General features: G+C 35.8%; 2 protein-coding genes across 3 annotated transcripts in view; both read left to right on the top strand.

Moving 5' to 3' along the window:
- Positions 1–415: 415 nt before the first annotated feature.
- Vps16B (Vacuolar protein sorting 16B) lies at positions 416–23287 on the top strand. Of its 2 annotated transcripts, XR_016142700.1 has the most exons (3): positions 435–486; positions 15204–15561; positions 21218–21321. XR_016142700.1 is itself a non-coding variant. In XM_089098801.1 (2 exons), exons 1-2 carry the CDS (start codon positions 447–449, stop codon positions 22339–22341), a joined length of 1164 nt encoding a protein of 387 aa, XP_088954927.1. In that variant the 5' UTR covers positions 416–446; the 3' UTR covers positions 22342–23287. The 2 variants fall into 2 exon arrangements, 1 of the variants encoding a protein (XP_088954927.1); XM_089098801.1 differs by lacking the exon at positions 15204–15561 and having other exon boundaries at positions 416–486; positions 21218–23287.
- A 25435-nt stretch (positions 23288–48722) lies between these two features.
- The window catches only part of LOC148945598 (uncharacterized), a 240017-nt gene continuing 216650 nt past the window's right edge, over positions 48723–72089 (top strand). The window contains exon 1 of the mRNA XM_089098857.1: positions 48723–48823. Within this exon, the coding sequence (XP_088954983.1) occupies positions 48783–48823 (41 nt within the window). The 5' untranslated portion in view covers positions 48723–48782. The remainder of the gene's footprint in view (positions 48824–72089) is intronic.

A 72089-nucleotide genomic window follows, 5' to 3' on the forward strand; every position in this document is an offset into this window, starting at 1 on the left:
GAAAAAATAATACATTGTGCCCACAACGCTCTCTATTTAGGCAGAACTATAAAGCTTATTTTCACAAAAAATAGTTTCGTTAATGGATGTCATCATACATCCGATATTTATTGTTCCTAAAATGAAGTTAAGTACAAAAGTCAAAATATGCCTCTTAGCTATTATTTCAGAATGAGGCAATTCAAACTGCATTCAGCAGATCTTGCTCAGTAAAGAAAGTATCGATATACTACCAGTTGGAAGGAAGTCCCTTTCCGACTTATCACCGGTGCTCGGAGCAGATAATCGCTTATCTTCTGCTTTCTTAATTAGAAAGGAAACTTAGAAAACCCTGCCCAGAAAGGTTTGACGGATAGGAAGTAAAACAATGTATGATAACGCTGTCAATATGACAATGACAAGAAACAAATTCAAATTCGTTACATGCTCCTTATCTTAAGGGAATTATGTTTGAGGAGAAGAACCCATCAAATGCTGATACACAAGGTATACTGACTGTGTTAAAGCTCCCCTGCTGACTACCCATAATAAAAAGACGCTTATTCTCAGTCTTGTCAAAAGAATTGTACTTAGTTGAGTTTTAGCCTACTGTTATTTAATTTTAGTTTAGGATAATTATATCATAGTCCCCTGCTCTGGTTCCCAGATTTAAGCCTAGTTTAAACAGTGGTTTACTTCTAGGCAGAAATCAGATAAAAAACAAAGATATACTATTTGATCCTCTATTAAATTTTCTTTCCAAATATGTTCTGGTGAGGCATAGGGCCTACTAAAACTTGCTGACTGTCTGGGTTTGGCATTATTTTCTATCATTTTATGTAACATTCATGTTTATGCACCTGGCAAGCTGAATCACCAGCATCATTTATTGGTGTCTGTATAATTTTCCCTTATTACTAGCAAGTGCAGTTTAAGGTAGGCTAGGCCTAAGATAATTTGGTAAATTTATAGCTTCTTGGTAAATATCTACCAAATCATATTATTGACTTACGCATAAAGTGAATATACCACTCAATGCCTTTTTTTATGCTTATACAAATAGGCTATAATAATCATTTCCATTGGAACTGAATTTGGTCAATATCTACCAAATCATATTATTGAGTTAGGAATAAAGTGAATGCACCATTCAATGCCTTTTTTATGCTGATTACGAATATAATAAGCATTTCTATCAGAAATGAATTTCAGCCCCTCCCTATATAGGCTATACCTAACCTATCCTAACCCTGAATTGGCATATATAGGGGGGGGCTGAAATTCACTTCTGATAGAAATGCTTATTATATTTGTAATCAGCATAAAAAAAGGTATTGAATGGTGTATTCACTTTAGTCCTAACTCAATAATATGAATTGGTAGATATTGACCATGAATTTCAGCCCCCCCCCCTATATATGCCAATTCAGGATATATATTTCTACATTAGGGGGGTGGGGCAAATTTTGTTTCTGATGTAAAAGGGAGGTAAGTTTAAACTTTACGCCCCCCCCCCTAATGTATAAATATATACCCTGAATTGTCATATATAGGGGGGGGGGATTAAATTCATTTCCAATAGAAATGATTATTATATTTGTAAACAGCATAAAAAAAGGCATCAAGTGGTATATTCACTTTATGTGTAGGGTAAAGGTACTGATGATTTGACAGTTTTTGTAAAAAACCAGTTTTTCTACTCCATAAGTCCTAATTTAAAGACTTTTGGTTTGAAAAGGGTTTCAGTATATAGGAAAACCATCTAGGAATCTAACTGTTTGATGAGAAGTTTGAAGTTTTGTCTGGAAAGGGTACAAAACTCCAATTTTCTGAAATTATAGCATTTTCACCTACAAATTCGACACAACAAAAAAAGTTACCTGTTTTTGACGCAAGTTGGAACCCAATTCGACACCTGTATTGGGTGTCAAACCAATGATTCAATAGTTTTTATAAAAAACCAGTTTTTCTACTCTAGAAGTCTTAATTTAAAGACTTTTGGTTTGAAAAGGGTTTCAGTATGTAGGAAAAACATCTAGGGATCTAACTATTTGATGAGAAGTTTGAAGTTTGGTCTGGAAAGGGTACAAAACTCCAATTTTCCGAAATTAGAGCATTTTCACCCACAAATTCAACACAACAAAAAAGTTACCTGTTTTTGACACAAGTCGGAACCCAATTTGACACCCGTCTTAATGCTTGGGGAATACTTGTGGGTGGAACCTGGTGTATTTGACATGTATATTCTTGTTTCTTTGTTTTTCTTCAACTTCATTTAATGTATAAAAGTATAAAAGACTATGCAAAAAGTAGAAGTAATAAAACTAACAAAATTGTTTCAAGTATGTAGTATTTGGTATAACAAAATCAGTACAAAAAATTTTAATATACATTATTAAATACAAATAGTATTTAGTATAACAAAATTGTTTCACTAGCATTTTGGAAGGGATAGGGTCTAGGAAAACAGGAGTGGATTTCAAGAAATTTAAGAAGTTTCTTTGATTTAGTGGATTTTATTTTCATATGTAGATTCTTAGTTTTGTCCAAAACATAGGCCTACGTGTCATTTCGTGTAAGATTTTTTATTTGATATAATTTGTATTTTTTATTCAGATGAAGGATAAATAAGGGTATAATCTAAAAAGTCTGGGGGGGGGGCAAAATCAGGTCAGGGGAGGGGGGCAAAATGAGGTCTGGGGGGGCAACTGCCCCCCCTGACCCATAGCAATTTACGCCCCTGCATGGTATGAGGCCAAGTGGCAGTTCCTCAGATGATGGAAAAATCTAGTGTCTGTAAGTAAAACTTCAAAGTTAAAAAAAACCTTTTGTTTAAATGTTCTTTCATCTGAAATATTATTAGAAATAATAATCATCAAAATCTCTCGTTGCACAGAAAGCACCCATAAATTCAACAGCTATGGTGCCTATGGTTTTGTCAGTGAAACCTGGAATTTTGACACCTATTATTTCTCATCTGTTTTACATGTTCAGTGAAGTTTCGACAAAGTCACCTATATTTTGACAGGGCCTGTTGCTGTCTGTCCAAAATTTTGACAAGGTTACTACAAGATATTCGCCAAAGAAATAAATCCCTTGATAGTAGCCGATATTTACGCTTGAATGCAGCTGAAGGAACATTTTTAGTCTGCCTGGTATTCCACTACATTGAACAAGAATTTTCGACACTTGGAACCTAGTTTCAACAATACAATTTTCGTCACCATTTTCATTTAATTTTATCAAGAAAAAGCTAATGTGGCTACATTTCAGAGAAGATCAGATGTATCTCGACACATTGGCGCTTATCCCAACTTTTTCTTGATATAAATAATCAAGTAATGACAGTTTGAACATTAAATACCTAAAAAATTGTCGGGAGCTCCTTTTGTGTCGAAAACAGGAAACTGACCAAATTGAATGTTCTTTTCTTATCTGGGTGTACCAGATATAGTGTCCACGTTTTACACCGTCGAAATATAACGATGGCTCCAAGAGATGGCACTCTAAGTCCCGGCTAAGCAGAGCTATCCCGTTTTGAAGGAAAATTTTGACAGTGGTTCCAAAATTGCACTGTTGAATCATTGGTGCCTTTACCCTATGTCAATAATATGATTTGGTAGCTATTTACCAGCTTTTCATTTAATTTAGTAAGGAAGAAAGTGAATAGATCACTTGATGCTCTTTTAATGTCCTTTTCAAATTCACTCATAATTTCAAGTTTTTTTTGAGCCCTTAAATTGGTTGCATTTATTAAAAAAAAAAAAAATACTGTCTTTAGAGAAAAAGTTGCCATTTGTAGCTGATTCAGGAAAGACAATTACAATTCTTATATAAGTCAGGAATTGAGGCTATTGAGAAAGAAATATGTTACTAAAACAATTCTTACTTCATAATATGCAAAATAACTGTAGTTTACACATTTTTGCCTGCAATTCCACTTTATTTAACCCCCAATCCCTCTAGTAATAAAAAATATAGCCCCAATCATATATTTCTGGTTTTTGATTTGATCACTTTTGATTCAACTTGCAGGTACATGGGTTGAAAAGAGTGGTGGATAGCAAAACAAATAGAGAATGCAGAATTTGGGCTATATATTTGCACCCAAGGGGGGGGGGGGATTAAAAGTTTAGTAGAACTGCAGTTAAAGTAAGTTAACTATATTATTCTGTATATTATGAAATAATAATTGTTTTCCAACATTTTTCCTTCTCAACAGTCCCAATTCTAGACTTATACCATTATTTCACTTACTCTTAAGAGTAGTATGTTAGTTAGGAAACAAATGTGCAAGAATTTTATAATGAGTCTAATACCCTTGTAAACAGCATCACAGTAAACAAAAAGCAATCCATTGGAGCCACCAATGTTGAACAGCCTAAACAGGGAACTTACACCTCCTACCTTGAACAAAAAGTAAAATCACATTTTTTAATAGGTATAAATTACGTGTCTTTTTGTTTTTTTCTTTTTTTTTCTTTGTTGCTGACAGGACACTGGAAACATAATAGAGAGTTTTTTAAGGGCTCACTTAAAAGCTAATTATTATATCTACTTAGTTTATAATTGTTTTTCAACTTTACATCATAGTCTTACTCTAAGCTATAGGCAAGGTAATAACTTAGTTTTTCTGTCCCAAATAAGAGTTTAAAAAAGAATTTGTCCTGGTAGTGGTTATTATATTTGAGAACAGCAGAAATAAGGCATCAAGTATTATCACTTTCATCCTAGCAAAATTATATGAAAAGTATAAATTTACCTGAAATTTAAGGTTGCATATGGGTACTTCTAAAGGAAACACTATAGTAAAAAAAATTTTTTCTTTATAGTGTTTGTAAAATTAATGTTAAATAGACATTTTGGGTTGCTTCCACATTAATTTACATTTTTTTCATTGTTTGTTTGTTTTATTTTCACTCTATTGTTAAAGATTCAAGAATTTTAAAAAGACTTTTTTTATATATTCAGTTGGGTAGTGTAAACACCATTTGGGGAAAGGGCTTTACTCTTTTTAATTTTGAATGGATTATCTATGAAATTATTCGTCAGGTTTTTAAAAATGTTTCAAACAAAAGATATTGTAATTATATTGAAATTAAACCTGTCATGCCTGAACTATGTAAAATGATTGATAAGATTTATACAGTACTTAAGAATACATTTTTAACATTCAAATAAGATAAATACACACAAGAAAAAACTTTTTCATTTTACATGTAATGTTGGACCATGCTAGTAATGTAGTAATGTAGTAATGCCATGGTAATAATGCTCAATACTTCACTATGCCATCTGCGACACTTTGAGTTGCTTGAAGGTATGGCTTTTCGATGACATAGCTCTTTGTTCATATAGATGCAATGCAGAAGTGCATGGTTTCCATTTTTTTTTCATGTGATATTTTGTCTCAAATATATATGGATGATGTATAAATGGTATAAACTGACCAAAACAAATCTTTTTTGGTTTGGACCCATTTTGGGTTGCTGTAAAGATTGGTTTTCTGAGTGACGCTAATTCCATACCATGTGAAAAAAAATCCATGGCAGGGGTTGAAAAATCCATGTTTTTGTGGATAAATCCATGGCAGTGGCAACCCTGGTTATACCATGACTAGTGTATCCCAGCCTTCTAATGTGGTCAGATATAGCCCTAGGCTGTATACAAAACTTTGCTGATTCTATTGGTTGGCATTAATTTGTCTACTTATACTTTGTATTTTTTTGGTAGTTTACTTTATTAAAAGTTGGTTCATAATGCAAAATAGTACTAATTTGAAAAAGTTGCACAATACTCAAAGTTTTGTGCATATTGTATCGCTGCAGTTTTAGGATGGATGGGATACAGTTCCAACATTAGCAACCATTATATATAGAACCAAGGTTGAAGAGGAAATCAAATGGTACAACTCTTTTCTTGTTATAGTGTTCAGTTTTCAAGAACTCATGAACAATACCGTCAGTCATCATTGGCGCCCTACAACATGTATCTTAAAAACGACCACAAAGTTTATCTTACTACTCAGCTTTGTTTTTTTGTATGGGGTCTGTATTTCCTCTTCTATGTAGCAATTCTCTACAAAAAGTGGCTGGTTTATTCCACCTTATCCACAGTGTAGTTGGTGACTGGCTAAGGAAACTTACTGTTAGGGTCCAAAATGTGCTTGCTATCATAATTTTTATCTGTTAAATATATTTCTCTTGAAAACTTACTTTCTTTTTGGTTCTTTAGAACTTTTTCAGCTCTTACAAGCATAATTCAGTACAACCAATATATAAGGAGTTCTAAGAATGTATTATACCACCTACTTTGTCAAACTGTAGAACTCTCCCCTATGGCTTTTAAAAGGTTATATTTCTCCAAGTTTTGGTGTATTTGAATTAAGTGGAAATGTATTAAGGGGCTAGGTAACATTGCTCATATAAGGGTAATTTGATTAAGAGGGTGTGAACTTTGCAGCTACCAAACAGATATTAAATTATGAAATAAGTGTGCCAAAAAGTTAATAAAAAGCTTATTGGCCACAATTGGGTATCATGAACCATACAGTAGTGTGGTTGGCTGATGAAAAAAAAAAACAGTTTATGCATTGTGCTGGATTGAACCATCTATCCTGAAAGGGTTAACAAATATATTGTAGACAAAACATGAATTAAAGTGGAAGAAACCCAGAAAGACCACACAACATACATTTTATACACATTATTAAGTAAAAATTTTGTTACTGTTGTGTTTGCTTTAGAGGAGCCCATAGAGAACAATGAAGCTCTTATTTTTCATCAGTAGTTGGCTCATAATAACAATTTTAAAAGAAAAAAAATTAATCAAAACCAGCAAGCTTTTGTATACAGCCTAGGACTAAATCTGGGCCCATTACAGGAGCTAGGATACAATTTTAATGGCAGGCTTAGCTAAGGGCTATACTTGGCCCCATGATGATGGCTGAGATGCAATTTTCACATTAGCCAACATTATATGTAGAACCAGGGTTGAGGAGGGAACCAAAATGGTACAACTCTGTTCTTATTAGAGTGGTCATTATGGAAGAGGCAATGTATAATGTTGTAAGTATGACAGCAATAGACCCTTGAGGTCCAAACCGGCAGTGCTGATTTCCGTTTCATGGCCCTTCAGCCAGGAAGTGCAATGGAGGACTGGGGGCCAGCTATCCTGTGCTTTCACACACCCTTTCTGCTTACTTTCGCCAGATTTTTCCTGGTACTCATTTAGAGCTGGGATGACTCAGGCTGAGCTTATAGAGTCGCGCAACTGACCCCCGTCCCGAACCAAGTAACTGGCTACGCCAGGGATCGAACCTTTGGCCCTTGGACAAAGCATTCTCAAACCAATTTGCCAACCACTTAGCCAGGACGGCACAATGTTGTAGGTCATCAATGGCGCACTATAACATGTGTCATAAAAACCAACACTGATTTTTTTGTACTATCCAAGCTTGCCTAAAGTATTTAGTTGAAGGCCAAAACAGATTCAAATGTCCGAACAACCTTGTTAGCCCTGATGCAATGTGGCAAACACACAAAAACAATGTATTAGAGGTCGCCAATTAGACTGTTGGTCTCAAGATGTACTCAAAGAAGCCCTTGCTGTTGGGAGAAGCTTTGGAAGTAATTGAACAACGCAGGAAAGCGTAACTGGCCAGAGATATACCAAGACAAGCAACAATTTGTTGATTAAAAAGCAGATGAGCTTGACGATTCAGTACAAAAAAGTGACATCAAGTCCTTTTCAAGTATTTCAGAGACCTCAGAGAGGGGAAACTTCCAAAGATATGAGCAGTTAAGTCCGCCTCCGGCATAATGCTCAAAGACGAAACCAAGTAAGTAGAGCAATGGAAGGAGTACCACAAACTGCTAAATGCCGAAAGAGTTTACCTCAATCCCGACCTAATTGCATCTGCTCATCAAATAACTTGCGAAAATCTCTCAGTGCCTGATCCTTCTTCTGTAAAAGAGATACAGAATGCTTTAAGGAAGATGAAAAATTACAAAGTGCCCTGAACCTGCGGGATCACCATAGAGGTGCTAAAATTCAAGTACCAATGATGTTACTATGGCTCCACATGCTCTTCACTCTCGTTTGGAAAACTTAACTGATTTTACAAGAATGGGAGGAAGGGATAATACTTCCTGTATGGAAGTGCAAAGGTAATCAAAGTGATTGCTCCAACGATGGACGAATCCGCGCCCCCCCCCCACTGTTGGTTTCTGGCGAATTATTTGCCATCGTATTGATTGATAGAAGTGCCCAATTTATTCGTAAGCGCTGCTGGATTCATGGAGCAGATTTCATGCCTAACAAATGTACTACTGAGCAGATCATTACTGTACACCAGGGCATTGACAAACCTTATGGGTTCCAGAATACTGCATACATCGCCTTTGTTGAATTTAAAGTAGTCTTTGAATTAGTTGACTCTGAATCTCTGGCTGATACTAGAACAAACAGGTCTCCCGGACAAATATTGTTGCCTATTCAAGCAGCTCTGCACTGTTACGAAAAGTTCCGTTCAGGTTATTAGTTGTCAAAGCTCTCTGATAAATAGAAACACCGGTGTACAGCAAGGCTCTGCTGCTGCTCCTGAATGGTTCAACGCAGTGATTGATTATGCCGTGCATCGAACCACGAGCCGACTCCCCCTCGTACTGAAGTATGGCGAAAGAATTCTAGCCAAGTGCAACTTTGCTGATGATATTGCCCGAATATGTACCCTGCTTCTGCAGCTGAACTCTAAAAACCCTCAACACATGGTCAGATGAAGCCCTGAAAGTGGGACCACAGATTAGCTGGCAGAAGATAAAAATAATGATTGTTCACTCGATGTGTAACACGGCCAACTCACCAACATTTGACATATCAGGATGCACTCTTGAATTCTTCAAGTCATTTACCCACCTTGGATCTGTCATCACAGACAACAGCTCAGTCAAAACTGAAGTTCAGTCGCGCATCAGTTATGGCACAACTATGCCACTTTGTATCATCAAAGTCCAATCTCATCCCAAAAACAAAAATGTTGATATTCAACACCACTGTAACTCAACTCTTCCTTTATGGTGCTGAGACCTGCCCATCTGGTGATTCTGTTTGTGATGCCATAGTGACCCAAACAAAGTTCCTGAGATATACTGAAGGGATCAGGTGGTATGAATTTGTCTCGAACACCTGACTACTGGCATTAACCAATCAGACCCACTGACTCTTACTAACTGGCACTAACTTGATCAGTCCGAGTGGCAGCAGAAGAACAAAAGGGCCCTGTTCAGATGGAGGGAGAGCCTTACCCAGTTCATCTCAATGGTCAGTACTAATCTAGAAACTCATCAAGTCTCCCTGTTGCGATTCCCCAATCGGTTTATTTTCCCGAAACTTTGAGTTACTAATGCGGAAAGTCTTAATCCTGAAAAGCTTACCGAACTCGAGGTGCTTTCAGAATCAAATAGAATAGATATTATAGCTATTACTGAAGTACAGTCCTATGACCCAGGGTTCCTGTGCCTAACAAATTATTCAGAGTTTAATAAACTCCGTCCTTTAGAACACCCACTCGGATAAAAAGATGGCAGTGTTTTGTTCTTTACTAAGAGTAAACTTTACCCGAAGGTTATTCGAGTCCCTAGTTTATCCATGTGTGATGAAATCCTCTGGCTTAGTATTAGACTAAATACTTAGTATACTCCCTCTTAGTTTACTCTAAATACTTAGTTTACTCCCTCGTCCATTTAATATTATTACAATAGCTGTTTTCTATTACTCCCCAAATCAAAATATCAATTCAAAACGCAAGTTCATCCAGCAATTGCAGACAAGTGGTTATTTTGTTATTTCTAAGTGCTGGCCCAATTCTGGCCTTTTTTTAGTTGGCTATGCCAACGACCTTAAAATGGATTCTTTTTGCTCCTCACTTAAAGTAAAGCAAATCTTTAAAATACCAACGACTAGTGGGAAATACCTCTCTTGATGCTATTTTAACAAATATGTATAATTTTTACACCCCTCCCTCAGCTTTGCTCCCATTAGCTGAGAGTTATCACCTTTCGATTCTTTTATCCCCCTCTTTCAATCTTGACCGTTATTTCTCAATAACTTATGGGGCTTACTGCCCTCTTCAAAATTCTGATCTTCTTTGTTTTGGTATGTGGCTGAATACTGAAAATTGGTCTGATATTTATAGTTTAAAATATCTTGATGAGGAAATGGTTACCTTCCAAAAAAAGCTAATTGATAGATATCAAATTTGTTTCCCAGGAAAAAGATTCAAAAGGTGCTCTAGCGATAAACCATTTATTACTATCATAGGCAGCGCAATAGAGCTGCCTAAGTAAAGTACGAGGTTAGCACTGTGTATTATTTTTCTCCTTTAGAGCACGAAGTTTTGTATCAAAGGAGTTAACATAGACAAAGTGAAAAGGGCCTCTTTGGTTAAAAATCCGTACACCCAATGTCGATTTTAACAGTCGGAATGGATTGAAACGCAACTAATGTCCTTTCCTCGCCCACCATTTCCCCAAAGACATCCAATCAAAATTTTGAGATATCCATTTTGTTCAGCATAGTTCATTTCCAGAGAGAAATTATGCTTTTGAGGAGGACACTCCCCCACAACCCTCAGGGCAAGGGTTGTAAGTTATGCCCTGGGGACATAAGATTTTTATAGAAAGCATTGTCGTAGAAACTTCCGAAAGGCTCGTTTGATTGGAAATTCAAAGGGCTAGCGCCGTTTTTAATAGTCGAAAGTCATTGGGGGGAAACTAGCCACCCACTCACGCCCAAGATATTCCCAAATACATCCAATCAAAATTTTGATATAGCAATTTTGTTCAACGGAGTTGAAAGTCATGAAAATTAGGTCTTTGAGGATAATATCCCTCCCCCCCCCCCCACAGCCCTCAGGGCAAAGGTTTTAAGTTATACCCTAGGACGAAATTTTGAGATAGCCATTTTTTCAATGTAGTTGAAAGTTTTGGAATGTATATCTTTGAGCAGGAAACTTCCCCCAAAGTCTTCAGGGCAAGGGTTATAAGTTATACCCTGTGGCATATAAGGTTTTTATTGAAAGTTTTGTCGTAGAAACTTCAAAAATGGCTCATTCCATTGGAAATTCAAAGGGCTAGTGCTCTTCTTAATAAATGAAAGTGATTGGAGGGCAAGGAACCGCCCTCTCACGTCCACCTTTTCCCCAAACACATCCAATCAAATTTTGAGATAGCCAGTTTGTTCAACGTAGTTGAAAGTTTTGGAAATTAGGTCTTTAAGGATGACGCCCCCCCCATAGTCCTCAGGGCAAGGGTCGTAAGTTATGCCCAGGGGGCATGTAAGGTTTTCAAAGAAAGTGTTGTTGTAGAAACTTCAAAAAGGGCTCATTCGATTGGAATTTGAAATGGCTAGTGCTCTTTTTAATAGTCAAAAATAATTGGAGGGCAACTAACCCCCCTCTCACGCCCACCATTTTCCCAAACACATACAATCAAAATTTGGAGATAGCATTTTTTTTCAACGTAGGCCTAGTTGAAAGTTCTGGAAATTAGGTCTTTGAGGATGACACTTCCCCCCCCCCCACAGCCCTCAGGACAAGGGTTGTTCTAGGGGCATATGAAGTTTTTATTGAAGGAGGTGTCGTAGAAACTTCAAAAAAGCTCTTTCGATTGGAAATTGAAAAGGCTAGAGCCCATTTTCATAGTCGGAAGCGAATGGAGAGCAACTAACCCCCCTCTCACGCCCACCATTCCCCAAACACATTCAATCAAAGTTTTGAGATAGCCATTTTGTTATGCCCTGGGGGCATATATGGTTTTTATAAAAAGTTTTGTCGTAGGAAACTTCAAAAAGGCCGTTTTTAATAGTCGAAAGTTAATTGAGAGCCATTAACCCCCCTCTCACGCCCACCATTTCCCCAGACACATTCAATCAAAGTTTTGAGATAGCCATTTTGTTCAACGTAGTTGAAAGTTCCGGAAATTATGTATTTGAGGATGACAAATCCCCGAGTCACCCCAGGGCAAAGGTTGTAAGTGATGCCCTAGGGGTATATAAGGTTTTTATAGATAGCGTTGTCTTAGAAACTTCAAAAGGGGCTCATTCAATTGGAAATTGAGAGGGCTAGTGTCCTTTTTAATAGTCGAAAGTGATTGGAGGGTAACTAACCCACATCTCACGCCCACAATTTCCCCAAACACATCCAAACAAAATTTTCAGATAGCCATTTTGTTCAAAGTAGTTGAAAGGTCTGGAAATTATGCCTTTGAGGATGACAATCCTCCCCCCCCCCTAGCCCTCAGGACAAGGGTCGTAACTTATGCCTTTGGGGAATTTAACGTTTTATAGAAATTTTTGTTGTAGAAGCTTCAAAAAGGGCTCATTTGATTGGAAATTGAGAGGACTAGTGCCTTTTTTATTAGTCAAAGGTGAGCAGAGGGCAAATGTCTTTCTCCACGCCTATCATTTCCTCAAACACTTCCAATCAAAATTTCGATATAGCCATTCTGTTAAGCCTATCGGAAAGGTCGGGAAATTATGTTTTTGAGGATATCAAATCCCCCAGCCCTTAAGGCAAAAGTTGTAAGTTTTTCCCTGGGGACATATAGGGTTTTTATAGAAAGTGTGGTCATAGAAACTTCAAAGGGGGTTCATTGGATTGGTAATCAGACGCTCTAGTGCCCTTTTTAAGAGCCAATTAAGATTTTAAGGAATAATATCAGCAAATGCATATTAAACTGACAATGCACATTTTTTTCAGGAAATTCATTTGAATTTTTTTCAGTAATGTACAAATTATATTTTGGCTCTTAGAAATCATAGGGCTTAGAACCCTACTCAGATTAATATCTGCTCATTTTGAGTTTGACTTAATTTAATTTCTGTTTGTTTTGGGTTTCATTTATTTATTAATACTGATTTGTGGTAGTTGTATGCCTGGTAGATTATTTGATTCTATTTTGTTCATTTTTGGTTCAATGGAGTTGTTCACTTTTTTTTTTGAAAAACTTTATTGAAGCTTTTCAAAAATGGTAAACCGGATGAAGCCAATAAACTAAGAAAATCATGGGCAGCGCAATAGCGCTGTATCGGTAAAGAGCAATGTTGGCAAAATGTTTTATTTCTTTAGACTAGCGCATTTGATATCAAAGGAATTGTCGAGGAAACTTGGAGAAGAGCTCGTTCGATTGGAAATTGCAGTGGATAGTGCCCTTTCTAATAGTCGAAAGTGATTGGAAGGCAACTAACATCCATTTTGCGCCCACTGTTCCCTGAAACACAACCAATCTAAATTATGAGATAGCCATTTTGTTCAGCGTAGTTGATTTCCAGATAGAAATTATGTTTTTGTGGAGGACACTCCCCCACAGCCCTCAGGGTAAGGGTTGTAAGTTATGCTCTGGGGGCATATAAGGTTTTTTATAGTAAATGTTGTCGTTGAAACTTCAAAAAGGGCTCATTCGATTAGAAATTGAAAGGGCTAGTGCCCTTTTTAAGGTTGAAAGTGATTGGAGGGCAACTAACCCCCTCTCTTAACTGAACAAAAAAAAAAAAAAATACTGAAAAAAGTAAAAATGAATGTGCTTTGTCAGTTTAATATACATATTCTGATATTTAGTAATCAAAATGTTAATATTATTTGATTTATCAAAGTTGTAAAATTAAAACTTTTATATTTTTACAGTAAAGTGCAAATTATGTCCTGGTCTTGGGAAGGCATAGGGGTTTTGAGCCCTACTCATGTTGATTTCTGCTTGTTTCGAGTTTGCCTCGGTTATTTATTGTAATTTCTGTTCGTTTTGGGTTTCATTTATTTATCGATGCTGATTTGTGGTAGTTTCACCCTTGGTAGATTTTTTGATTGTATTTTTGCTTTTTCAACAAATAGATCGTAGGTTGTCAAATACCAAAACGATTATTAAAATCTTCTCCCTGTCCACAATGGCATATCCCAAGATACTCTCCTAGGTCCCCTCCTTTTTTTAGTCATGATTAACAGCATCGTGAAGGAATTTCCTGACCAATGGAAGTTTGTTGATGACCTAACGGTTGATGAAACTAACTTCAGAAATTTTATAAGCGACCATATGAATATCTTCAATGAAATTAGAGACGAGTCTTCAGATTTAGCCATGACAATAAACCCCTCTAAGTCCTTGATAATGCCGATTTGTTTCCTCATCCTCGCCCTGTTTTCTTAATCCTATCACTCCTGAAATTTCCGTGTCCTCCTTTAAATTAGTTGGGGTCACAATTTCTTTGAATTTAAAGTTGGATATCCACGTTAAAGACATCATCCATAGAGCTAGTGTGTCTATCGCCCTTAAAGCTCCTAAATAAATTGAGCGTCCCCCTACCCATTCCTTAAGGATTATGTCTTTTTCCCGCCCCCATCTTGAACATGCTTGTCCCATTTGGCACCCTGTTATTTCTCGCGAAGAATCGAAAAAAATAGAATCAATCCAAAAGAGAGCCTTGCGAATAATTTTCAATGAAGGCAAGATGCCATACTCTGCTCCTAAGAAAAGCTAGTTTGGAAACCCGTGAGGGTAGGAGGGTTTCGTTGTGCCTCCGTTTTGCAAAAAAAATGCAATAAAAAACCCTCGGACGGCAAGTATTTTTCCCAAACATCACTCCCCATCCAGATTACGGCCGCCTCGAGCTATTTTTGAGCCTATCCCTATTTTGTATCCCATTCGCGGCATTACATCCAGATATGAAAAAAATTTTGTCGCCTTCTTCACAGAAAAAATGAAAAAAATATCCCACTAGCTTCTCGGTTTTTTTTATTTTTGTTTTTTTGTTCTTGTATTTATTTGCATGTTTTGCCCCTGCCCCACTTTTTTTAGTGCCGCTTTTAATTTTTATATATATTTATATTTCATTCTCTTTTTTCGTATTCATTCACTTATTTTTGTCCCTCCCCCTTTTTTGACCAGTTTTTATCTTCTTAACGTTTTGTTGACTTTATGAAGTTAAATTATTGACACTATTTTACTCTCCCTTTTAATTTTTATGCATATTTATATTTCGTTCCTTTTTTGTATTTACCGCTTATCCCCCCTTTGTTTAATGTACCTTCTATTTATTTTTTCTGACTTGTATTAGTTTAGTTGAGTTTGACCAGTTTTATCTTTTTAAGTTTCTAATTGACCCTTTAAAGTTAAATTATTGACTCATATATGATTATTAATTCTGATTTTTCTTTTTCGTTGTTGTTTTTGCAGTTTTGCCAGTTTTCGTGTAATCATATGATTTGTCGACTCCGAAGTCCAAATTCATCCCTTTGTGAGCTTGTGATAGCAATTAAAAAAAAGGAAAAATTCTTATCTTATGTCTTACCTACAAGAAGCAGTCACGATTGCACAAGACCGTTCCGATTGGAGGGAATCGTCACATGTCTCTCTACGCTGGTGCTGGTGCATGCACCAACAGGAGCATTAAGTAGAATGAGCAAATACCTAGCATTAATCCCTGCAAAAAGTGTTTAATCTATTCCACCTTATCCACAATGGAGTTGGTAGCTGGCTAAGAAAACATACTATTAGTGTCCAAAGTGTGCTTACTATAAAAATTTTTAACTGAGTAATGTTTTCTTCTTTATACCTTCCTTCGTCTTTAGTGTTGTAGGTGTTTCTCAGCTCTTACAAGCATAGTTAGTTCAACCAATAGACAGGGGTTTTATGAGTGCGTCGTACTACCCACTATTTTAAACTGAATAACTCTCTCCAAATGTCCTTATAAAAGGTAATCTGATTCCAGGTTTTGAGTATCTGAATCTTCATTAGGGTGAAACATGTTATAAAGTAAAAACACGTAAAGTAAGAATTAATTAGAGTATTTATTAATTAGAGGGCTATTATTAATTAGAGTATAAAATTAATTAGAGGGCTAATGTAGGTTTCCCTAGTAGTTTAATAATGGCAACTTTTCAGTGGATATCTTTCTTGATTTCAACTGCCTTTCTGAAAACTTGCAAGAGACCTTTGAGCTTTCCAAAATAGAAGATCCTTCCAATATAGAAACAACCACTAGATCAGAGGACTGTATAAACACCTACTCAAAGTAGGGCGTGGTTTTATTGCTGCTACTGTTGAAAAAACTATGTATTTCAAATAATAAATGTGGATACCTCGAACATCCACCCCAACAAATAATGGGGGAGTGGGGTGGGATCATGGTGCTAAAATTACGAGGGCATAATTATTGTTCTTTTGTTTATTGTTCTTTTTGTTAAAAACAAAAAAGTTTTTTGTTTAATATGCGGAAAGTTACATGAAGTTTTAAAGATTCCTCGACTCTAGGCTTTGGCTAAACTGCTCTCAGGATTTGAGTCAGATTCTGTGGTAGAAAATTGCTATCTGGGTAAGCTTTGTTGATATCATAAAGAAAGAATTGCAGCTAAATGAAACAAACTTCTAGAGATTTTACAGAGATGTGAAAATTTTTGGAAGAAGTCATAAAAACCGATTTGCAGAAAATTGGAATTGTTCGAGAGGATGTAAAGAGTGAACCTTTGAATAGACTGGGGTGAAGAGGAGTTTGTGCAACGGTGTTGCTGCGTTGGGCTCAGGCAGCTTTGTTCTGCAGTAAGCTGTCAATAGTCCATTTTAGCAGAACCCATAAAGCTTCATTGCTAATATTTTAGATGGTAGGGTTTCGCATTCTTGGAAAGTATTTGAATCAGGAGAAGGAAACATTTGAGAAGCTTGATACATTCCCAGAGAACAAGTTACTTACAGTTGCTTGTTATTTACAGCAGGACCAGACGTTTCCGCCTCACCCAGCATCTAAACAGAGTTTCTGAATGATGGTCTCCCGCGATGAGCGGTCTTGTGCCAGTTCTTCGGTGAACCTCAGCTACCATTTGTCCCATCTGGGGTCAAATTTGCGAAAACCTCTAGCTGGCTATAGATCTTATTGACTAGTGTCCACCAATTTTTAAACTGCTTCTTTGTCTTCTACGCCATGTTGGTAGGGCATTCAGCGAGCAGTACTTGTTTAATGAGGCGATCGTCGGGGCGACCTAATACGTGTCCAAGCAAGTGGAGTCGGTGGAGCTTGATGATGCCTGAGATTTTGTCGATGTTATAACAACGTTGGTGGATTTTATCATTAGAAAGCTAGTCTGAAAACCGGGTGCGCAAGATTGAAGGCAAGCAGCGGTGGTCAAAAGACTTCCAGAGGGTGCCCCTGAGCTGCTTTAATGGGCCTGGATTTGACACCACAAAGTAGAACTGCCCTCATCGTTTACTTATAAATGCTTAGCTTTGCTCTTAATCTAATCTCTCGACGATTCCGGTGATGCCTGCAGAGTGGAGCAGAGACTACTTGAGCTCTAGATAGTCTTCTGTAGACATTTTGATCGCATCCTCCTCTCGAATCCATCTCAGATCCCAGATAAACCAAGCTCTAAACCTTTCCAAGTGGCAGGCCATAAAGGGCGAGCTGATAACCTCTTGTAACGTGCAGGTTAAGAAATTTTGTTTTCTTTGAGTTTATTCGAAGGCCAGGGTAGGCTGAGAAATATGCCACTTTGTCAAGCATTAGCTGGGCTGAGTCTGGTTTCAGGGCGAGAATATTTACATCGTCTGCATAGTCAAGGTCTGTAAAGCTGACGTTTCTACCAACTAGTACTCCTTCAAATATCCAGAGATCATGTTCAAGGATCCAATCGATACAATAATTGAAAAGGACCGGGAAAAATATGCATTCCCATTCTACATCGAACAGTGAAGATTCTTCGCAATAGATTCTGAATCGGGATGCACATCTTTGGTAATAAGCTTGCAGGATTTAAACGAATTCCTGCGGCATGTCATCTTCAAGAAGAACCTTTCACGAAGCTTTCCCTTTGAACCGAATCGAAGGAAACAACGTAATCTGTGAATATGTTTATGAGTGGAAGGTTGTACCTTTTTCATTGTTGCATGATCAAACAGAGGGCGAAAATCTGATCCGAGCATCCTGTGCAAGGCCAGAACCCAGACTGGTTTTCTTGAATTCGCTTATCTCTAGCTGTTTGGAATTTCCGTAGTAGAACGATGGTGAATAATTTGGCTGCAATGTCGATGAGAAATATGGCTCTATAATTTGCAAACTCTGCCTTATCGCCTTTTTTGTAAATGGGAAGGATGACTGAGATTTTGGAATCTTTTGGAAACTTCTTTGTTTTCCACATTTCTATAAATAGTGGAAGCAGCTGGCTTGCAATCAAATGGGGGGTGAGCGTTGTAAATCTCTGGTGAAAAGCTATCCTCATCAGGAGACTTGTGTCTTTTGAGATTCTTGATGGTTTCGATGGTTTCGCCAAGGTGTGGCGGAGAGATGCTTATGTCGGGCGGCTCTTTCGAGATCGAGGATGGTATGTTTTCCAAATCAACGGGCGCAATTATGTTCAGTTTTAGAAGCTGGCTAAAATTCATTTTCCATCACTCCACATTTTAGGCATAGTCAGCTATGGTATTCCCTTGTTGATCTTTGATAGTATCGGAGACACTCGACATGTTTCCGGTAGCTTCTTTAAGAATTTTATATGTACATCGTGAGTCATGGTTTCGGGCAACGTTTTCTGGTTCACGAGCAACTTCCTCCCAGTGACGGGTGCGGTCCTTTCTTACGGTTTGGGTAATGCGCTTCCTCAGTACAGCTTTAGACTGTGTGTCTAATTGACTTGAGGCACGTCTTTCTTCAATCATTTCCAGAGTTTCTTTCGAAATCTAACTCTATGTAGAGGGGCGGAAATAGCCAAGTATATCAGCTGCAACTTTATTGGTGGTGGTCTTGAACTGCAACCTCATTTCTTCGGGGTCTTGAGCATCGTTGGGTAGGGCAACGAACCTGTTTTGGATCTGAAGACAAAACTCATGTTTGGCCTGATCAGAATTTCAGTTTGGCGATGTTCAATCTTCTCTGTGGGGCCTCTTTCCTTCTCGTACTCACCTTTTTTGCATTGCTGTCCATATGTGTAGGGTCTAATGGCGTCATGTACTGATTGATCAGTAGGTCCAACACGGCCATTCCAATTTTTTGCTACTAAGAGGTAGCCTCGCTTTGAGCATCTCTTCACTATATACTCTAGCTCCATGTAGAATGAGTCTTTCTGGGCTTCAGCAGCCTCACGGGTGGAAGCATATACCGCTATGATGCTTATATTGAACAGTCTACCCTTGAAGCGGATGAGGGCAATTCTTGGGCTAATAGGGTTCCTCGTAAGAAGCGCATGTTGAGCTTTAGTATTCAGTATGAACCCCACTCCGTGAAGTTCTCAACCATTCTGTACTCCAGAGTTCAAAAATCGGACTTCTCTTTTGATTCTGCTATGGATATCTCTTCGGATAGGGCACCTCCGATCCTCATTTCAGAAAGGCAGATTAGATCTCCCTATTATTTGTGCAATTTATAAGCTATGACTTGGCGGGCTGTCTTTTCTGTCATTGTTCTTACATTCCAGCAGAATACTCCGAAAATCTTTTTCATCTGGCTGATTTGGGCTGGGATGGTTTGCTCATTTATCAGCCTCGCCACCATCCCTAAAAGCGAGGGCGCGTCGCTTAAAGTCGGGGACGCCGTAGTAGACGACAAACTTTCGAGACCATTCATTCTTCATTTAGATGTCACATGGGAATTTCTTTGACCGTAAGCTCCCTAGATTCACGGAACCCTGTGTGCGTTGGGATTTGACTGCGCCGGCCGTATGCCTCGTCGAAAAGTCCATCGATCTACCGCTTTGAGGTGCACAACTCGGGGTCTCGCTAATTGTTAGGGATGAAAAAGCTCGTCGAATAGCTGAGTGCCTCACTGCCAGGACACAAACAGCCTTTTCAGACCCCTTTGATCGCAACCTAACCATTTTCGGATTCAGACCGGTTTTGATAGAGTAATTTACGTTTAATAACAAAATATATTATATTTTTTTTTCATGTTTCTGTAACATCGGAAAAATTAAAATAAAATACAGTGAAATAAAATCTTGAGTTGCTGACATTTGCGGAATTAATATGATTATATATTAAATCCTCAATTTATTTTCATCAGTTCTTTCCTGTTTGCTTGATTATTATTTTGATTTATTCTTCATTTACCGTCGATGTTTTGGAAAACTAAAGCCCACTGTTCAAAATACATATAATTTTCATGAAACACAAATGTTGCAATAGGCTTCGGAGCCTATTGCAAACTCATGTTTGTAATATTTTTTGTTCGTTTTTAGTTTGACTTGAATATTCAATTTAAGTTTTAACCGCTCTAAGATTTATTTATCCATCTGTTTCAGTATCTGTTATCTTTATGTTTGCTATAATCATTTATTCTAATTTCTGTTGATTTTGAGTTTCATTTATTCTTTAAAAATGATTGCTAATCGCTTTGAGTTTGAATTATTATAAGAATTTGCTTCTACTGGTCTTAAATTTAATGTAAATCTTTACTTTTCTTTGAAAGACTTCTTTTCATAGAATTTTTTTTAATTAATCTATGGAAAACAGCTAAAGGTTTTAAACTACCATTTTCGGATTAAAGGAACGACCAAGATGACAATTTCTTTTATTGCATTTTTTTTCATAAAAACTAAAGTAGACTAAGGCTTATTTTTGAAGATGAAAACAATTTTTAGAATCCATTTAGATTGCTAGATAACTTACTATACTAACCCCCAAAAATTATCAGTAATGGGAAGTTCACCATGGTGAATTATCCTCGCATAGGGGAAATCAGCCCGATTAATTGCAAACTTACTTCAGCTTGACGCTTGAACTTAATCTAGCTTAAGTTTCAACTTGAAGAGCAGGACAGGCTCCCTCATTTACCGAATAATTTTGGTTTGTTCTGATTTTTTTTGTTGCTCTGTTCTCGTTATGCTGCTTGTTGTTTTCTTTTAGAGGGATTATGGGTATTAGGTTGTGATGATATAGTTTTTATCAAGGTCCTATGATCTGAGAGAAAGGTTGAGATGCCTAGGATACGTTCTGGAGGCAAAGAATGACAGGTTTCCAAAGATTTTTCTTGTCAGCCAATCGTCTAGGGCCAAACGAAAAGAAGGTTGTCCGTAAATAGGCTGAGGATTTCGTGGAAAAGATGTAAGGCAAATGGGTGCTTCCTGGGAGGGTGTAAAGAGGGAGTCTTTGAGTTGATTAGGATGGAGGAAGAGCGTGTGTACCTGTGTTGGCTTCAGGCGGTTTGCTGCTGCAGTGAGTTATTAGTAGTAGTAGTAGATGATCTGAAGATTGTTTAATATTTTTAGGTTCCAGTATTTTGAATATAGAACAAGAAGAAGAAGATTATTGGAACACGTCTGAAGTTCAGTCGTTTGACTTTGGAGATTCGTCAAAAAATGACAAAATATTATCTTTCTCTTCTAAAGAAACGACTGAGCTTTTGAAAGTGGTCAAGAAAGAAAACACTGAATCAACAGTACCTAGCATAGCCTCATCAGGATCTCTAACCTCGTTTGAAGAATTAAGCATTTCAAAAGATCCAAAAGAGTTTAAAATTGTTAGTAATCCTACTCAAGCCATAAGAGAACTTTTGAGTGGCGAGAAGGTGGTCTTAGAAGTCTTCACCTCCCTTCAATTGAAGAGAGATCTTCTAAAATCAGCAATTGAATCGCATGATACTAATGTTATATTCCATATTTTACATTTCCTCAGAAAAACTTTGAATGAGTATGTTCTAAGGAAATTGCTTGCTGAATTCCCCTCTTCAGCAAATGTATATATTAATTTGCTTTTAGTTAATGGGAAGACTAATGGTGCTGTTGATTTCTTATCAATGCTTGCTCATTTTGAAGATGCTGCCATTATTGGTTATCAAGATGTACTGAAGAAAAAGATAGTACCAGAAAAAATAAGACTTTTAAAACAACTTGCATGTAGTAATAATCATCTAGAAATTTCAGAGTTTTTTAGTCTTCACGCAAATTTTCTTGAAAAACAAAGATCAATACGTTCTTCGTATCTTGATTCCAGTTCAAAATTAAGATGCCGCTATGTAGATGAAGGTATACCCGTGGACAACTTTATTCGCTCTAGGTTTCATATCCCTTCTGTTGCTGATCTGGTAGGTACACCTGTCGTCTCTACCTTAAGATATCTTGCTAAACATGACTACAAAGCTGTTGACAACCCCCAGACACCTTTACTTAAACAGCTTGACGTGCCTAAAATAACGTATCTTTGGTCACTTGCATGTGGGCGATCATCAGTAGGAGCTTTTGCTGATGTAAGAAGTGCTGTTATAGTGAAATCGATGTTTGGTCCTCCGCGTTTAGTAATATCAGCTGAACCACTGCGAGCAATGATGCAGCATTTCGGTGCTACTGCTGAACAGTTGGAACAAGTGTTGAAAGTTGATAGGACAGAAAGATGATTTGCCTGCAGAGGCATATTGAACCTATGGTAAGAAGTTTCAAAAAGTGAAGCAGTTTGGGAAAAATTAAAATATTGTGAATGAATAAAAGTGCTACTTATTTAACGCCTAATTTTTGTTGTTTACTTCCATTTTTCTTTAAGCTCACGATGTCGCTGGTTGCGTTTTCAGATTAAATGTATAAAAAATGAGTTTTCATTGTGTAGGATGTATGTTTATAGTCAAGAGCGCTCACTGGGGAGGATAAAGAATTTTAGTGTTTCATTTAGAATATTAAAACTTCTATATCATATATTTATATTCTTACTGTATATAGTACCTACAGAGGAGACTAGGGGATATTCATCCCCTTCCTTTTCCCTATTTCAGCTCGACTGACTAAAAACATTCAAAACAGTTTGGAATTATGTAACAGTTGGAAAAATATGGCGCTGGAGTTTTTTTTTGCGAATCTTAGTAACCCCTGAAAAATTTTCCCTTCCCCCTGTGGAAGAACTTTAGATACCTCTTTGTATTAAAAGTTTGGTATTCAATAAATAAACTTTTTTCGGGAATAGGTCATTTTCAGAAAATCAAAGTAGAAATTTTTTTTCTACAATCCTGTTTCAGCTGGTGTAATAAGAGGTCATAGGGGTTCTACAACTGAGGAAGCCTACATACAAATTGTAGAGAGCAGACATTTCTTTGTCTTAATGGATGTATAAGCCAATTGGGTGATTGGTTTAGCTTTAGCTGATGGATTCCCGGAACGTGATTATCGGATTATCTTTTTATACTTATTACTGGAAGGATTGCTTCAGCCTTATAAGCTTAGATAAATGTCTGAACATGTAGGTTATACTATATTATCAAGTATCTCATTGTTGAATAAAAGAACTTAATAAGAGAACTAGGTGGCGTAGTCCCCTGGATTTTGATCCACGATAGGGAGGACAAACAGTAAGGAAATAAAAAGTCTTCTTTACCTATCAAGTACTGAAAAGTATGAATTTATAATGAACTTTATAACTTTTCAAGGAGGAGGGGGGGGGGGGGGTTAATGACGATCCCTCTCTTGGCTACAGCCTTGGTTATTAGCTTTTCTTGGATCAAGTAACTTGTCACGGTTGAGAACCATTAAAACACGTGTAATTTGGAATTTGAGAAATTTTAACCGCATTTTCTACTCTTCTGTAGAAAGCATTGTAGGGAAGGATAGAGATTAGTTTAGTTTCTGAAAGATTTCATTTCAGTTAAAATTTAATTGTACCAAAATCATCTAATTTTTTTTCTGTTTTACACATAAGGGTGGTTTAAACACATTATTCTATCCCTGTAATGAAGAAATGTTTCCATTATTTACAATGATTGGGGATGAAGGTTGGGCAGTATGGTGAGGGGTTTGGGGGTATGGAATGGCAGGGAGAGGGAGGGGGCTTGAATATTGATGAGTGATGGAGACTTAATTTGTTATTTTTATTTTTCCATTATTATATTTAATTAAGTTATTTTAACTTATTTCTATTTTATTTATTTCATAGGTTATTAATTTCAGTTATTTATAACAAATTTGATTAATTGTTTGATTTAATAAGTAAGTGGTTTAATAATAAGTACATATTTGGACTTTCATACGACTGCCAACCCTGATAAGTATTTCTTCAGGGCGAAATGCGTTGTTTTCTATTTGTTTATTTGCGAATGTTAAAAGTAAAATTTTGACCTTGAACTTTGAAGTTGGACTTTCTTAACAAGAACCCGGTAAACGAATAGTCGAGTTCTTTGACAGTGAGGTGTAAGGAAGGGGAGGGGGGGCTGGTCTCAGAATCAGAGGCAGCACATTTTAGCGTCACTCATTTTTATTTTTTCAAGGGGAAGGGGACCGTTTGGCCCAATGCTGGGAAAACCTCCCTCATGTTTCATGTAGTTTAGTGTGAATTCAGGCGAAGACTGTGATCTTTCATGACTCATAAGTGACCATTAAACGATCTAATTTATTTTTAAATAATTAAGCATAGATCAATGGTATTTGCTGTCTGTTTGAAATTCAAAGGCTTTTACAACCTACTATTTCAATTCCAAGAAAAAATGGGTTTTACTGTGCTTGCCACATCTGTTGAAATGAGCAGTGTTGATTTTTTTTTCTGCTGAACTTTTCATATCAAAGCAGACCTCGTAAAATAAGAATCAAGCGTGTCGACAGCCAACATAGTTAGATCTAGACAGTAGATTAATTAAACAAACTTTTTCCACAAAATAAATTTTTCAAGGAGAGTAAAGAACTCCACTAAACCAAAAATGAGCAAAAACAAAATCAAATAATCTACCAAGCGTGAAACTACCATAAATCAGCATCGATAAATAAATGAAACCCAAAAACGAACAGAAATTACAACAATTAACCGAGTCAAACTCAAAACGAGCAGAAATTAACACGAGTAGGGCTCAAAACCCCTAAGCCTTCATAAGGCCAGAACTTAATTTGCACTTTACTGAATTTTTTTTTTACTTTTAAAACTTCAATAAATCAAATAATATTAACATTTTGATGACTAAATATCAGTATAAGTATATTAAACTGACAATGCACATTCATTTGTATTTTTTTCAGTAAAGTGCAAATTATGTTCTGGCCTTGGGAAGGCATAGGGGTTTTGAGCCCTACTCATGTTAATTTCTACTCGTTTTGCGTTTGACCCGGTTATTTACTGCAATTTCTGTTTATTTTGGGTTTTATTTAATTATCGATGCTGATTTGTGGTAGTTTCACGCTTGGTAGATTATTTGATTTTATTTTTGCTCATTTTTTGTTTAATGGAGTTGTTTACTTTTCTTTGAAAAACTTATTTTGTGGGAAACGTTTTTTAATTAATTTCTGTTCTTTTTATATTGACATTGTCTTTTCAGGGAAAAGAAAATATTTTTTTTTAATCTATTCGTTTTTTTTTAAAGACTTTATAGTTTGGCCTGCTGTTTGTATGCTACAGAAAACTTTTCAGCAATTTTTAACAATATACACCCTTTTAAAAATCTGGACAAAAGTAGTACTCTATAATTTAGTTTCATGCTTCCCCTAGTTGACCTGAAATAGAAAATTTGACACCATTCGCAAAAAATCTGTTTTCTTTCTTTGATAGCTTGGATACGCTTACGCTATTTTGATTTGGTTAAATTTCAAGAGCACAAGTAGCCCCGAAAGTTTGAACATAATACCATCAGTCGTTCTTGGGATACTGCTGAGATGCCTTATTGGGAACTAGCATTAACGCATTGCATTTTTATTTAATTTTAAGGCAATATTTAGTTTTTAAACATAATGGGCAAATAGGAGGGTGGGCGGTGGGACGGGGACTAGTTGCCCTCCAATCACTTTCGACTGTTAAAAAGGGCATCTCTCTGTTCAATCGAATGAGCCAAAATGTCAAGCCTTCCAATCACTTTCGACTATTAAAAAGGGCACTAGCCCTTTCAATTTCCAATCGAATGAGCCCTTTTGGAGTTTCTACGACAACGCTTTCTATGAACACCAAGGCATAAATTACAACCCTTGCCCTGAGGGCTTTGAGGGGGTTGTCATCCTCAAAGACCTAATGTCCAGTACTTTCAACTACGTTAAACGACATGGCTGTCTCAAAATTTTGATTGGATGTGTTTGGGGAAATGGTGGGCGTGAGAGGGGATTTAGTTGCCCTCCAATCACTTCTGAATATTAAAATGGGCACTAGCCCTTTCAATTTCAAATCGAAGTAGCCCTTTTTGAAGTTTCTACGATAACGTTTTCTATAAAAACCTTATACGTAACCTCCCCCGTTTTTTCGAAAATTAAGAAAATTTTCTCAGGCTCTTAACCTTGGATGGGTAAGACTAAACAAGTCTTTTCAGGGAAGAAGAAAAAAATACTTTAAATCTTTTCGTTTTTTAAGACTTTATAGTTTGGTCTGCTATTTGTATGCTGGAGAAAATTTTTCAGCAATTTTTAACAATATGCACCCTTTTAAAAATCTTGACACAAATAGTAGTGTTTAATTTCGTTTCATACCTCCTCTAGTTCACCTGAAATAGAAAACTTGACACCATTCGCAAAAAAATCTGCTTACTTTCTTTGATAGCTTGGATACACTTACTCTATTTTGACTTGGTTAAATTTTAAGAGCAGAAGTAGCCCCGAAAGTTTGAACATAATACCCTCAGTCGTTCTTGGGATACTGCTGAGATGCCTTATTGGGAATTAGTATTAACACAGGGCATTTTGATTTATTCTTAAGGTAACATTGAGATTTTAAACATAATACGCAAATGGGAGGGAGGATATGGGAGGGGGATTAGTTGCCCTCCTATCACTTTCGACTATTAAAAAGGGCACTAGTCCTTTTGATTTCCAATCGAATGAGCCCTCTTTGAGTTTCTACGACAACACTTTCTATAAATACCTTATATGCCCCCAGGGCATAAATTACAACCCTTACCCTAAGGGCGGCTAGGGTTTTTGTCATCCTCTAAGACCTAATTTACAGAACTTTCAACTACGTTAAACAAAATGGCTATCAAAATTTTGATTGGATGTGTTTGGGAAAATGGTTAGTCGCTCTCCCATCACTTTCAACTATTAAAAAAGGCACTAGCCCTTTCAATTTCCAATCAAATGAGCCCTTTTGAAGTTTATACGACAACTCTTACAACAAGAACCTTATTTGCCCCTAGGGAATAACTTACCCCACGGGTCCTGAGGGCCGGGGGGGGGTTGTAATCCTCAGGGACCAAATTTAATGAGCTTCCTATTATGTGAAACAAAATGACTATCGAAATGTCGTGTTTGGATGTGATTGGATGTAGGGGAACGGTGCGTGTTGGAGGGTGTCTAGCTGGCCTCCAATCACTTTTACTTATCAAAAGGGGTACTAGCCCTCTGAATTCCCAATTGAATGAGCCTCTTTTGATGTTTTAACGACAAATTCAACTATAAAAACCTTATATGCCCCCAGGGCATAACTTACAACCTTTGCCTGGGGGGCCCTGGGGGGTTTGTCATCCTTAAATACATAATTTCCAGAGCTTTCAATTACGTTGAACAAAATGGCTATCTCTAAACTTCTATTGGATGTGTTTGGTGGAAATGTTGGGCGTAGGAGGGGGGTCAATTACTCTCCACTCACTTTCAAGTATTAAAAAGGGCAATTTCAGTTTCCAAACAAATGAGACCTTTTTGAAATTTCTACAACAACTTTATATATAAACCCTATATGTCCCCTGATCATAACTTACCCTTGCACTGGGGGCTCTGAGGGGGTTATCTTCCTAAAAGACCTAATTTCCAGAACTTTCGACTACGCTGAACAAAATGGATATTTCAAAATTTTGATTGGATGTGTTTGGGGAAATGGTGGTTGTGAGAGGGGGGTTAGTTGACCTACAATCACTTTCGACTATTAAAAGGGCACTAGACCCTTCAATTTCCAATTAAATGAGCCCTTCTTGATGTTTTTGCAACATCGCTTTCTATAAAAACCTTACATGCCCCCAGGGCATAACTTGCAACCCTTGCCCTGAGGGTTGTGGAGGGAGGGGCTGTCAACCTTAAAGACCAAATTTCCAAAACTTTCAACTACGTTGAATAAAATGGCTATGTAAAAATTTTGATTGGATGTGTTTGGGGAAAAGGTGGTCGTGAGAGGAGGGTTTGTTGCCCTCAAATCATTTTCGACTATTAAAAGGGCACTAGCCCTTTGAATTTCCGATCGAATGAGCCCTTTTTCAAGTTTCTACGACAAAGATTTCAATAAAAACCTTATATGTCCCCGGGACATTATTCAAAACCGTTGCTCCGAAGTCTGTGGGGGAGAATCCTACTCAAAGGTATGATTTGCTGAACTTTAAACTTAGTTGAAAATAATGGCTATCTCAAAATTTTGATTGGATATGTTTGGGGAAATGGTGGACGTGGAAGGGGTGTTAGTTGCCTTCCAATCACTTTCGACTATAAAAAAAGGGCACCGGCCAATTCAATTTCCAATCGAATGAGCCCTTTTTCAAGTTTCTACGACAACGCGTTCTATAAAAACCTTATATGCCCCCAGGCATAGCTTATAATCCTTGCCCTGAGGGCTGTGTGGGAGTTCCCTCCTAAAAGACCTGATGCCTATCTTCAAACCCACACCGCTGGATAAAGCGACTCTTCCCAAATTCTGAGTTATGGTGTGTGGGAGCGTGTTGGGCGTGAGAGGGGGTTTAGCGACCTTCCAATTACTTTTGGCTATTAATACAGGATATGGCCAGTAGGCTTTCAAATTAAATGAGCCCTGTTTCACGCTTCAGCGATAAGTTTTTGTATAAAAACTTATATGCCCCCAGGGCATAACTTAAAACCCTTGCCCTGAAGACTGTCCTGTTCAAATGTATAATTTCCTGAACTTTAAACTGCGTGGAACAAAATGGCTATCTCAAAATTTTGATTGGATGTGTTTGGGGAATTGGTGGGCGTGGAAGGGGTGTTAGTTGCCGTCCAATTTCGTTCGACTATTAAAAAGGGCACTAGCCCTTTTAATTTCCAATCAAATGAGTCCTTTTTGGAGTTTCTACGACAATGAGTTCTATAAAAACCTTATATGCCCCCAGGGCATAACTGACAACCCTTGCCCTGAGGGCTGTTGGGGGATTTTTATCCTCAAAGACCTAATTTCCAGAACTCAAAACTACGTTGAATAAAATGGCTATCAAAATTTTGATTGGATGTGTTTGGGAAAGGTGGGCGTGAGAGGAGGTTTAGTTGCCCTCCAATCACTTTGGACTATTAAAAAGGGCCCTAGCACTTTGAATTTCCAATCGAATGAGCCTTTTTTGAAGTTTCTACGACAGCGCCTTCCGTAAAAACCTTATATGCCCCCAGGGCATAACTTACAATCCTTGCCCTGAGGGCTGTGGGAGAGTGTCATTCTCAAAAATATTATTTATATTTGGAAATCAACTACGCTGAACAGAATGGCTTTTTCACAATTTTGATTGGATGTGTTTGTCGGGAATTGGTGGGCGCGGAAGGAGTGTTAGTTGCCTTCCAATCACTTTCGACAATTAAAAAGGCACAAGCCACTCCAATTTCCAATTGAATGAGCCCTTTTCGATGTTTCTACGACAACTTTTCGATACCAAGTGCCATGCTCTAAAGGAAAAAATAAATAATATATTATGCCAACATCGTTCTTATATGCCCCCAGGACATAACTTAAAGTCCTTGCCCTGAGGGTTGTGGGGGAGTGTCCTCCTCAAAAACATATTTTCTATCTGGAAATCAACTACGCTGAACAAAATGGCTATTTCAAAATTTTGATTGGATGTGTTTTGGGGAATGATGGGCGTTGGGGAGTGGGGCTAGGTGCCCTTCAATCACTTTCTACTATTAAAGAGGGCACCAGCCACTCCAATTTTCAATCGAATGAGCGCTTTTTGAAGTTTCTAAGACAACTCCTTTGATACGAAGTGCCCGGATATGGAGAGAAAAAAAATACATTGTGCCAACATCGTTCTTTACTTAGGCAGCGCTGTTGCGCTGCCTATCATCGGCCAGCTCAGAAACCTTAAAAGCACCAAGTACAGTGATAAAAAAATTTGAGTGTTTGAGTTAGTTATGTGGAAACTTACACAACCAAATATATCTTTAAAAATAAAGAATTGTCAGAAGTAAAATTTTTAATGAAAAATACCTCCATATGCAGTTTCAGTAGTAGCAGGCACCAAATTTAAAAAGAATGAACATGGGTGAAATATCAAATAGAAGTAAGCTAAGAGCCTATGCCACCAGTAGAGGTCTAAGTTATACTTTGCTCGGCCCAATAGCAATTCCCATGCTATGATTACCAGACTGGTTATTTGGCAGTGTATAATGCGGTCAAACATGTTTTGAGAGTATGGTCGTAATAATATAATGTGGTCAAACAGGTTTTTTTTCTGTTATTAATAATAATTTCATAAGAATATACGTCATGAGTTCACGTGCACAATCTTAAAAAACTGGTATGATATAAAGTAGTCAAACATGACACCTTTTCAAAGAGAGTGAGTATCCTCTCACATGGCATTATACTTCTACCGGTCCTATAGGAATTCCATATTATGCTATTGCGCCTCTAATGCGATAACTTGATTGGTGATTGGGATTTGAATAAAAGGAATAGTTTAGCTTTCCAAGGCAGATTACCAGACTGGTTATTTGGCAGTGTATAATATGGTCAAACATGTTTTGAGAGTATGATCATAATTATATAATTTAAGCAGACAGGTTTTTTCTGTTATTAATAAGAACATGTTAAATATTCGGGTAAACATACGACTATAAATAAGGCTATTGTGTCTTTCTGAACTTTCTGTGAGAGGCGGGGGTAAGTATTTAGTTTAAATAATTCTTGGAGGAACTGAGTTTTGTGGCTGGTGTGGAAAAATGGTACTTGTTAAATATTCGGATAAACATTCGACTAAGAAACGCTTCACTATAAATAAGGCTATCGTGTTTTACAGAACTTTCTAGTACGGTGGTAAATATTTAGTTTAAATAATTCTAGGAGGACTTGATTTTTATGGCTGGTGTGTAAAAATGGCACGTGTTGAATATTTTGGTAAACATAAGACTTAAATAAAATCTTTACTATAAATAAGGCTATCGTGTTTTTCTGAACTTTCTAGGGCGGGGGTAACTATTTAGCTTAAATAATTCTAGGAGGAATTGAGTTTTATGGATAGTATGGAAAAATGGTACTTGTTAAATATTCGGATAAACATACGACTAAGAAACGCTTCACTATAAATAAGGCTATCGTGTTTTTCCGAACTTTCTAGGGCGGGGGTAAGTATTTAGTTTAAATAATTCTAGAAGGAATTGAGTTTTGTGGCTGGTGTGGAAAAAAGGGAATTGTTAAGTATTCGGGTAAACATACGACTAAGAAACGCTTCACTATAAACAAGGCTATTGTGTTTTTCTGAACTTTCTAGGGCGGGGGTAACTATTTAGTTTAAATAATTCTAGGAGGAATTGAGTTTTATGGATGGTATGGAAAAATGGTACTTGTTTAATATTCGGGTAAAAATACGACTAAGAAACACTTCACTATAAATAAAGCTATCGTGTTTTTCCGAACTTTCTTGGACGGTGGTAAGTTTTTAGTTAGAATTAGTCTATGAGGATGTGATTTTTATAGCCGATTTGGAAAAATGGTACTCGTTAAATGTTGTGGTAGGCAAACGGCTAAGGAACGTCTAATTATAAATAACTTTATCGTGTTTTACCGAGCGTACTAGGGCGGGGGTCACTATTTATTTTAAATAATTCTAGGACGAATTGAGTTTTATGGATGGTATGGAAAAATGGTACTTGTTAAATATTCGGGTAAACATACGACTTTGAAACGCTTCACTATAAATAAGGCTATCGTGTTTTTCCGAACTTTCTAGGGCAGGGGTTAATATTTAGTTTAAATAATTCTAGGAGGAATTGATTTTTGTGGGTGCTACGGAAAAATGGTACGTGTTAAATATTCGGGTAAACATTCGACTATAAATAAGACTATTGTGTCTTTCCGAACTTTCTGTGAGAGGCGGGGGTAAGTATTTAGTTTAAATAATTCCAGGAGGAATTGAGTTTTGTGGCTGGTGTGGAAAAATGGTACTTGTTAAATATTCGGGTAAACATACGACTTAAAGAAATGTTTCACTATAAGTAAGTCTATAGTGTTTTTCTGAACTTTCTAGGGCGGGGGTAACAATTTAGTTTAAATAATTCTAGGAGGAATTGAGTTTTATGGATGGTATGGAAAAATGGTACGTGTTAAATATTCGGGTAAACACACGACTAAGAAACGCTTCACTATAAATAAGGCTATCGTGTTTTTCCGAACTTTCTAGGGCGGAGGTAACTATTTAGTTTAAATAATTCTAGGAGGAATTGAGTTTTATGAATGGTATGGAAAAAATGGTACTTGTTAAATATTCGGGTAAACATACGACTAAGAAACGCTTCACTATAAATAAGGCTATCGTGCTTTTCCGAACTTTCTAGGGCGGGGGTAACTATTTAGTTTAAATAATTCTAGGAGGAATTGAGTTTTGTGGCTGGTGTGGAAAAATGGTACATGTTGAATATTTGGGTAAACATACGACTAAGAAACGCTTCACTATAAATAAGGCTATTGCGTTTTTCTGAACTTTCTAGGGCGGGGGTAACTATTTAGTTTAAATAATTCTAGGAGGAATTGAGTTTTATGGATGGTATGGAAAAATGGTACTTGTTAAATATTCGGGTAAACATACGACTAAGAAACGCTTCACTATAAATAAAGCTATCGTGTTTTTCTGAACTTTCTAGGACGGGGGTAACTATTTAGTTTAAATAATTCTAGGATGAATTGAGTTTTATGGATGGTATGGAAAAATGGTACTTGTTAAATATTCGGGTAAACATACGACTAAGAAACGCTTCACTATAAATAAGGCTATCGTTTTCTTCCGAACTTTCTAGGGCGGGGGGTAACTATTTAGTTTAAATAATTCTAGGAGGAATTGAGTTTTTTGGCTGGTGTGGAAAAATGGTACTTGTTAAATATTCGGTTAAACCTACGACTAAGAAACGCTTCACTATAATTAAGGCTATTGTGTTTTTCTGAACTTTCTAGGGCGAGGGTAAGTATTTAGTTTAAATAATTCTAGGAGGAATTGATTTTTGTGGGTGGTACGGAAAACTGGTACGTGTTAAATATTCGGGTAAACATTCGACTATAAATAAGGCTATTGTGTGTTTCTGAACTTTCTGTGAGAGGCGGGGGTAAGTATTTAGTTTAAATAATTCTAGGAGGAATTGAGTTTTGTGAATGATGCAGAAAAAATGATACTTGTGGGGTAAATTCAGTTTTGAGGGGGGTAAAAATTGTAATTATTTAGTACCCGGTATACAGATGACTTGAAATGCTTTATTAGAAATAATTTATTGCTAAGGATACCTCCTCGACGGATATTTTTTTTATTGTATTTTATAGCTAGAAGCCAAACGTTATTTTGTTTTTGTCACACCAACTAGTAAATATTTATCGGGGTTTTATTTTTTATGTTCAATTATTTTCTGTGTTAGCCAATATAATTACCTTATTCTTTTATTCTAACTTAACTTGTAGGAATAGGACTTCTAGAATAAGGATTCATTCCCTCGACTAAATCAGTTTATTCATGTAAAATGGTGAACAAAAGACTATTAATTCTCCGTATTCTTCTTCATCTTCTTCTTATCTAGCTAAACGTTGTGCTGTGTTTGTCACACCAACTAGTAAATATTTATCGGGCTTTTATTTTTTTCCGTTCAATTATTCTCAGTGTAAGCCAATATAATGCTAGGGGGAGTAAAAATGGTAGTTATTTAGTACCCGGTAAACAGGTGACTTGATATGCTTCATTAGAATTTGGTTATTGCTAATGATACCTCCTCGACGGATATTTTTAAACCTCTAACAATTGTATTCTATGCATGCCCTGAGAAACGATGTGGCTTTCCTACTATTGCTGTATGGCCGGTTATCAACACTACCTAGTTTATTGCATGTATTAAATCAGTATTTTTTACACAGTGGAACGATAAACACATAACTGATATCTCTAAAAAAGTGAAGATGAAGCATTTTAAGAAAGTGTGTTCACATGATAGTGTCATTGTAGCATTGAATGCTGACAAGGAGAAGTATTTAAACTATGAAACAAGTAAAAGTGGTAGCACAATCGGAAACGTATGCGTGCATTGTCATGACAGTAAGGAATTAAATTTCTTTGGAGTACCAAAAAAATTCAACTCTTATGATGGTGGATATGCGAGAGTGAGATCTCCGGAGATGATTGCACTCAAAGAGAATGCCAACATAAAAATAATAGTTGATAAAGAGACCTTCTTGCTAGTGCTTGTGGTAACATGTTACACAGTGTTAAACCATATCGTCAGCTTTCGGGTATTAGTATTCAAATGAAAGCAAAGACGAAAAAAAGGCCTACTCTTCTACTAATATCATAAACCATATCATGTCTACGTGTCGGAACTGTTACTTGTGTAAAAATAGTGTGATAATAGACAGTGAAATTACTCGATAAATAAAAAGGGCATTGGCAGAAAATATCACTAAGGAATATAACGATGAATCAATGAAAAACAAAGTACCAGCAAACGTTACTGCCATTGATCAAACAGTCAATGAATCAAATAATACCAAAAACGAAAAGCATATTGACCCTGTCGAAGACACACCTATAAAAATTGTGTATGAGTCAAAATGGAATAATGATTATTCTACTGATTACGAACGAACGTTTAGAATGTCTATTAAAACACCGGAGATGTAAGAAAATGAATTTACATACATCATGTATCGGATAGATAGGTTAACATAGAGAAAATCTAAGTATAAGAATGAATAAATTCTCTATCAACATCCATTGACAGATACTTGGGATAGCATTGACAAAATCAAAGTATCAGAGTGAATAAGTGCTTTATCTAAGTCTTTTGACAGATACGTTTTATAACAGTGACATAATTTAAGTATCAAATTGAACGAATTTTTTATTAACATTCTTTATCGATATCATATGTTGGATACTTTGGATAACATTGACAAAATCAACCTATTAGAATTAATAAATTATCTATCATCATCCATAGCCTGATTCTTCATTATAAACAATTGTAAGTAAGTAGGTAGCAAACTCTTTCTTGAATTCAGCTCATGGATACACAATACAGATATTATAAAAAAAAATTTCTAATTTTCAGACTTCATTTGCAGGCAATAGATACCGAGAGTTCTATGACTCCTCCCTGCAATGACTTCTAAGAGTTTTATGACTCCTCCCAACAATGAATTCAGATGGTTTTAGGACTCATCCCCCTAGCCATAACTCCATTCAACCTTGAGCGAAGGTATAAAAGTTTGATGAAGTATTTCTCTACTTAACAACTACATTAATAGCTTCCAAGATGATAGGACTGTATGACACCGAATTTATCGGTTTGAAAAAATCATCTTGTGGTTTTATATTTGAATGTGCATTTTTATTATTGTCTATGGAACACGAAGAAATTGACTGTTATCATTGGATAGTGAACTATAATATGTTTGAGTATGAAAAAAGCTTGTGGAGTACTACATTAAGTCATATAAACAGACTGGGATTCTACGATAGTGATTACAACACTTAATAATACTGGTCAGGAACTGAGAAATGTTCAGGAGGAAGTCAACGAAATTTGCAGCTTTTTCGGGGTTTAAGCACTCTACGTAAAGGGTAATGTACCTAAAGATAAAGTTTTAATTCAAAAGTGTGACCCTAGGATCCCACTTTTCAATCTAGAAGAGTTTAAGTGTCCTAAATTTGAAGGGGCTTATCACCGTCCTAAAGACGAGGTTAGGTTCTTCGCCGAGTGGATACCTAAGGACATACCTGATCGTGATAAATCCATAAGACATGGTAAAAACTATTCTATATCATGGGACCATCGTTTCTGGATGTTTAAGAGTGAACTCTAAGTACTATTTTTGTGTAAATATGTGTTGTTGTTTTTTCTCAAAAAAAAATCTGTTAATACATTTAAGCAATAAATATCTTTAAGCTTAACCCGTCTTTATTCTTTAGAATAGTTCTATTCATTTCATTAAAATATGAAGAAATTGTAAGTAAGTAACAATCGCTTTCTTGAATTCGCTTCCTGGACACAATACAGTTATTTAATTCAAGAAATCATGATAAAATCGTAAGTAAGTAATAAACTTTATTGTTTTCACCTGTTGAATACACAATACGGAAGTTTCATTCAAGAAATTATGAAGAAATTTTAAATAGGTAACAAACTCTTTCTTGAAGTCAGCTCTTGTATACATAAAGCAGAAATTTCATTCAAGAAATTATAAAAAATTGTAAGTAAGTAACAATGTGTCTGTGTGTGTGCAAGGCAGAGCAATTTCCTCACAAATTCCACTATTTAATGCCCCCCCCCCGGCGTTCCCTAACCCCGATGTTTGCTAGAATTCTTTAAGAATGACCCCGGAATCACAAAAACCGTTTAATTAGAATAAATAACTCTTTTGAAAGTACTAAAAACACTTTAGCATAAAGAGCGAGGTATTGACTAGGGGGCGAACACCACCGATGTCTCTGATTGGCTCCTAAAAAATGGTAAATTCCACTATTTAATGCCCCCCACCGGCCAAACTCTTTCTTGAAGTCACCTCTTGTATACATAAAGCAGAAATTTAACTCAAGAAATGATGAAAAAATTGTAAGTAAGTAACAATGTGTCTGTTTGTGTGCAAGGCAGAGCAATTTCCTCAAAAATTCCACTATTTAATGTCCCCCTCCACCGCACCGCAGTGGCGCGCGGATCTATATATGGTTCTTGATAAAAAATAGTTTGGGACAAGAAAGAAAAAAAAAACCTAAAATAATATCAAGAAATCAACATGCAAAGTCGACATAGTTTTATTTCATTTTTAAGGTTAATTTAGACGAGGTTACGTGCGCGCACGCAACGTCGTCTAAATTAACCTTAAAAAATGAAATAAAGCTATGTCCACTTTGCATGTTGATTTCATGACATTATTTTAGTTTTTTTTTCTTGTCCCAAACTATTTTTTTATCATGAACCGTTTAGAGACCATCACGCCGCTGCGATGGGGTGGAGGAGGACATTAAATAGTGGAACTTGTGAAGAAATTGCTCTGCCTTGCACACACACAGACACATTGTTACTTACTTACAATTTTTTCATAATTTCTTGAAGGAAATTTCTGCTTTATGTATACAAGAGGTGACTTCAAGAAAGAGTTTGGCCGGTGGGGGGCATTAAATAGTGGAATTTACCATTTTTTAGGAGCCAATCAGAGACATCGGTGGTGTTCGCCCCCTAGTCAATACCTTGCTCTTTATGCTAAAGTGTTTTTAGTACTTTCAAAAGAGTTATTTATTCTAATTAAACGGTTTTTGTGATTCAGGGGTCATTCTTAAAGAATTCTAGCAAACATCGGGGGTGGGGAACGCCGGGGGGGGGCATTAAATAGTGGAATTTGTGAGGACATTGCTCTGCCTTGCACACACACAGACACATTGTTACTTACTTACAATTTTTTCATAATTTCTTGAATGAAATTTCTGCTTTATGTATACAAGAGCTGACTTCAAGAAAGAGTTTGTTACCTATTTACAATTTCTTCATAATTTCTTGAATGAAATTTCCGTATTGTGTATTCAATAGGTGAAAACAATAAAGAGTTTATTACTTACTTACGATTTTATCATGATTTCTTGAATTAAATAACTGTATTGTGTCCAGGAAGCGAATTCAAGAAAGCGATTGTTACTTATTTACAATTTCTTCATAATTTAATGAAATGAATAGAACTATTCTAAAGAATAAAGACGGGTTAAGCTTAAAGATATTTATTGATTAAATTTATTAACAGATTTTTTTTTTTTATAAAAAACAACAACACATACTTACATAAAAATAGTACTTAGAGTTCACTCTTAAACGTCCAGAAACGACGGTCCCATGATATAGAATAGTTTTTACCATGTCTTATGGATTTATCACGATCAGATATGTCCTTAGGTATCCACTGTGCGAAGAGCCTAAACTCGTCTTCAGGACGGTGATAACCCCCTTTAAATTTAGGACACTTAAACTCTTCTAGATTGAAAAGTGGAATCCTAGGGTCACACTTTTGAATTAAAACTTTATTTGTAGGTAAATTACCCTTTACGTAGAGTGCTTCATCCCCGAAAAAGCTGCAAATTTCATTGACTTCCTCCTGAACATTTCTCAGTTCCTGACCAGTATTATCAAGTTGTGTAATCACTCTATTGTAGAATCCTAGTCTGTTCATATGACGTTATGTAGTACACCACAAGATTTTATCATACTAAAATATAGTATAGTTCACTTTCCAATGATAACAGTCAATTTCTTTGTGTTCCATAGACAATAATAAAAATGCACATTCAAATATAACACCACAAGATGATTTTTTCAAACCGATAAATTCGGTGTCATACAGTCCTATCATCTTGGACGCTATTAATGTATTTGTTAAGTAGAGAAATACTTCATCAACTTTTGTACCTTCGCTCAAGGTTGAATGGAGTTATGGCTAGGGGGATGAGTCCTAAAACCATCTGAATTCATTGTGGGGAGGAGTCATAAAACCCTTAGAAGTCATTGCGGGGACGAGTCATAGAACTCTCGGTATCTATTGCATGCAAATGAAGTCTGGAAATTACAATTTTTTTTTTAATATCTGTGTTGTGTATCCATGAGTTGAATTCAAGAAAGAGTTTGCTACTTACTTACTTAAAAATTTTTCATAATGAGAAATCCGACAATAGATGATGGTAGGGAATTTATTCATTCTAATGGATTGATTTTGTCAATGTTATCCAAAGTATCCAACATATGATATCGATAAAGAATGTTAATAAAGAATTCTTTCAATTTGATACTTAAATTATGCCACTTTTATCAAACGTATCTGTCAAAAGACTTCGATAAAGCACTTATTCACTCTGATACTTTGATTTTGTCAATGCTATCCCAAGTATCTTTCACTGGATGTTGATAGAGAATTTATTCATTCATATACTTAGATTTTCTCTATATTAACCTATCTATCCGATATATGATGTATGTAAATTCCTTTTCTAACATTTCCAATGTTTTAACAAACATTCTAAACGTTCGATATACTAGCTTAATCTATAAATAATGAACACATAACAATGTAATGCATAATATATTTTTAATGAAATAATGTCATGTAGAATATTAATACAAAAAATATATATTATTATACATTATTAATATCAATGAACAACTTTGGACATTTTGAATCTTTTCCATAAAATGGTTCTCTATGTTCTCTCGTGATACTATAGCTATTGTTTTCTCTTAGTTCGTAATAAGTAGAATAATCATTATTCCATTTTGACTTATACACGATACTTATAGGCGTTTCATCGACAGGGTCAATATGCTTTTTATCTTTGGTATTATTTGATTAATTGACTGTTTGATCAGTGGCAGTAACGTTTGCTGGTACTTTGTTTTTCGTTAATTAATCTTCATTTTCCTTAGTGATATTTTCTGCCAATGTCCTTTTTATTTTTCTGGCAATTTCACAGTCTATTATCACGCTATTTTTACACAGGTAACAGTTCCGGCACGTAGACAAGATATGGTTTATGAAATTAGTAGAAGAGTAGGCCTTTCTTTTCGTTTTTGCTTTAATTCGAATGCTAATACCCGAAAGCTGACGATATGGTTTAACACTGGGTAACATGTTACCACAAGCACTAGCAAGAAGATACCCCTCTTTATCAACTATTGTTTTTATGTTGGCATTCTCTTTGAGTGCAATCATCTCCGGAGATCTCAATCTCGCATATCCACCATAGTAAGAGTTGAATTTTTTTGGTACTCCAAAGAAATTCAATTCCTTACTGTCATGACAATGCACGCATACGTTTCCGATAGTGCTACCACTTCTACTTATTTCATAGTTTAAATACTTCTCCTTGTCATTATTCAATGCTACAATGACACTATCATGTGAACACACTTTCTTAAAATGCTTCATCTTCAGTTTTTTAGAGATATTAATTATGTGTTTATCGTTCCACTGTGTAAAAAATACTGCTTTAATACATGCAATAAACTAGGTAGTGTCGATAACCGGCCATAGAGCAATAGCGGGAAAGCCACATCGTGTCTCTGGGCAAGCATAGAGTACAATTGTTAGAGCCATAAAAATATCTGTCGAGGAGGTATCATTAGCAATAACCTACTTCTAATGAAGCATATCAAGTCACTTGTTTACCGGGTACTAAATAACTACCATTTTTACTCCCCCTAGCATTATATTGGCTTACACTGAAAATAATTGAACGGAAAAAAATAAAAGCCCGATAAATATTTACTAGTTGGTGTGACAAACACATCGCAATTTTTAGCTAAATAAAAATAAGAAGAAGAAAAAGATGGAGAAATTATTGTCTTTTGTACACCATTTTACTTGAATAAACTGCTTTAGTCGAGGGAATGAATTCTTATCCTAAAAGTTCTGTTCGAACAAGTTAAGTTAGAATAAATTAATGAGGGAATTATATTGGCTAACACTGAAAATAATTGAACAGAAAAAATAAAACCCCGATAAACATTTACTAGTTGGTGTGACAAACACAGAGCAACGTTTGGCTAGTAGCTATAAAATACAATAAAAAATATCTGTCGAGGAGGTATCATTAGCAATAAACTATTTCTAATGAAGCATTTCAAGTAACCTGTTTACCGGGTACTAAATAATTACCATTTTTACCTCCCTCAAAACTTAATTTCCCCCACACGTACCATTTTTTCCGCATCAGCCACAAAACTCAATTCCTCCTAGAATTATTTAAACAAAATACTTACCCCCGCCTCTCACAGAAAGTTCAGAAAGACACAATAGCCTTATTTATAGTCGAATTTTTACCCGAATATTTAACACGTACCATTTTTCCGTACCACCCACAAAAATCAATTCCTCCTAGAATTATTTAAACTAAATTGTTACCCCCGCCCTAGAAAGTTCAGAAAAACACAATAGTCTTATTTATAGTGAAGCGTTTCTTAGTCGTATGTTTACCCGAATATTCAACAAGTACCATTTTTCCAAACCAGCCACAAAACTCAATTCCTCCTAGAATTATTTAAACTAAATAGTTACCCCCGCCCTAGAAAGTTCGGAAAAACACGATAGCCTTATTTATAGTGAAGCGTTTCTTAGACGTATGTCTACCCGAATATTTAACACGCGCAATTTTTCCCTACCATCCATAAAACTCAATTCCTCCTAGAATTATTTAAACTAAATAGTTACCCCCGTTCAAGAAAGTTCCGAAAAACACGATAGCCTTATTTATAGTGAAGCGTTTCTTAGTCGTATGTTTACCCGAATATTTAACAAGTACCATTTTTCCATACCATCCACAAAACTCAATTCCTCCTATAATTATTTAAACTAAATAGTTACACCTGCCCTAGAAAGTTCAGAAAAACACAATAGCCTTATTTATAGTGAAGCGTTTCTTAGTCGTATGTTTACCCAAATATTAAACAAGTTCCATTTTTCCACACCAGCCACAAAACTCAATTCCTCCTATAATTATTTAAACTAAATAGTTACCCCCACCCTAGAAAGTTCAGAATAACACGATAGCCTTATTTATAGTGAAGCGTTTCTTAGTCGTATGGTTACCCTAATATTTAACAAGTACCATTTTTTCCATACCATCCATAAAAATTAATTCCTCCTAGAATTATTTAAAATAAATAGTTACCACCGCCCTAGAAAGTTCGGAAAAACACGATAGCCTTATTTATAGTGAAGCGTTTCTTAGTCGTATGTTTACCCGAATATTTAACAAGTACCATTTTTCCATACCATCCATAAAACTCAATTCGTCCAAGAATTATTTAAACTAAATAGTTACCCCCGCCCTAGAAAGTTCAGAAAAACACAATAGCCTTATTTATAGTGAAGCGTTTCTTAGTCGTATGTTTACCCGAATATTTAACAAGTACCATTTTTCCATACCAGCCACAAAACTCAATTCCTCCTAGAATTATTTAAACTTAATACTTACCCCCGCCTCTCACAGAAAGTTCGGAAAGACACAATAGCCTTATTTATAGTCGAATGTTTACCCGAATAACACGTACCATTTTTCCGTACCACCCACAAAAATCAATTCCTCCTAGAATTATTTAAACTAAATATTTACCCCTGCCCTAGAAAGTTCGGAAAAACACGATAGCCTTATTTATAGTGAAGCGTTTCTTAGTCGTATGTTTACCCGAATATTTAACAAGTACCATTTTCCATATCATCCATAAAACTCAATTCCTCCTAGAATTATTTCAACTAAATAGTTACCCCCGCCCAAGAAAGTTCGGAAAAACACGATAGCCTTATTTATAGTGAAGCGTTTCTTAGTCGTATGTTTACCCGAATATTTAACACGTACCATTTTTCCTTACCATCCATAAAACTCAATTCCTCCCTAGAATTATTTAGAGTTAATAGTTACCCCCGTTCTAGAAAGTTCGGAAAAACACGATAGCGTTATTTATAGTGAAGCGTTTCTTAGTCGTATGTTTACCCGAATATTTAACAAGTACCATTTTTCCATACCATCCATAAAACTCAATTCCTCCTAGAATTATGTAAACTAAATAGTTACCCCCGCCCTAGAAAGTTCAAAAAAACACTATAGCCTTATTTATAGTGAAGCGTTTCTTAGTCGTATGTTTACCCGAATATTTAACAAGTACCATTTTTCCACACCAGCCACAAAACTCAATTCCTCCTAGAATTATTTAAACTAAATACTTACCCCCATCCTAGAAAGTTCGGAAAAACACGATAGCCTTATTTATAGTGAAGCGTTTCTTAGTCGTATGTTTACCCGAATATTTAACAAGTACCATTTTTCCACACCAACCACAAAACTGAATTCCTCCTAGAATTATTTAAACTAAATACTTACCCCCGCCTCTCACAGAAACTTCAGAAAGGCACAATAGCCTTATTTATAGTCTTATGTTTACCCGAATATTTAACATGTTCTTATTAATAACAGAAAAAACCTGTCTGCTTAAATTATATAATTATGATCATACTCTCAAAACATGTTTGACCATATTATACACTGCCAAATAACAAGTCTGGTAATCTGCCTTGGAAAGCTAAAGTATTCCTTTTATTCAAATCCCAATCACCAATCAAGTTATCGCATTAGAGGCGCGATAGAATAATATGGGAATTCCTATATGACCGGTAGAAGTATAATGCCATGTGAGAGGATACTCACTCTCTTTGAAAAGGTGTAATGTTTGACTACTTTATATCATACCAGTTTTTTAAGAATGTGCACGTGAACTCATGACGTACATTCTTATGAAATTCTTATTAATAACAGAAAAAAACCTGTTTGACCACATTATATTATTACGACCATACTCTCAAAACATGTTTGACCACATTATACACTGCCAAATAACCAGTCTGGTAATCATAGCATGGGAATTGCTATTGGGCCAAGCAAAGTATAACTTAGACCTCTACTGCCACCAAGCAGCTTAAGACGGTTTATCTTTCCTTAAGGTTTATTGTCTTTGGGAATCAACATATTGTTAATTAAAAAAAAAACAAGTTATTTTTAACTGAAAGTAAGGAGCGATGTTAAAACTTAAAACGAACAGAAATTATTCCGTGTATGAAAGAGGCTGTCCCCTTCTCAACGCCTCGCTCTTTACGCTAAATTTTTTTATTGTAAAAAAAAAATAGAGCCATGAGAAATTCAAACTTTAGCGTAAAGAGCGAGGCGTTGAGGAGGCAACAGCCCCTTTCATATACGGATTAATGTCTGTTCGTTTTAAATTTTGACGTCGTTCCTTACTTTCAGTTAAAAACACTTGTTTTTTTTATTCAATTTTTGAATCTTTTAGAATTAACACAGGCGTTGATATTGACTTACCGTACACGAATAATTAAAACAAAATTTGAATATTAATTTTACTTTTATTTGGTTAAATGGCTTTCTCAAAACTTGTTTAATTTTATTTACGAACTTTTTTATTAGTAATAAATATACGTAACTTACGAATTAACTTACGTAAAGTATTTCTATATTTATATATTTTTAATACGTATATTAGGGGGCTCGCCCCCTTGTCAATACCTCGCTCTTTAAGCTAAAGTTAGAATTTTTTTCCAATTCTTTAAAAATTAACCCATAATAAAAAATGCCGTTAGTTAGAATAAAAAGCTCTTATGAGAGTACTGAATAATCTTTGGCTTAAAGAGCGAGGTATTGACTAGGAGGTGAACACAATCATATACGCAATAATTTCTGTTCGTTTTAAGTTTTGATGTTGCTCCTTACTTTCAGTTGAAAAACTTGTTTTATTATTTAATTTCTGATCTTTTTTTAAATAATGCTTGGAAATCCAGCGCCCCCTTCATAGCAATGTCCCTTCCCCTATGAAAACTTCCTTCATGGAAAGATCCTCCCCTATAGCCCCCGACCCCCCTCCACCTACCCGCAAAAATCCCCCCTGAAAACATCTGTATACTTCCCAATAACCAATACTATATGTTAACATTGGGTAAAGTTCATACTTTCAGCCCTCTCCCCGGGGATTTCGGGGGATTAAGTCATCCTAAAAGACTTAGTTATCATATTTTTAACCATGCTGAACAAAATGGCTATCTCAAAATTTTGATCGGGTGACTTTGGGAAAAGAATGTGCGTGGGAGGGGCCTAGTTGCCCTCCATTTTTTTGGTCACTTAAAAATGGCACTATAACTTTTAATTTCCTTTTCAATGAGCCCTCCCACGATATTCTAGGACCACTGGGTCGATACGATCACCCCTGGGAAAAAAAACAACAAAAAAACAAACACGCATCTGTGATCTTTCTTCTGGCAAGAAATGCAAAATTCCACATTTTTGTAGATAGGTGCTTGAAATCTCTACAGTAGGGTTTTCTGATACGCTGAATTGATGGTGTGATTTTCATTAAGGTTCTATAACTTTTAGAGGGTTCTTCCCCCTTTTTCTATAATCAGCCAAATTTTCTCAGGCACTTAACTTTTGATGGGTAAGATTAAACTTGATGAAATTTATATATTTGAAATCAACATTAAAACCTTATCATTTTGATGGATCTGTTGGTATCGAAATTCCGTTTTTTAGAGTTTCGGTTACCATTGAGCCGGGTCGCTCCTTACTTACAGTTCGTCACCACGAACTGTTTGATACTTGAACTTTTACGGACGAAATCACAGTTCTACGTGGCAGCACTAACAAAATTTGGTACTGTCCTAGAAAGTTCATAGTCTAGAAACAGCCAAAATAAAAATCTTAGGAAATTGACTTGAGATGGGGGTAGACCTAAGATGTATAGACCAGTGTATAGACCTAAGATGGGTCTAGGGGGCAAAAGGTGTTTTTATTTCGATCGCCTTGGCACTTAAATATCATTCATCTTCCTATGCACTTCACTAATACTACTACTACTAACAACAACTCATCCTAGCACCAAGCCACCTGAGGCCAGCACAGCTAGGCACGCTCCTTCTACATCTCAATCTATTCAAAGCCTCTCTCTTTGCACCCTCCCAGTAAGTTCCCATTTCCCTTAAATCTTTCTTTATGACATTCTCCCACCCCAACCGCGGACGACCTGATTTCCATTTAGCCCTAGATGGTTGGCTGAAAAGAACAACCATCGGCAATCTGTCATCCTTCATCCGTAGAACGTGCCCAAGCCATCTCAACCTTTCTCTCATTATAGCCCTAGAAATTGTGATTGAACCACACTTTTCGTACAGCCTTCTGTTTGAAATACGGTCAGTCAGACGCATGGGCACCTATAAGCTGATTTTTTCTTTTTTTTTGGGGGGGGGGCTTACCTGGTCTAATCTGCTCTGCCAATGCTGTATAATAGAAATTTCAATATAAAAATATAAGGCAGCGTCATTCAGACAGGGGGGGGGGGGTAGCCCCCCCCCTTTTGGGCGCCCATGGTCTGCCGGCTACCTAAAAAAAACGAATTTAAATTGAAAGCTTTCTTTAGCCAAGTGTTCTTTTTTCTTTTAACTTGAAAGGGATGGATTTAAAGGTAGACAACAATGCTGAAATTTTGGTAGGAATTGAATTAATAATGCTAAAATGAGATATACTTAATTAAGCTATCATAACTAGCAGACAACCCCATTCTGGGGAGACGTGTAATGAAAGAAAGATTTAAGAAATTTCTGTCTTCCCACGAAATAGATCAGAGCAGGTCTCAAATAAGTCCCTATCTGGGGAGTATCTGTATATACCACCAAAATTCCAGGGAATTTAGTTAAGATCGATGTTTTCCTAAAAAAAAGTAAACAATTTTAATCATATTGATCTTTCTGAGATTGCTTACCAAGAAATGCAGGGAAAATTTTGAATTTTTATTTCGGCCTCCAAAGATAATTCTAACGAAGAGACATGGAATCCAACATCACGTGAGCCAGAAGCAATTTATGCCTGGGTTATATTATAGAGTCTCACTTATGGATAAAATCAAACGCACGACCCCGGTGCCAACTATATGCCTCGTTTGTAATTTTTTCTTAGTTTACAATAGTTCAGCTTTCAAACGTCAAACAATTCGGGGCAACTTGTCCATTCGAGATTGATGGTTAATATGGACATTTATCCAGACATTTAAAACTTCCAAAACTACAAACACTGTAATTGTCTGACTTATCAAATGCAGTATTACAACTACAATATTTGCAGTTCTGAAAGTATTTAAAATGTAAGTTGTATTTATTTGTTTTTTTTTCTTGAGTGTTAGTTAACGTTTTCTTTAGATGATTTCGTTTTAAAAAAAAGTGTATCTTTTTCCTTATTTTTTTTTTTTTCCTTTGAAAAAGGCTCCCGGATGTGGAGTCCAAATATTCGGATTTTTTTTATTATTTAAAATTTAGTTGTTGTTTCCCTCTATCTTTTGTTTTGTTCTACTGCTTTGTTTAAATTAACCCCTTTTTTTCTCTCTTAATTGTTTGTAAAGAAAAAAGCAGTGTGGTCTAAGAAACTATTTATCCTTCAGATAAGTATAGAAAACGTATGGTTGTAGGGAGGGAGGGGGAGTTAACCTCTCGCCTTTCTTTATCTAGACTAAGTCTGAAGAAGGGTGCTGTGAGGCGATATATCTCTTATTATTGCAGAAAAATGTTTCTAGTATCTATTTTAAACCTTCATTTAACTAAACTTAAGAGCTTCATAGTAAAATTATATAGAGCGTGTATGTGTGTATCAACCATTATGAAGGAGGCGTGGTGGATCTTTTTATAGTTAGGGTGGGGGGGGGGGGTTATACCCCAAAGAGTGCATTTTAATCCCTAAGTATACTAACTCTCATTAAATTTCAGACAAATATAGAAGAAGGGGGTGGTGGCATAAGTTAATATCGAATCATTCTTGATTCGTGGGAGTATTTTTTGTCTATGTTTTTACTATTGATGCTAAGAGTGTTGGGGGGGGGGGTTAGGAGCAGGGGGAATCTTCAGCATTTTTATTGGGGGGAAGAGGCGTCCATATTTGGATTGTCATGGGGCATGAGATATATAATAATTTTTTCTGCACATTACTGGGGGGTAACTGCCCCCATTGCGCCCTCCCCTCCCGAACGAAGCCCCTGGTTAGGAATGTCATTCAAAAGTTTTAGCTCTTTAATCGACTGGCGTGGCTACGGTACGGTTCGGACATTATTTTGAGAGCTTAGCGACAGCACATCCTTGGATAGGTGTCAAAAATAGGTAAATTATACGGAGAATATAATGAAATGCAAGGTAAATTGTAAAAAAATATCGGTATCTGGGGGTATGGAGCGATGGGCACCAAGCCTCCTTTTATAATTACCTCCTCATGTGTCTCGTTTTTGCATAGATCATCTTTTGGCTGGGATTGAAAATTGTCCCCTGCACAAATATTGCTCTTGCTTTTAAAGATTGGATCGCCATTTTTGGCGTACGAGATCACCCTCTCCACCCCAAGGATGGTTTATTTGGTGAGGATTTGGTAATTTACCCTTCTCAGTTTTACAGAATAACCATAAAGCGATCAAATAATAAAATACCCCAGTAAAAGCTTTGCTTCCATATTATGAAGTAGTACAAGACATGACCGTACGTAGAGTAGCGGCCTTTATGATCCCCCCACCCACCCTGAAATCTCAGAACTTTGACGACTCTCAAGTTTTTTCGCATGATTTGTCAATTTAATTGGATTCATTTGAATTTGGTCTCCTCCCTAAACTTTACATGCTCTCGCAAATAAATTTTTCCGTATCTGCCTGATAAAAATTCAATCAAAACACAAACAAAATTTTGTTTTTCCAACCAGCGAATAATCCGATTCAACCCAAAAAAAAAACCAGCAGTTTTGTATCTTTCTTTATCTTTTCTCTGTAATACTTATTTCATGGACGTAATTTATTTGCATTTTGAAAAAAAAATTCAAATAAGTGCGCTCGAAATAAACCTTCTTCTTCCTAACACTTTTAGAGCGGAAGAAGTTGCGAATATTTTTTTTAGCTGTTAGAAGAATTCAGAAGGTGTTTGCCACAATTTACCCTTGCTGGTAATTTGAACCAATCGGTATAAGGGGGGGGGGGGGGGCTTCCTCTTCTTGGTGTAGATGTGTAAATATTCAGCAGTAAATAATCCACAGCAAAAGAATGTCTTGTGATGAAAAGTTAGACTTCAAACTCGACTATCTATCTGATTCGTTTCTTTCATTTCAACAGTCTTTCATTAGCTGTTGTGCGTGAATGAGATCTGATTGCCTCAGCTTTATGGATATTTTAGAATCCAATCATGGGAGGTGATTCAGATATTGAAACAACAACGTACTGGAGGTACTTCCCATATTTATTATTATTTTATTATTATTCAGTTTTATTATTATTATACAGTTTTATTATTATTTTTAAACCAAATATTTACCTATAATATGTTATATGCTTTTTTGTATCTCCATATGCTTCAGGTCAGGCCGTTCTTTCTAAAAACTGACATCTTGTTTTTACGGAAGTCGGTATAAGCCTAGAGTTTTTGCGGTTGAGAAGGAAACAAGTTTAGAATACATTCTTACTTCATAACATGCAGAATAATTGTAGTTAACAGATTTTCGGATGCCAGTCAATGGGGGTCAAAGAAAATTTGACTAAGCCATGAAAGCCGATGTAAATCTGGAGTTTTTTTCTGTTACTTAGAAAGGTAGAAGGTAGACACACAACTGGATGTGTCTTTTTACGCTCTTTCTAAATATACTAATCACTTCCTTGCCAAGTTTATTTTGAGCCCTTAAAAGGACCTTTTAAAGTGTCACCTCGTTCCGTATTACAGCATGGTTCCCAGGAATTCTAAACTCTACGTTAATACAGTCATAAATACTTGCTTATTCCATTCCTAAAAGTGGATTTGGTACTTATGTATTTTACCGCCAACAATGAAGAAGTGAAGTTAGGTTAATCCTAATGAAAATACCAAAAACATGATGAAAATATAATACTTTAGAAACAAATTTGAGCTATATTCTAGCACGTTAGGAGGGGGGGGGGGTAACAAAAACCCCCCTCCCCCTAAAATGTAAATATATAGCCCAAATTATTTAATTCCACTGTAGTTTGTCACCCGCCACTTGTTTTCCACTGAACGTAAGCTAATTTTTAATTAATGCAGAGAGATAGAACTGGTTGCTCCTCGAACTTTACACAGCGTAAACTTGAGTGTTGGCGGTATAATACATAAGTACCGTGAATTTCTTCACTCCCCCCCCCCCTACTGATGGACAAATAAACAATTCACTCTACATATTCAAACCTTGTTTTTCAATAGAACGATTATCTTCTTCCTCATCATTTTACGACGAACGCTGATCAATCGGCACGCAGAAAGAATGAAGTCGCGGTATTCTGCAAAACCTTGTGAATATTTATGGTCGGGCTTTACTTTTACCCATCAAGGAGGATGAAGGGTAAGCAAAGTACTGCACATTTATTATTGATACCAGTAAGTATTTATGGTTTTTTCAATGATTTTCAGAATTTTCGGTAACCACTTTTGAGTGGCAAATAAAACGAGATGTCACTTCATGGGTCCCTTAAGGGCTCAAAACAAAATTTGTGAAGGAACTGGTTAGTATATTCTGGTAGAACGCGGAAAGACGCATCTATTTTTGTGTTCTCCTTCTACCTAGCTAAGCAGGTATAATGAAAAGAATTCCAAATTTACGAATACTTTTTAATAAAATTTGGCAATGGTAATCAAAATGTGCTACGTAACAACTTCGGTAAAACAGACAATAAATAATTTGCTGAATCTCAGCTCAAAGTGGTGGAATATTTGGTATATTTTCTCGTATCTTACTTAATTCTGAAAATACTAGGAGATTTTCACACAATCACAATTTTAAGCAAAAAACAGTGATATTCGTTCTTTTTTATGATTAAATATTTTTTTTTAATTGAAAGTAAGAAGTGACATTAAAACTTAAAACGAACAGAAATTATTCTGTATATGAAAGGGGCTGTCCCCTCTTCAACGCCTCGCTCTTTGCGCTAAAGTTTTTCTTTATCGTTTTAAAAAGTAGAGTTGTGACAAAGAGCCAAAATTTAGCTTAAAGAGCGAGCCGTTGAGGAGGGGACAGCCCCTTTCATATTCCGAATAATATCTGTTTGTTTTAGGTTTTAAGGTCGCTACTTACTCTCAGTTAAAAAAAACTTTTTTTTTATTTCATTTATTTTCAACCTGAACGTTTATTTTCAACCTTCAACGAAACATTTATTTCAACCTGAAGCTTTTTCAACTAATACAGGTTCAAATTTGGCTCAACGTACATGAAAAATTAAAACGAAATTTGTTTATTAATTTTGGCAGATTTATTCCGTATATGAAGGGTTGCTTTCTTCTAAATACCTTGCTCTTTACGCTAAAGCTGTTACCACTTTTAAAAAAGCTTTCTATTCTAATTAAACTGCCCCGTGTTTCAGTAGTCGCTCTTAAAAAATTGGGACAAATAGTCCGTCTTTAGCGTAAAGAGCAAGGAGGGGCCAACCCTTCATTTATGGAATAATTTATGTTCGTTTTATGATTTAATGTTGCTCCTTACTTTCAATTAAAAACACTTGTTTTTTATTTAATTTCTCACCATTTTTCAAATAATGCCGGTAAATCTGGCTCATCTTCCATGAAATATACCCTCCTCCCCTCATAGAAAACTCCCCCATGGGGGATTTCATCCAACGTAAAGTGTCCCCCCCCTCCCGTGATACTCCCTCCAGACAGCTCCATTCTCGCTGAAAATCCCCCCTCGTAGTAAAATTACTGGCGAACAATTCAGCCTGAACAATTTTTCATAGCATTCTTTCATTTGAATAAGACTTTAATCTCTTATCGGTTTCTCCATCACTCAAGAAATGCCTCCTTCCGTGTAAGTTATTTCACGGAATTCAAAATACGCGGAAAATAGCCCCTGGGTAATTCCCCCCGTGTAAAATTCCCCCACATGTAAAATTTGGCAAAGAGAATGTAAGACAATTTAAAAAAAATCGTATTGTAATTTTGTCAAATCCCCCCAGTGTAGCATTTCCCCTGGAAAATTCACCTCCGGAATTTACCTTCCCAAGGAATATTCTTCCTATGAGTTAGAAATCCACCCCAAGTTAGAAATTGATATTTAACTCCTCTTGATTTCAGTGAATATTTAATTAAAGAGTTCCTACGTTGAGGCTTTTTTTGCTGATATTAGCAAAGCCTTCAACAATTTGGATCATTTGACATTTACAGATAATGCAAGGGGCTTTAGGGGAAAGAGATTTGGTCTTACCTATGTTAGCTAGATTTTTGTCTGGCCGTGAGCACTGTGTAGGCCTCTCTAACAGGGATTCATCAGGTTGTTCCACGATTTCCTGTGGAGCACCTCAAGGGACTAAGTTAGGTCCTTTAGCATTTTTAATAGTTTTTAATAATGTTTTACCATGTTTTGACAACTCTTTTAAATTTGCGGATGATTTGACATTACTGAACCTTTATCAAACATCTAATACTTTAAATGTTAGACTCGATTCACTAATTAACAATTTCAAGAATGATCTTGACAATGTTAAACTCAACTTAAGCATACCCAAAAGCAGTTTCATGTTATTTTCTTTTTTAAAAAATATACCCCCTACCAATAATTACCTTTGCATACCAAATTTAAATACTGTTAAACTGCTTGGTGTGCAGTTGGACAACGACCTTAAATGGAATTCCCACAGTTCCCGCTTATTTAAGTCAGGTTGTTTTCTCCTTAAATCTTTCTCTCTTCTCAAACGTTTCTCCATATCAATCCAAAACCTTAAAATAATTTACTGTTCTTATATAAGACCCTGTCTGGAATATGCTTGCCCTGTCTGGCACCCTTGGTTGACCAAAGACCAATGTTCTAAAATTGAAAGTATTCAAAAAAGAGCAGTAAAAATTATTCTGGGGACGGCCTATACTACATACAATGAAGGTTTGGCTAGACTTGAACTTATTACATTGGAATCACGACGTCACATCCTTACCATGAACTTTGGTCTCAAGTGCCTTAATTCTGACTATCATCGACGTTTTCTTCCTCCCTTTAAAGAAGATCCCCCAACCCTTCCTAATACAAGGCGCAATGCTCTTAAAGCTCCAAATACCCAACTGGACCTGTATCCCCAAATGTTGACCATGAGATACAAAAACTCTTTTGTCCCCTATTTTGTTTCCTATTTTAATAATTGATATAACTTTTCCCCTGACATCTGTTTTATTATTGATTAAATTTTTTGTTTTATGTTTATCACATAACATTTGTTTGTTTATGGTAATTCTGACGTGCTTATGCTAGCTTTTGTGCTATTTTAGCCAATAAATCATATTCTATTCTATTCTATTCTATTCTAAAACGAGGAGAACGTATTCTTTATAGGAGGAGGTAGCCCCCTCTTTGTGGTAGTTGTAACTTCGAAGGATGTTTATTCGATTGGAAGTTGAGAGTTCTAGTTCCTTTTTGAAAAGTAAAACTGACTGGAGAGCAATCAACTCCGGTCCTGCAACCTGTATTGATATCTAGTCTTTTTATACCCCTTTAGGAAATCTGATCAACATTTAAAGGGGTAGTAGGTGTTGTGCCACCCGGAAATTTCCCTGGAAGAACCCTCCCTTGCACAAAATTCCCTCCCCCCGTAAAATATTCCCCTGATGAAAATTCTCCCCCGTGAAAAATTCTTCCCCCTCCACTAAAAATTCCTCCATGTGCAAAATTGGGTAGCCACAGAGAAAGTACAAAATAGGTACATCCAAATGTCGGTCAGATGTCCTAAGGGGCAACAAAATAACTAGATGTCTGATTTTTAGCAGAAGGAATTTGAAAAAACTTTCAAAAAATGTAAAGAGCTCCACTGAGCCAAAAATGAGCTGAAAAAATTCAAATAACCTTCCAAGCGCAAAACTACCACAAATCACCATCAATAAATAATTGAAACTCAAAATGAATAGAAATTACAATGAATAACCGAGATATTCATTACGATGAATATCTGAACGATTTTGAGATAGCCATTTTGTCAACAGAAATTTCATTGGATGTGTTTGGGAAATGATGAGCGCGGGGTGGGGGGGGGGGGGCTTGCTGCCCTTCAATCACTTTGGACAATCAAAAAGGGCACTAGCCTTTTCAATTTCCAATCAAATGAGCCCCTTTCGAAGATTCTATGACAACTCCTTCTATGCGAAGGTCCCTGGTCTAAAAAAAAAAAAAAATAATACATTGTGTCCATATTGCTCTTTACTCAGGCAGCGCTGTTCCGCTGCCAATGATAAAGTTCAAATATGCATCAATTTCTCAATAATATATACTATATGTAAGCAATGAACGAATTGTCTAGCTTACAGGCTATAACCTAAGGACTGTGGGGAGATTGACATCCCCAAAGACATAATTACTAGACCTTTCAATAATGCTGAACAAAATAGTTCTCGTAAACCTTTGATTGGATATGGTTTTGGGGAATGATAGGTTTATGGGGGAGAGGCTGGTTGCTCTGACTCTTGAAAGGGCACTAGATCTTCCGTCAAATCAAATGAGCTCCATCCGATCCGAAGTTTATGCCACCATCCCTCCCATTAAAACCTTGTATGCCCGGGCATAACTTACAACTCTTGCCCAAGGGCTCTGGAGAGTAATTTCCACCCTGAAGCTATTGTTATATGTTCTTTGGACTAATGTCATCAAAATGACTGTCTCGCAATTTTGATCGTGAGCGTTTGGGGAAAAGGGGGTGTCAGGGAGGGGGGCTAAATGCCTTCCATCAATTTCGTACTCTTAAAAGGGATCTGGAACTATACATTCCCAATTAAATGAGCTTCCTCTAAAGTTCACACAACCATCCCTTCCATAAAAAGCTTATATGTCCCTAGGGCACAACTTACAATCCTTGCCCCCAGATCCGAAGGATTGTGTCATTCCCAAATGCCTTGTTATGTAGTCTATGGACTGCTTTTAAATAAATGGCTATCTCAAAATTTTCATCAGATGCATTTGGGGAAACTAAATCGTAAAGGGGGGGGGGGCTTGTTGCCCTCGATCATTTTGACTCATAAAAAAACCACTAGAATTTCTGATTTCCAATTCAATGAGCCCCCTCCAAAGTTTTCCAAAGTTTAGCTGCCCTCCGATCACTTTTGATTCTTAAAATGGGCACTAGAACTTCTGATTACCAATCCAATAAGTCTCCTCCGAAGCGTTTACCACCACCCTTTCTATAAATACTTTATACGCCCCCAAGGCATAACTTACAACCCCTGCCTGAGGGCTGTGGGGGGGTGTCATCCTCAAAGACATAATTTCCGGACCTTTTAACTATGCTGAACAAAATGGTCATCTCAAAATTTTGACTGGATGTGTTTGGGGTAATGATGGGCGTGGGAGGGGGTTGGTTGCTCTCCAATCACTTTCGATTATTAAAAAGAGCACTAGCCATTTTAATTTCCAATCGAATGAGCCCTTTCCGAAGTTTCTACGACAACTTCCATACGAAGTGCCCTGGTCTAAAAAAAAACGAAAACCAAAAATAAATAAATAATACATTGTGCCCACGTTGCGTTTTACTTAGGCAGTGCTATTGCGCCGCCTATGATTTAACAATCCTTTTTCATGACAAAATGGGGAAATTATGAATGGAATCATACAGTTTATCACATTTTCTGAGTAAAAATGGAACGAGACAAACCAGATCATTAGACAATGGTCTTGCGTTGTGTATTGTAAAGGGCCATAAGGCTTCAATGTGTTATTATTATTATTTACCAGAGGCGCTTCATATGGAAGGGGTGGTCGCATAATCTTCGGGAAGGTCTCATTCAATTGGAAATCAAAAGTTCTAGTGTCCTTTTTAAGAGTCAAAAGGAAAAAGTGAAATACGGCCCGTGCATATTTTTTGGACGTGCATATATGATGAACCAAATGATTGTTTCAAAATTTCATTCGGATGGTCTTTGGGAAAAAAGGGATACGCGAAGGGGCTAGTTGCCTTCCGATCTGTTTGGCTACTTAAAATGATACTTAAAGTTTTTATTATTGTTATAATTTGCCCTTTCCCTACCTTCTAGGGCCCTTGGTTCGATACAATCATCCTTAGGAAAAAAATAACAACAAACAACACGCACCTGTGATCTTTCTGGCAAAAATTCAAAATTCCAATTTTTTGTAGATGAGAGTCATAAACCTCTATAGTAGGGCTCTCGAATTTTTTTGTAGTTAGTGAGAGGGGCATATGCCTCAAAGGATGCATGTTAGTGCAAAACATCCTAACTCTAAATGAGTCTTCAAATAAATACAAAATTAATTCTAAGGAATGGGAGATGGATGTAGGAATTAATATATAATCCTTCTTGATTTCGAGGACTATTCCTGATCTACACCATTATTATGAAAGTATAGAGTAACATTAAACCCCGAAAAGAGCAGACTTTATCCCGTTTAGGAGGGAGGCTACCCCCTTCACATCCCCAACCTCCCCCTCATGGTCCTGGAAACCTCGAAGGACGCTCATTCGATCGGAAATTGAGAGTTTTAGTTCCTTTTTAAAAAAAGTAAAAGTGACTGGAGACCAACCAGCTAATTTTCCAAAACCGATTCACATTTTGAAGTATCTATTTTGTACTTTCTCTGTGACTGCTTAGTTTTGTGTATGGATGAATTTTTCATGTCGGGAATTATCCAGGGGTAAACATCCGCGGGAAATTTTTTCTGGAGGAATTTCCAGGGGGAGGGAATGTCGGCCTTCGAGGTGCCCATTTTGTTCAGAATAGTTGACAATATCAATAAATTCGCATCCAAGGATGATATAGCCCCCAGAGCCCATGGGATACTGGTCGTAAATAACACGAACTGTCAGTTCTTAAGGGATATATTTAATAGCGGAAAAAGGGGGGCGTGTTTGATCTTGGGAGTTCAGTGGCGTATTTTCTTGGTCAAGAAGGTCATCAGTATTTTGCTGTGGGAAAAGCGCGGGGCTAGAGGCCGAGATATGAGCCACAAAGTTTTGTTCCTGATCAATTCGAAACTTTGAGTCCGAAGTCCTCGGGCCATGGTTCGGCTTGTTCCCCCCGCAAAATTCCGCCTATGGGAAATTCCCCTATAAAATTCCCCTAAAATATGCAATTGAGCAGCCAAAGTGAAATTCAGGCAATTAAAAGAACGAAGAAAAATGTATAATCGTACATCAGTAATAATATAGGAGTGGTGGTGGGGCATCGTGTAGACGGGCAGATGCCAGAGGCCTAAAAGAGCACATTTCGATGCAGAAATCTCCTAAATCTCCATGAGCCTTCAGATAAATTTAGGAAGAGATATGGGGGAGGGGTAAGAATTACTACCTCATCTCGTTTCATTCAGAAAAAACCTGAATAAGGGTGCTGCAGGGTGATGTCAGTAGTAAAGGTACAATGGTAGGTACGAGGGTGGTACCCATACAGCTATAACAGTTAAGAGCGCACAGTCCCACCATAGATCTATAATGCACGATAGTCTCGTCAAGACAAGCAGACAGTGTAATGGCCGATTCAACTACCGTGAAAATTCGTGCTGATCTGTGTTCAAAGTGCGTGACGTTTCCTTTGTATGAAATTGTGAAATTCTTTCTGTAATTTAATTTGTTTAATTAATTTACATAATTACATTAATTATTTATTTTTTTACATGTATTATTAATTAATTTACGATTTTTTACATTCTAAGTGTCTTCCCATTGATTTTTATGAAATTTGTGTTTGATGTAGGAATCGAACGTGAGACCCGTGATTTTCTAAGGTAAAAGAACGACACGCTAATAGACTGAACCAACAAGACATTGAACATATTATGATTTTAGAAATACATCCAATGCATTGTTTCTGGGACATTGCCCAACTGATGTTAAGCGTCACAATATCGTAACAGGTTCATTCCATTGAACTGGAACAAGTTCAAGCACATTCGATTTATCAATTGGATTTTTAATAGGTGTTAAAAGTGACCTTGTTTCGGGGCGTTTTTATGGCATCATCGTGAGAATATGCATACCACGATGATTTGAGATGCATACTAGACAAACAATTTCTTATGATACTTGGGCCCCAAGTCCTACCCCTATCCCTCAACCCTATCCCTCCACCCTCCATCCAACCCCCCCCTCCCCCCACCCTCCCACCAAACCCCCACCCCTCCCATTCCCCCCCCCCATCCCCACCCCACTTTTTTTTAAACTTTTTTTTTAATTTTTTTATGGTCATTGTACTGTCTGCTTGTACCTTGTTTTACCTTGTCACAGTTACATTCTCAAGATTTTTCAAAGTTCATTTTGAATTTCTTTCATTGAAATGCAAGAGTTGGATTATTTCAGTAGTGTTTTGTTGTGGTTTACCTTGTGTCACTTACATTTTCTTGATTTTTCAAAGTTCATTTTGGATTTCATTCGTTGAAATGCAAGACTTGGAATATTTCAGTTGTGTTTTGTCATGGTTTCCCTTGTCACAGTTGCATTCTCTTAATTTCTCAAAGTTCATTTTGAATTTGTTTCGTTGAAATATAAGAGTTAGAATATTTCAGTAGTGTTTTATCGTGGTTTACCTGGTCACACTTACATTCTCATGATTTTTCAAAGTTTATTTTGAATTTCTTTGATTGAAATGCAAGAGTTAATTTTCAAAGTTAATTTTGGATTTTTACATTCTCATGATTTTTCAAAGTTCATTTTAAATTTCTTTCGTTGAAATGCAAGAGTTGGAATATTTCAGTAGTGTCTTGTTGTGCTTTACCTTGTCACTGTTACATTCTCTTAATTTTTCAAAGTTCATTTTGGATTTCTTTCCTTGAAATTCAAGATATGGAATATTTCAGTAGTGTTATTTCATGGTTTACTTTGACGCAGTTAAAAGCTCTTGATTTTTCAAAGTTCATTTTGTATTTTTACATTTTCTTGATTTTTCAAAGTTAATTTTGAATTTCTTTAATTGAAATTAAAGTGTTGGATTATTTCAGTAGTGTTTTGTCGTGGTTTACCTTGTCACAGTTACATTCTCATGATTTTTCAAAGTTCATTATGAATTTCTTTCATTGAAATGCAAGAGTTGGTTAATTTCAGTAGTTGATTGTTGTGGTTCACATTGTAGCAGTTACATTCTCTTTATTTTTCAAAGTTCATTTTGATTTTTTTTCCTTGAAATGCAAGAGTTGGAATATTTCAGTAGTGTTTTTTCGTGGTTTAAATTGTCACATTTACATTCTTTTATTTTTTCAAAGTTCATTTTGTATTTCTTTCGTTGAAATGCAAGAGTTGGAATATTTCAATAGTGTTTTTTCATGGTTTACCTTGTCACAGATACATTCTCTAGAATTTTCAAAGTTCATTTTGAATTTCTTTCGTTGAAATGCAAGAGTTGGAATATTTCAGTAGTGTTTTGTTGTGCTTTACTTTGTCACAGTTACATTCTTTTGATTTTTCAAAGTTCATTTTGAATTTTTTTCGTTGAAATACAAGAATTGGAATATTTCAGTAGTGTTTTGTCACGGTTTACCATGTTACAGTTACATTCTCATAAATTCTCAAAGCTCATTTTGAATTTCTTTCGTTTAAATGTAAGACTTGGAACATTTCAGTAGTGTCTTGTTGTGCATTACCTTGTCACAGTTACAATCTCTTGATTTTTCAAAGTCCATTTTGGATTTCTTTCGTTGAAATGCAAGAGTTGGAATATTTCAGTAGTGTCTTGTCGTGGTTTACTTTGTCACAGTTACATTCTCTTGATTTTTCAAAGTTCAAAAAACTTACACACACAAAAAAAACTTACACACACACAAAAAAACTTACACACACACAAAAACTTACACACACACACACAAAAACTTACACACACACACACAAAAACTTACACGCACACAAAAACTTACACACACATAAAAAATAACACAAAAACAAACAAACTTACACACACACAAAAACTTACACATACAAACAAAAACTAACACACACACAAAAATTTACACGCACACACAAACACACAAACACAAACAAACACTTAACCACACACAAAAACTAATACACAAACAAAAAATTACACACACATAAAAACATACACACACACAAAAACTTACACACACACAAAAACTTGCACACACACACAAAAATTTACACACACACACAAAAACTAAAACACACACAAAAAATAACACAAACAAACAAACTTACACACAAACAGAAACTAACACACACAAAAAAACTCACACATACACACATAAAAACTAACACACACACAAAAACTTACACACACACACAAAAACTTACACACACACAAACAAACTCACACACACACACACACTTACACACACACACACACACTAACACACACACAAAAACTTAAACACACACAAAAAAACTTACACGCACACAAAAACTAACACACAAACACAAAAACTTACACACAAAAAAATACACACACAAACACAAAAACTTACACACACACACAAAAACTTACACACACACACAAAAACTTACACACAACAACTTACACACAGACAACAACTTACACACAAAAACTTACACACACTTTTTGTGTGTGTGTAAGTTGTTGTGTGTGTGTAAGTTTTTGTGTGTGTGTGTGTAAGTTTTTGTGTGTGTGTGCAAGTTTTTGTGTGTGTGTAAGTTTTTGTGTGTGTGTAAGTTTTTTTGTGTGTGTGTGTAAGTTTTTGTATGTGTGTAAGTTTTGTGTGTGTGTGTAAGTTTTTGTGTGTAACTGTGACAAGGTAAACCATGACAAAACACTACTGAAATATTCCAGCTCTTGCATTTCAATGAAAGAAATTCCAAAATGAACTTTGAAAAATCAAGAAAATCTAACTGTGACAAGGTAAACCAAGAAAAAACACTACTGAAATAATCCAACTCTTGCATTTCAATGAAAAAAAATCAAAATGAACTTTTAAAAATCAAGAATATGTAACTATGACAAGGTAAACCACAACAATCCACTACTGAAATATTCCAACTCTTGCTTTTCAACGAAAGAAATTCAAAATGAACTTTGAAAAATCATGAGACTGTAACTGTGACGAGGTAAACCACGACAAAACACTACTGAAATAATCCAACACTTGAATTTCAATGAAAGAAATTAAAAATGAAGTTTGAAAAATCAAGATTAGGTAAAAATCCAAAATGAACTTTGAAAAATCAAGAGAATGTAACTGTGACGAGATAAACCACGACAAAAAAACTACTGAAATATTCCAACTCTTGCATTTCAAGGAAAGACATCTAAAATGAACTTTGAAAAATTAAGAGAATGTAACAGTGACAAGGTAAAGCACAACAAGACACTACTGAAATATTCCAACTCTTGCATTTCAACGAAAGAAATTCAAAATGAACTTTGAAAAATCATGAGAATGTAAAAATCTAACACCCATACAAAAACTTACACACACACACAAAAACTTACACACAAACAATAAAACTTACACACACAAGAAAAATTACACACACACACAAAAACATACACAAACACACAAAATCTTACACACACACACACACACACAAAAACTTACACACACACACAAAAACGTACACACACACACACACAAAAACATCCACACGCACACAAACTTACACACCCACAAAAACTAACACACAGACAAAAACTTACACACACACACAAAAACTTACACACACAAACTAAAACTTACACAAACACAAAAACTTACACACACACACAAAAACTTACACAAACACACAAAAACTTACACACACACACACACACACACACACACACACAATCTAACACACACACACAAAAACTTACACACACACACACACACACACAAAAACTTACACACACACAAAAAATTACACACACACACAAAAAATTACACACACACACAAAAACTTAAAAACACAAAAAAAATTACACACACACACACAAAAAATTAAACACAAACAAAAACTTAAACACACACAAGAAATTAAACACACAAACAAACTCACACACACACACAAAAACTTACACACACACAAAAACTTACACACGCACACAAAAACTTGCACACACACACACACACAAAAAAAACTTACACACACACACAAAAACTTGCACAAACACAAAAACTTACACACACACAAAAAAACTTACACACACACAAAAACTTACACACACAAAAAAACAAACACACACATACACAAAAACTAACACACAAAAACTAACACACAAAAAAAAAAAATTACACAAACACAAAAAATTACACACACACACACAAAACTTACACACACACAAAAACTTACATACACACACAAAAAAACTTACACACAAAAAAAATCATACTCACACACAACAACTTACACACACACACAAAAGATGACACATACAAAAACTAAAATACACACACACAAAAACTTACACACACAAAAAAACATACACACACACAAACAATTACACACACACAAAAACTTACACACAAACACAAAAACTTACACACACACACAAAAAAATAAACACACACAAAAAATTACACACACACAAAAACTTAAACACACACACACAAAAAACTTACACACAAAAACTTACACACAGACAAAAACTTACACACACACAAAAACTTAGTAGTGTCTTGTCGTGGTTTACCTTGTCACAGTTACATTCTCTTGATTTTTCAAAGTTCAAAAAACTTACACACACAAAAAAACTTACATACACACAAAAAAAACAACACACACACAAAAACTTACACACACACACACAAAAACTTACACACACACACAAAAACTGACAAACACAAAAAAACAAAAACACACACAAAAACATACACACACACAAAAAAAATAAAACACAAAAACACAATTACACACACACACAAACAAAATAACACACGCAAAAAAACTCACACACACACACAAATATAATTACACACACAAAAAAAATTATACACACAAAAAAACTTACACACACAAAAAAACTTGCATACACACAAAAACTTACACACAAACACACAAACTTGCACACAAACACAAAAACTTACACACACACACACACTCAAAAACTAACACACACACACAAACAAAAACAAACACAAAAAATAAAACACACAAAAAAACTTAAACACACACATAAAAAAAAACACACACACAAAAACTTACACACACACACACAAAAACTTACACACACACAAAAACTCACACACACACACACACAAACACATACACACACACAAACTTACACACACACAAAAACTTACACACACACAAAAACTATCACAAAAAAAAAAACTTAATAAGAAACAAAAAATTAAAAACACACAAACAATTACAAACACACACACACAAAAACTTACACACACACACACACAAAAACTTACACACACAAAAAAAACTCACACACAAAAACTTACACACAGACAAAAACTTACACACAAAAACTTACACACACACAAAAACTTACACACACACAAAAACTTACACACACACACAAAAACAAACACCCACACAAAAACTTACACAAACACACACAAAAAATTACACACACACAAAAACTTACACCCGCACAAAAACTTACACACGCACAAAAACTTACACACACACACACAAACTTACACACACAAAAACTTACACACACACACACAAACTTACACACACACACCAAAAATTACACAAACACAAAAACTTACACACACACACAAAAAAATACACAAACATACAAAAACAAACAAACACACACACACAAAAACTTACACACACACACACAAACTTACACACACACACACAAAAACTGACACACACACAAAAACTTACACACACACAAAAACTGACACACACACACAAACAAACTAAAACACACACACACAAACTTACACACACACAAAAACATACACACACACACACAACTTATACAAACAAAAAAAGTAAAATAAACAAAAAAACTTACACAGACAAACAGACTTGCACACACACACAAAAACTCACACACACACACAAAAACTAACACACACAAAAACTTACACACGCACACAAAAACTTACACACACACACACACAAAAACTTACACACACACAAAAACTGGCACATACAAAAAAACTTACACACACACACAAAAACTTACACACACACAAAAATTTACACACACACAAAAAAATACACACACAAAAAAACTTGCACACACACACAAAAACTTACACACACACACAAAAACTTACACACACACACAAAACTTACACACACACAAAAACTTACACACACACACACAAAACCTTACACACACACAAAACTTACACAGACACACACAAAAACTTACACACACACAAACTTACACACACACACAAAAACTTACACACACACACAAAAACTTACACACACACAAAAACTTACACACATACAAAAACTTACACACACACACAAAAAACTTACACACAAAAACTTACACACACACAAAAACTTAAAAACACACAAAACCTTACACACACACAAAACATTACACACACACAAAAAATTAAACAAACAAAAACAATTAAACACACACACAAACAAATACACACACACACACACAAACAAATACACACACACAAAAACACACACACACACAAAAACTTACACACACACAAAAACATGAACACAAAAAAACACAAAAAAAAACAAACACACACAAGAACATACACAAACACACAAACTTACACACACACAAAAACTTACACACACACAAAAACTTACACACACACACAAAAACTTACACACACACACAAAAACTTACACACACACACAAACTTACACACACAAAAACTTACACACACACAAAAACCACACATACAAACACACAAGGTGTGTTTTCCAAGTGATGGGGTTTCCATGGATGTGGGGGGGGGGGTAAACGCCTAGACCTGTAGAAAGTGACAGGGTGAAGGGGGCACCTATTGTCTGGGACCCCCCCGTCTCAGAAAATAAGTGAGAGAGATATGCAAAAAGCTGGGTTAATCTAGATTCACATAGAGTGGCGCGCCACTCTAAGTGGCGTGTGTGTAAGTTTGTGTGTGTGTGTAAGTTTTTGTGTGTGTGTGTAAGTGTTTGTGTGTGTGTGTGTATGTGTGTGTGTGTGTGTGTGTATGTTTTTTTGTGTGTGTGTGTGTGTGTGTATTTGTAAGTTTGGTTTGTGTTTGTAATTTTTTGTGTATGTGTAAGTTTGTTTGTTTGTGTGGAAGTTTGTGTGTGTGTGTGTAATTTATTGGATGTGATTAAGTTTTTGTGTGTGTGTGTAATTTTTTGTATATGTGTAAGTTTGTTTGTGTGTGTAAGTTTGTGTGTGTAAGTTTTTGTCTGTGTGTAAGTTTTTGTGTGTAAGTTTTTGTTTGTGTGTAAGTTTTTGTGTGTGTAAGTTTTTGTGTGTGTGTGTAATTTTTTTTGTGTGTGTAAGTTTTTGTGTGTATGTAAGTTTTTTTTTGTGTGTGTAAGTTTTCGTGTGTGTTTTTGTTATTTTGTTTGTGTGTGTTTATTTTTGTGTGTGTTTAATTTTTTGTGTGTGTGTAATATTCTGTTTTTGGTTAAGTTTTTTTGTGTGTGTAATTGAGTTTTTGTTTGAAATATTATGTTTTTGTGTATTTAAGTTTTTGTGTGGGTGTAAGTTTTAGTGTGTGTGTGTGTAAGTTTTGTGTGTGTGTAAGTCTTTGTGTGTGTGTAAGTCTTTGTGGGTGTGTAGTTTGTGTGTGTGTGTAAGTTCTTGTGTGTGTGTAGTCTTGGGTGTGTGTAGTTTTTGTGTGTGTGTAAGTCTTTGTGTGTGTTTGTGTAAGTCTTTGTGTCTGTGCAAGTCTTTGTGTGTGTGTGTAAGTTCTTGTGTGTGTGTGTGTGTGCAAGTCTTTGTGTGCGTGTGTAGTCTTTGTGTGTGTGTGTTTTGTGTGTGTGTGTGTCTTTGTGTGTGTGTGTGAGTTTTTGTGTGTGTGTAAGCTCTTTGTGTGTGTTTAAGTTTTGTGTGTGTGTAAGTTTTTGTGTGTGTTTAAGTTTCTGTGTGTGTGTGTAAGTCTTTGTGTGTGTGTAAGTTCTGTGTGTGTGTGTAAGTTTGTGTGTGTGTGTGTAAGTCTTTGTGTGTGTGTGTAGTTTTTGTGTGTGTGTGTCTGTGTAAGCTTTTGTGTGTGTAAGCTCTTGTGTGTGTGTGTAAGCCTTTGTGTGTGTGTGTGTATGTTTGTGTGTGTGTGTGTAAGTTTTTGTGTTTGTTTAAGTTTTTGTGTGTGTGTGTAAGTTTGTGTGTGTGTAAGTTTTTGTGTGTGTGTGTAAGTTTTTGTGTGTGTGTTAGTTTTTGTGTGTGTTTGTAAGTTTTTGTGTGCGGGTAAGTTTTGTCTGTGTGTAAGTTTTTGTGTGTAAGTTTTTGTGTGTGTGTATGTTTTTGTGTGCTAGTTTTTGTTTGTGTGTAAGTTTTTGTTTGTGTGTGTGTAAGTTTTTGTTTGTTTGTGTGTAAGTGTTTGTGTGTGTGTGTGTGTGTAAGTTTTTGTGTGCATGTAAGTTTTTTTGTGTGTGTAAGTTTTTGTGTGTGTGTGTAAGTTTTTGTGTGTGTGTAAGGTTTTGTGTGTTTTTAAGTTTTTGTTTGTTTGTGTAAGTTTTTGTGTGTTTGTCAGTTCTTGTGTGCGTGTATAAGATTGTGTGTGTGTTTGTGTGTAATTTTTTTTGTGCGTGTAAGTTTGTGTGTGTGTGTGTAAGTTTTTTTGTGTGTGTAATTTTTTTTGTGTGTGTAAGTTCTTTTGTGTGTGTATGTTTTTTTGTGTGTGTGTGTGTGTAAGTTTTTTTGTGTGTGTGTAAGTTTTTGTGAGTTTTTGTTAGTTTTTGTGTGTGTTTTTTTTTTTTTGTGTGTGTTTGTTTTTTTGTTTGTTTAATTTTTTGTGTGTGTGTAAGTTTTTGTGTGTGTGTGTAAGTTTTTTTGTGTGTGTAAGTTTTTGTGTGTGTATAAGTTTTTGTGTGTGTGTTATTTTTTTTGTGTGTTTTTAATTTTTTTTGTGTATTTATTTTTTTTTGATTTTTTTAGTTTTTGTTTCTTTGTTTAATTTTTTTTTTTTGTGTTTAAGTTTTTTTGTTTTTTTTAATTTTTTTTTTTTTTTAAGGTTTTTTTTTTTTTGTGTTAGTTTTTTTGTGTGTGATAGTTTTTTTTTGTGTGTCATTTTTTTTGTGTGTGTTAGTTTTTGTGTGTGTAAGTTTTTTTGTTTATGTCATTATTTTTTTGAGTGTGAGATTTTGTGTTTGTGTTAGTTTTTTTGTGTGTGTAAGTTTTTTTGTTTGTGTGTTAGTTTTTGTTTTTGTGTAAGTTTTTGTGTGTGTGTAAGTTTTTGTCTGTGTGTAATTTTTTGTGTGTGTGTGTGTAATTTTTTGTTTGTGTGTGAGTTTTTGTGTGTGTGTAATTTTGTGTTTATTTTTAAGTTTTTTTGTGTGTATGTTTTTGTTTTTTTGTGTGTGAAAGTTTTTGTGTGTGTGTGTAAGTTTTTTTGTGTAACTGTGACAAGGTAAACCATGACAAAACACTACTGAAATATTCCAGCTCTTGTATTTCAAGGAAAGAAATCCAAAATGAACTTTGATAAATCATGAGAATGTAACTGTGACAAGGTAAACCACAACAAAACACTACTGAAATATTCCACCTCTTGCATTTCAATGAAAGAAATTCAAAATGAACTTTGAAAAATCAAGAGAATGTAACTGTGACAAGGTAAACCACAACAATCCACTACTGAAATATTCCAACTCTTGCATTTCAATGAAAGAAATTCAAAATGAACTTTGAAAAATCATGAGAATGTAACTGTGACAAGGTAAACCACGACAAAACACTACTGAAATATTCCACCACTTGCATTTCAATGAAAGAAATTCAAAATGAACTTTGAAAAATCAAGAGTATGTAAAAATCCAAAATGAACTTTGAAAAATCAAGAGAATGTAACTGTGACAAGGTAAACCACGACAAAAAAACTACTGAAATATTCCAACTCTTGCATTTCAAGGAAAGAAATCTAAAATGAACTTTGAAAAATTAAGAGAATGTAACAGCGACAAGGTAAAGCACAACAAGACACTACTGAAATATTCCAACTCTTGCATTTCAACGAAAGAAATTCAAAATGAACTTTGAAAAATCATGAGAATGTAAAAATCCAAAATGAACTTTGAAAATTCAAGGGAATGTAACTGTGACAAGGTAAACCACGACAAAACACTACTGAAATATTCCAACTCTTGCATTTCAACGAAAGAAATGCAAAATGATTTTTGAAAAATTAAGATAATGTAACTGTTACAAGGTAAACCACGACATGACACTACTAAAATAGTACAACTCTTGCATTTCAGTGAAAGAAATACAAAATAAAATTTGAAAAATCAAGAGAATGTAACTTTGATAAGGTAAAACACAACACTCCACTACTGAAATATTCCAACTCTTGCATTTCAATGAAAGAAATTCAAAATGAACTTTGAAAAATCATGAGAATGTAAGTGTGAAAAGGTAAACCACGACAAAACACTACTGAAATATTCCACCTCTTGCATTTCAACGAAAGAAATTCAAAATGAACTTTGAGAAATTAAGAGAATTAAACTGTGACAAGGTAAACCATGACAAAACACTACTGAAATATTCCAAGTCTTGCATTTCAACGGAAGAAATCCAAAATGAACTTTGAAAAATCAAGAGAATGTAAGTGTGACAAGGTAAACCACAACAAAACACTACTGAAATAATCCAACTCTTACATTTCAATGAAAGAAATTCAAAATGAACTTTGAAAAATCTTGAGAATGTAACTGTGACAAGGTAAACCAAGGTACAAGCAGACAGTACAATGACCATAAAAAAATTTAAAAAAAAGTTGAAAAAAAGTTAAAAGAAAGTTAAAAAAAAAGGTGGGGGGGAGGGGGATGGGAGGAGGGGGGTTTGGTGGGAGGTTGGAGGGGGGGGTTGGAGGGAGGGCGGAGGGATAGGGTTGAGGGATAGGGGTAGGACTTGGGGCCCAAGTATCATAAGAAATTGTTTGTCTAGTATGCAACTCAAATCTTCGTGGTATGCATATTCTCACGATGATGCCATAAAAATGCCCCGAAACAAGGTCACTTTTAACACCTATCAAAAATCCAATTGATAAATCGAATGTGCTTGAACTTGTTCCAGTTCAATGGAATGAACCTGCTACGATATTGTGACGCTTAACATCAGTTGGGCAATGTCCCAGAAACAATGCATTGGATGTATTTCCAAAATCATAATATGTTCAATGGCTTGTTGGTTCAGTCGATTAACGTGTCGTTCTTTTACCTTAGGAAATCACAGGTCGCACGTTTGATTCCTACATCAAACACAAATTTCATAAAAATCAATGGGAAGATACTTAGAATGTTAAAAATCGTAAATTAATTAATAATACATGTAAAAAAATTAATGTAATTATGTAAATTAATTAATAATAAATTAATTTATGTAGATTAATTAAACAAATTAAATTACATAAAGAATTTCACAATTTCATACAAAGGAGACGTCACACAATTTGAACAAAGTTCAGCACAAATTTTCACGGTGGTTGAATTCCGGTCATTACACTGTCTGCTTGTATTGACGAGACTATCTTGTTGTAAGCAGTGTAGCTATATGTTGGGACTGTCCGCTCTTAACTGTTATAGCTGTATGGGTACCACCCTCGTACCTACCATTGTACCTTTACTACTGATGTCTCCCTTCTTATCGCAGAAAAATGTTTCTTACCTTAATTTTAAAGCTTCATTTAGCTAAATTAATTTGCTTCATATTCCATAAAATTATGTGCAATGATGTGTAAGTGTGCATCAACTATTATGAAGGAGGGGCGTTGTGTCATTTTGTAGTTTCGGGGGGGGGGGGGGGGGAAGACTCAAAGAGCGGACTTTATTGTCAAAAACATTCTAATTTTCATTGAACCTTCAGATAAATGTAAAAATATTTCTAAAGAAGGGGAAGGTAGAAATTGATATCTAATCCCTCTAGATTTTTGGGATATTTCTGCTCTACCCCTTTAATACGACAGTAAAGAGTAGCACTAAACCCTAAAACGAGAAGAATTTTTTCGCATAGGAGGAGGGTTGCCCTCTCCTCACCTCCCAACCTTTGGTCTTCGAAACTTTTAAGGATGCTTACTCGACCGGAAATTGAGAGTTCTAGTGACTTTTTTAAAGGCTGAGAGTGAATAGAGAATAGGCAGCTCCTGTACTATAATTTTATTGATATCTGGAGGAATAACCTTTTGTAATCCCTTAAGACATCAGGTCAACATTTTAATATACCCATTTTGCACAGAATAGTTGAAAAAATCAATAAATTTGCATCCAAAGATGAAATAGTCCCCGGAGCCCCTGGTATAAGTGCAGTAAGTTATGCGAACAGGCAATCAGGGGGACATGTTTGACCTTGGGAGTCCATTCACCTGAAATTTTCCAGGATTATTTTCTTAATATAAAGGATTATCAGTATCCCGGTACGGGAAGGAGGGGGTAAAAATGGGTAAGACTAGAAAAGTCCGACTAGCCTACAGAAAATAAAAGACTAATTTATATGGCTGCCATTACTATTTCACCGGCCATGATATTGACAACGTTTAGTACACAATTTAAATTCGCCAAAAAAACTGTACATTATCGTGTTGACGAGACGTGATTAGTGTTTTCAATTGTCTTTTATAAGACTTACCAAGAGTTTATTGAAAATCACCTTTTCCAGTTCTCTGTAAAGATTCCTGTAACGTATTGTATTCTTTAATGTTCCTGCGTAGTCAAGACCCTTTTTTCAAAATTTTTAGGGTTCGAAATAGCAAATTGTTCCAAAGTAGTGGGTGCTTGTGATATGCAAGTATTGTTGCGCAAAACCAAATTTTTTTAATCCCCTACAATTATCATCTGGATTAAACTTGAATAATTCTGAAGTGTCGTGGTAGACATTCAGCACGTAGTCAAAACCGCAGAATGAAATTATAAACTATATTTAACATAACTTAGTAGTAGCTGTTGATTAAGAGATGATTTGGCGGCTTTTTTTTCATAAGGAAATAAACCCCAACCAACAAACTTTTAACTAAAATCTGAACGTTATTTCAACAAACTCTGATAAGACAACGCTAGTCAGTGCTATGGCCGCTTCGGAATGCCATCAGGCATAGCAGCAACGCATTGAACCAACAGGACATCTTAAAGATCGGCCACCGTGCTGCATTCTTTCAAGACCCTACATACCTTGGCCAAATCATTCCCAAGTCAAGGACTCCACATCATCCGAGCCTTGTCAAGCTCAACAGACATTTGATTACAGCGATTCCACGTTGGAAGTCCAAGCAATGTAACCCACCGTCAGTCTAAAGAGGTTTTAAATGTACGATTACTTGTCCTATGTAGAGCAGACAAACTACTGACAATGTTGCGACCAGATGGGGAAGGAATCCGGAGAAATCTGATAAAACAACGCCGGTCAGCGCTGTGGCCGCTTTGGAATACCATCAGGCACAGCATCAGCGCATTGAACCAACAGGATTTCTTAAAAATCGGCCACTGTGCTGCTTCTTTTCAAGACCCCACATACATTGTCAAACGCTCTAATAATGCCAAAATAATTCCCGCGTCAAGCTCTCCACATCATCCGAGACTCGTCAACCTCAACAGAAGTTTTATTACAGTGATTTCACGTGGGTCTAAGCAGTCTAAGCAGTGTAACCCACCGTTAGTTTAAAGAGGTTTTAAACGGTACGATTACTTGTTCTGGGCAGAACAGACATACTATTGACAATGTTGCGACTAGACGGGGAATGAATGAATCGGTCTTGTGCTGGCCTCGATGTGTAACTAAAAATAGTAATCCAAAAAATATGAGGACACATTGAGAGGGGAGGCCAATATATAGCCAGAGTAGGGATAGTTGAGTGTAAGGGCGAGGAACCCCGGTGTTCAATGAACTTAGGAAGTTCACAAAAAGTATTTTTACAAATACTATTAAAGTCCGAAAGTTTTGGCTTCAGACCCAGAAGCCTTTATCAACGGGGTAAAAGGTTATGCAAAAAGTAAGAAAAAAAACTTTTTCTTCTTGTAATCCTTCCCATTTCTCTCCTGTTGACAAAGGATTCGCGAAATGAATCCGAAATTTTTGGACCTTCAATATTATTTGACTCCGTCATAGCACCGTGGATTGATGCTCTGTTGGGCATTACGGGGCGTAGGGATGGATCCCCTCTGCAGCAAGGCTGGTGACAGATTTGCTACTTGTCGCTGTAAAAAAAAAAGACCTAGCACTGAAACTTCGATTTGACGCCCTACGGCGCCAAATTCCTATGGGCTCTGATGGCTCTTTATTTATTACAGTTTGAATGATTTTTTTTTTATAGTTTTTTCTTTCAAAGTTCGATGTCTTATTAAAAGTTTTACCCGTTTCTCAATATCTTTATTTCATTCTAAAACACGTATATATATATATATATATATATATATATATATATATATATATATATATATATATATATATATATATATATATATATATATATATATATATATATATATATATATATATATATATATATATATATATATATATATATATATATAT

The sequence above is a fragment of the Artemia sp. Qi Xiang Cuo genome, chromosome 13 (genome assembly GCF_049724085.1).
Source record: "Artemia sp. Qi Xiang Cuo chromosome 13, ASM4972408v1, whole genome shotgun sequence".
NCBI lineage: Eukaryota > Metazoa > Arthropoda > Branchiopoda > Anostraca > Artemiidae > Artemia > Artemia sp. Qi Xiang Cuo.

What these genes read in the sequence shown, in the direction of transcription:
- Vps16B (XM_089098801.1), top strand. Translation starts at nt 447, where the DNA reads ATGTTTGAGGAGAAGAACCCATCAAATGCTGATACACAAG. An exon ending in ATCAAATGCTGATACACAAG is followed by an intron (nt 487 to 21,217) that starts GTATACTGACTG and finishes TAATATTTTTAG; the next exon opens with GTTCCAGTATTTTGAATATA.